The 71,262-nt window shown below is 50.5% G+C and overlaps 1 long non-coding RNA gene across 1 annotated transcript; it reads right to left on the bottom strand.

The window, feature by feature from the left end:
* Positions 1–54,649: 54,649 nt before the first annotated feature.
* On the bottom strand, positions 54,650–57,485 carry LOC135457152 (uncharacterized). The gene is made up of 3 exons (XR_010442670.1): positions 57,349–57,485; positions 56,177–56,321; positions 54,650–54,840 (listed from the first exon to the last, which is right to left on the bottom strand). It is a non-coding gene; the product is annotated as an uncharacterized LOC135457152 (long non-coding RNA).
* Positions 57,486–71,262: the final 13,777 nt, after the last annotated feature.

Here is a 71,262-nt window from a genome sequence, read left to right as displayed (position 1 = left end):
TGCCTCTGCCTCTGCTCTGCCTCTGTCTCTGTCCCTGTCCCTGTCTCTGCCTCTGCTCTGCCCCTGCCTGTTCCTCTGCTTCTGCTCTGCCTCTGCCTCTCCTCTGCCTTTGCTCTGTCTCTTCCCCCTCCGGAGCGGCTCCTGAGCCAGCCCTGCCGTGATCCCGCCCCAGCCCCGCTGTCCCTGCCCTGCCCGTGGAAGAAGGTGACAATCAAAGCGTGGCTGTGACACACCGGACTGAGCTCGACACCGAGTGGCGCAGAGGGGCTGGCACAGCTCCTGTGCAGCCTCTGGAAGAGCCTTTTGTGGCTCTGCAGGGAACAGCGAGAGCAGGCAGGGCTCAGCTCCAGCGTTTCCGGATGGATGTGCCTCAGTTTCCCCACATGCACAGCACAGAAGCTCTGACCCATCACAGAATCCTGGAATGGTTTGGGTGGGAAGGGACCTTAAATCCCATCCCATGGCAGGGACACCTGCCACTGTGCCAGGTGCTGCCAGCCCCAATGTCCAGCCTGGCCTTGGGCACTGCCAGGGCTCCAGGGGCAGCCACAGCTGCTCTGGCAATTCCAGCCCAGCCCCTGCCCACCCTGCCAGGGAACAATTCCCAATTCCCAATTCCCAAGATCCCATCCAGCCCTGCCATTCCTCTGGCACTGGCAGCCATTCTTTCTTTTCCAAAGCCCCTTTCCAGCCTCTTTTCCATTGGCTTTCAGATCAGAACAGTTCATTTCTGCTTCCGAAGTTCAAAGGGATTGAAGGAAGCAGCCACAGCGAACTGTCCCTGCAGCTCTGAGGAGCAAAGGCAGCCAAAATGAACTCAGGGCTTCACATCCCTGCAGCGGAGTCGCTGCTGCAGAGTGAACATCTGGGTTTATTGTCTCACATCACATCACGGAAATCCATTCCCCATTAATTTCAGATGAATATTTGAAGAGGCGTTTAGCAGAAAGCAAACCCTGCACTGGAACCTCTGGAGTTACAGGGCTGATGATCTTTGCTTTCTGTTGACAGCTCTGAAAAAACCACGGGAAAACTGAACCACAAAGGACGTCTAGAAATTTTTGGCAAATAGAAAATGGAAATGATTTCTGCTTCGAGTTTAATAAAAGCTATCAGTGATGTGTGGCAGTAAATAAATGATGTGGTCCTTCTCATGCACCCCTGGCTGTGGTAGGGTTTAAGGAATTCCACATTCTGGAAAGGAATTCCAAAGCCAGGCATTACTTCACATTCCCAAAGTGATCCCTGGAAGCCCTGGCTGGGCAGCACCTCAGCTCAGAGGGAGGCTGCTGTCCCCTTCCCATGGCGAGCACAGACACACCAAGCCCAGAGAACACTGAGACATCCCCACAGCACCAAATCTGTGCTTTTCTCCCTCTCAGAAGGTCCCAGCTCAGAAATGTCCCCGGTCAGCTCCCCACTGCCTTTCCCTGAGGGGAGGGGAAGGTGTGGGGTGCCCTCTGTGGGGCCAGGGACATCGGGTGTCCCTCCAAGGAGCTCCCTGGGCTCTAACGCAGCCCTGGCCGCCTGTCCCAGCCCCGCTGAGTAGGGGCTGCCCCTCCAGCGTGAATTTCCCGTCTCTTCAGAGACTGATGGGGAGATTGGCCGTGATTGCCTCACTCCCGCTCCCACTCCAGCGCTAATGGGGGGAAGATTTAATGCTGTGATATCACTTTAATGTGGAGCCCATAAATAAAGCTCTTCTAACTCCCTCATTACATCTGCATTGTTCCCATTAACCATTCATTCCCCACGAGGCTCTGCGCAGTCACAGCCCCATTCCAGAGGGCTTCCCATGCCCCAAAACGGTGTTGAGAAATGGGGAAAAAGAGAGGGAGGGAGGGAGGGAGGGAGGTTTGAGACTGGCTCCAGCCCTGGGCATCTCGTAGGGATCCCGTGCATAATCCAGGAGCTTCCTGGCACTTAAAACCAAATGTGTCTGGCATTTTATTGTGGGAAATAAAAGGTTCCATCCGTTCCCACTGCCTGTGGCACCGCTTGAAAGCACAGCTGATCTGGGCAGTGCCGTGCATCAGCTCCGGAGCTCCCCGAGCCCCAAAAGGATCTCTGCATCCTCACCAGAGTACAAGCAGCTCAGTCACTCGGAGCGGATTAAAGCAGCGTGTGCTGCCCGGGTTTAACTCGGGGGCACTCCAGAGGAGGAGGATTCCTGCTCCCCGCGGATCAGATGGAGCGCTGATAGCAGCGATGGGAGCGGGGCTGTGCTGACAGCTCTTCCGGAGCTCTCTGTTGTTGGAGCTGAGCGGGGTTTGCTGTGCCCAGAGGTCTCTGTTTTCACACTGCTTTCATTCAGCGTTGCAGGGAACACAAGCCCCACACGGCAGCTTTGGCTGCGGGGTGTCGGGCTGAGCCGGCCGGGCTGATGTAATCCGTTAGCACTTGCCAGGCAAAAATACCCTTTCCAAAGGAAAAGAGGTGTCAAAAGGAGCGGGTGAGAGGCTGGGTGTAAAAATACCAGCTCTCTGACTCTGCCTGAACTTTGCTCCAGTTCTCTGCAATAATAACATCCTGGGGAAATGGGGGTGAATCCAGCCAGTGCTCCCATGTCCAGAGGGGCTCAGGGAACTGGATCTGGCCGGGCTCTGAGCCAGCACTGTGGGTTTGGAATCAGAATTTCCCGAGCTGGAAGGGACCCACCAGGACCATGGAGCTCCTTCAGCCTCTCCTGGGTAGGGAGATGCTCCAGACCCTCCCCATTCTCACAGCCCCATTGGATCTTCCTCGCTGTGCCTGTCCCCAACTGAGCTGTGAGATAAGAGTGAACCATCAGAGGGATGGAGGAGAACCTGCAGGGATGAAGGAGGACCTTCAGGGATGGAGGAGAACCTGCAGGGATGGAGGAGAACCTTCAAGGATGAGGGAGAACTTTCAGGGATAAAAGAGAACCTTCGGGGATGGAGGAGAACATTCAGGGATGGAGGTGAACCACCAGAGGGATGAGGTGAACCCTCAAAGATGAAGGCAAACCATCAGATGGATGAGGGAGAACCATCAATGGGACAAAGACGAATGATCAGAGGGATGAAGATGAGACATCGGAAGAACAAAGATGAACCATCAGAGATGAAGGGGAACCATCAGAGATGGAGGCTGATCTCTCTGGGACCTTTGAGGGTCCAATCCAGCTGGCTCTGGACCCTCATCCCTCACAGCCTTTGCAAGGACAAAAGTAAAAGACTCGAGGTGCTCTTTCCACTCGGGACCAAAGTCCTACTTTATTCCTTTACAGGAGTCACCTGGGGCCGAGGTGATGTCCCAGAGGGAAAAGAGAGGGAATGGCTGATGGTGGGAGACTTTTAAACCCAGGGAACGAGGGTGGAGGAAGAGAACCACAGCCAATGGGATACCAGTGAGGAGTGGTGAGGAGGAAACCTGGGGCAAATCAGTGGGGCTTAGAGGGGAAAGGGCAGAATGGGACTAACCATGTGATCAGTGCAAATCGCCAAACACCCAGGGCAGAAACAACAACTAAAGAAACCACTTGGTGCAATAGGACAGGGAACCATCAGAGATGAAGGGGAACCATCAGAGGGAGGAGGTGAATTGTGCTCCTCACTCCTTGCAGTGTTTCTGACCAGTTCTAGACTCTTTAACTGGGGTAATTCAGGAGAACCCCACAGGCTTCTCTACAGCCAGAGAGAGCCCAGGCTCAGAGATGGACCCAGGAATCCATGGATGGAAGATAGAGATTTTGGTGTTCATTATTTTAATGTTAAAACCTTGGGTTTGAACAGGAAGGCAGAACTGATGTGAGCCAACCCCCCAAATCTACAGCCAATGGGGAATTCCACCAAAGGTTGGGATGGCTGTAAACAATTAGGGCCAATGTTCCACCCTAAGCAGCACCACTGGAGCTGAATGCAGCGAATTTCCAGCTGGGAAAAGGGGAGATGGAAAAAAATGGGATTCTAAGCACACAGCCAACAGAATTAAACTGAGAATTAATTTCATCCATTATAACTGATTGCTGTAAATTAAAACTAGAAGGAAATAATTGGTAGCATGTAGCTTTTAGTGTTTCCTCCAGATTAGACGAATTAGATTTTTTTTATTAGGAGCACTAAACTCCTCTGCCGTGCTCCTGTGTCTCCAGCAATCCCTGATTCCTGATTCCAGCCTGGTGGCACTCTGGGCTTTGGGAACAACAGCATTCCCTTCATTGGGAGCCAAACCCTGAGCCAGTCCTGCGGGGCTGAGCTGGGTTTGAGGGTTCCCAGGACACAGGGAGGTGGTCTCTGATCCCGAGGCCCTGCAGAGCAGGATCATCATTCATCATTCCCACTCTGCTCCCTCCAGAAAAGCTCCTCTGCTCCTCTGCTGGAGACGCTCTGCAGCCCCAGGGATGGGCAAACACCCAGGACAGGACAGCAATCCCTTGTTCCCAGGGATGGGGAGCAGCTCCTGGGTTCTGTTTGTGCTGCAGAGGCTCCTGGCAGGTTGGGGTGCTCGTGGGGGTCCCTTCAGACCCTCGCTGGGCTCATGGAGCAATCCCAGGAGAAGCTTTGCTTTGGTCTCAGCCCACATGGAGCACGCAGGGGTTGTGGATCCCTCCTGCTGATCCAACCTCCCTCTGCAAAATCCCTTTGGGGCTCATTCCTCCCTCCTTCATCCCTTCATCTCCAGGAATCCAGAGAATGAAGCTGCCACCCCAGCAGAGAGGGAGAGCAGAGCCTCAGGGGTTAAACTTCCTCCCTCTCCCCTCAATGGAGATGTTTCCTACAAGGAGTAAAGCCTTGGAAAGGCCCCACTTGGTGCTGGAGCCAATTTCAGGAAATTGAGATCTGGGCTGGCTGTTCTGTTTTCCTCAGAGGATATTTTTGTGCATTTATTTAATTAATTCCCTCAGCTTACATAAGGGTAATAAGATTTTTTTTTTTTTTGCATGTCTGCAGCGCTCCCTTCCTCGAGAAGCTCCAACCCCTTTGGCAGGAGCAGGAATAGCCCAGACAGAGCTTGGTGAGGCCACTTCCCACCCCAGCTGGGCACGTGGTGCCTTCCTGGGCCAGGATCAGAGGGCACCAGCTCAAATTAGACCTGTAGGGAGCTCAGGTGACACCATTCCAGCCAGGAACGAGCCCTGCACTTGTGTTCTACACCTTGGGCTTTTCTGAGCGTGCTGGGGGATGCTGGGCGAGCACAGGAGTTCAGGGCATCACATTCCCACCTCCTGAGAGGCATCAGCTGCAGGCAGGCAGAACCCTGGTGGAGCTGAGGCAGAGGGAGGAGTGCCACCTACTGCAGCATCCCCACTCGCTGCCTGCAGCTCGCACGGCGGAAATAGAAACTTCTTGTTTTGTAGTCGGAAACATAAAGGAAAGGGAAAAAGGAGCGGGGAGGGGGTGTGGAGGGAAGCAACCTAAAAAAAGGAATTTGCTGAATGGCATTTTGTGCCAGCTCCGTGTTTATAAATAGCCCCAATGACACTGCTCTTTGCACGATGGATTTCAGAATATTTCTGATCAGCAAAGAGTTTGAGCTGCAAATAACAATAAATGGGGGAAATGTGGATAAATAAAAGGCATTAAAAACCCGCTCTGTGTGGGATCAGCAACACATCTTGAGAACTACATCAAAGGGACTCAATTAGCAGACACATTTTCTAATTACATGTTCTAATTTACAACAAATCCGGGTTTCTAATGAAGCCTTGATTATTGGTGCAGATGGCGAGGACTGGACCCAGCGCTTGCTGCCACTGCCAAGGCAGCCACCTGATGCTCCAGACCAGCTCCTTCTCCTGCTCTGCCCAGACACCTCCATTTCCCAATTCCCCAGAACTTCCCTGAGCCCAGAGGTACCTGAGCGAGCAGCTGGTGACAGCAATGTAGGAAATGGTCATTGTGGGATGGAACAGCAGCCAGAGCTCCTCCCCAGGCAGTCAGTCCATGGGCTGTGGGAATTTGCCCTTTGCAATCCTGCCTGTGCAGACACAGGGACAGGGAGCTTTTCCAGCAGAGCCCTCGGGCTCTCAATTACAGACAGGATTCCTTCCCTGCTTCCCCTGGGCATTATTTGCAGCTTTGGGGCATTAATCACTCCAAATGAGATGAATGCTGTGCCCCAGGGTTGATTTCTGAGCTGGGACAGCTCTGAGGGAAACAGGAAATCATTGCCAGGAGAACAAGGTTGGGAGCAGCACAGCTGAGATCAGGGAATCCCAGAGGGGTTTGGGTTGGAAGGGACCTGAAAGCTCATCCCATCCCATCCCATCCCATCCCATCCCATCCCATCCCATCCCATCCCATCCCATCCCATCCCATCCCATCCCATCCCATCCCATCCCATCCCATCCCATCCCATCCCTGCCATAGCAGGGCCACCTGCCACTGTGCCAGGTTCTCCCAGTGTCCCAATGTCCAGCCTGGCCTCGGGCACTGCCAGGGCTCCAGGGGCAGCCACAGCTGCTCTGGCAATTCCAGCCCAGCCCCTGCCCACCCTGCCAGGGAACAATTCCCAGTTCCCATCCAGCCCTGCCCTCTGGCACTGGGAGCCATTCCCTGGCTCCTGTCCCTCCATCCTTGTCCCCAGTCCCTCTGCAGCTCTCCTGGAGCCCCTTCAGGCCCTGGAATTTGAGTGGATTGAGTTCAGAGCCATTTCCATGCCCACAGCTAGACCAGGGCAGCACTGCCTTTTCCAGCCCCCTCTGTCTCTGCTCTGGAGATGTTTCAGTCCAAACAGACACAACAAAGGGCTGGACAAAGGGGGAACTGAGGCTGGAAAGGAGCACAGCCAGTCTGGATCTTAGGGACATTGGCAGGAAAATCTCCTTCCCTTCCCTTCCCTTCCCTTCCCTTCCCTTCCCTTCCCTTCCCTTCCCTTCCCTTCCCTTCCCTTCCTTCCCTTCCCTTCCCTTCCCTTCCCTTCCCTTCCCTTCCCTTCCCTTCCCTTCCCTTCCCTTCCCTTCCCTTCCCTTCCCTTCCCTTCCCTTCCCTTCCCTTCCCTTCCCTTCCCTTCCCTTCCCTTCCTTCCTTCCCTTCCCTTCCCTTCCCTTCCCTTCCCTTCCCTTCCCTTCCCTTCCCTTCCCTTCCCATGATTTCCTTTCCCTTCCCTTGAAATGATTTCCTTCCAGGGCTTTTAAAATATTATTTATTTTACTTAAGACACTGTTATGGCACTAACAGAGCCTTGCCTCACTCTCCATGGGTGGATAGCTCTGTGTTATCCTGGATCTATCCTGAATCCCATTATCTTTTAAAGCTGCTCAATCCAAAATTTATCCCAAGTTCATCCTGCCCAGAACTTCACCAGAGCACAGACCCAGACTGGGTCTACAGCTCCGGAGCTGATCCCACCTTCATCTCCCCCTTCCAGCCAGGATGGAGCTTCTCAAAATCCCAATATTACAGCTGTATTTATATTTTTTAATGCTCCACTGACCCGTGCCAAAGCCCCAGAGGAGCTGCAGGGAGGAAAGAGCTGCAGATTTACAGGTGAGAGCGGGAGGTCTGGATTGAGGCAAAAGAGAAGAAAACCCTGCAAGACCCCTATTCCAACATCCCTCTCCAGGAGTCTTCTTTAATAAGTCAGCCTGCAAGCCAAGACATAAAATCACAGAAACCCAGGGTAAACTTGAGCAGAATTGAAGTGGAAGTGAGAAATACCCAGGCAGGGTGGGGGCTGCTGAAGCCCATCCCTGCTGCTGCAGCCCTGCACTCACAGCTCACCCTGCAGGAGCTGATATTGCTGATACTGCTGCCTGCCCAGAATGAGCTCCCAGGGAAATCTCTGTCCAGCACCAGCCCCAGCTGCACTGAGCTGGTGCTGATAAAAAATAATGTCAGTGCAGGAATAACTCCCAACACGGGCAGGACTCCCCAGAGTGTGCCACTGTGCCACCCCAGAGTCACCTCCCACCCTCCCAGGCAGGATCCATTCCCCAGGTGTGGATCCTGCTCCTTCCCACAGTCCACAAAGGCCTCACAGAAGATGTTTCACTTGGGGAGGATTCAGTTCAACAGGATGAAGAGGCTGCTGCCTAAAGCTCCACAAAATAAAGGTCAAGCTGGAAGAAGCTGCAAGTGCTGTTGTACATTCTGATTTCCCAACAATCCCCAGGCTAAACAGGAGCCTGCCTCTGACTTCTACAGGCTGAGGGACATTTGTGTTGCCAGCCAGGAACCCCCCTTGTCCAAGGGATTTCCCCTGACCTGGCCATCAGTCCCTCTTCTCCCCCAGCTGGAATCCAGGCCCTGCTGGGAGAGCCTGAGCTGAGATTTTGCCTCTGTAAATGAGGCAATGGCTGAAGGAGCAGTGACTGGAAATCCTGCAGGGGTGGATTAAAGCAGATGGATGGAGAAAGAGGAGCTGGGACCATCTCCTGACCAATGCAGAGCTGCTGGCCCTGAGGGGCGGCACTGCCCAGGCTTGAGATGGGCAGCAACTTTTAGAGAAGGGATGAATGGATGGATGGATGGATGGATGGATGGATGGAGGATGGATGGATGATGGGTGGATGGATGGATGGGGGATGGATGGATGGATGGATGGATGATGGATGGATGGGTGGGTGGATGATGGATGGATGGATGGGGGATGGATGGATGAATGGATGGATGGATGGATGGATGAGGGGTGGATGGATGGATGGATGAGGGATGGATGGATGGATGGATGGATGGATGGATGGATGGATGGATGGATGGATGGATGGATGGATGGATGGATGGGGGATGGATGGATGGGTGGATGGATGGATGGAAAGTAAGGCCCCAAAAAGGGGAAGGGGGGGCCAAAAAAGGGATCACAAAACAGGGCTCCAAAAGGTGAGGGGGGACCCCGAAAACCACACCAAAACTGGGGGAAGGACACTCAAAAATGGGGTCCCTACAGAGCTCCAGGCTCTGCCTGCTCTTCTTTTAGCAGAGCTGAGTGACAGAGCCCTGGGGACACAGAGGGACACCGGAGGTGTCTGGAGCACCTGAGGGACCTCAGTGCTGCAGATCCAGCCTGGTGTCCTTCCAGCTCTGCAGGGGGAGCTGGAGCCTGGCCTGAGCCCAGCCACAGGGATTCAGGGATTTGGGGATTCAGAGATTCAGGGCCACTGGCAAAACAAACTCCCTGTACAAGACTTTACTTTATTCATCTTCTGAATTATTTTTCACCACAGGGGAGAATCAGTGCTGGGAAATCTCCCAGAGCAGGATCCAAGAGACCCCAGGGGATCCCCCAGGCATTCCCGAGCACAGGAATGGCCCTTGCAGGGATTTCCAGGTAGGACAGCAGAGAACAGGCTCAGGAGGTGAATCCTGCTCTGGCTCCCTCCCTGCTGTGCCTGGGTTCCTTTTCCCACCCTTTCCCAACCCGCTGACAGTGCCAGGGCAGAGCTGCTCTGAGGTGAGGGTGACAGAGGGGACACAGGGAGGGATGCTGAGCCCCAGGGTGAGGCACAGGTGAAGGCAAAGGTGAGAGCATGGGTGGGACCAGGATGATGCTCAGGTAGGACCAGGATGATGCTCAGGTGAGGGCACAGCTGGGCCCCCCACCCCTGTGCAAACAGACCCACCCAGCACAGCTGGAATTCCCTGGCCCCTCTGGCTCTGGAATTCCAGAATTCAGCCCAGCCCTAATTAGTGCCAATTCTTGTGCAGCTTTTCTTCTTCCAGGAGCTGGGCTGAGAATATCAACTCCTTTTCCTGGGGTTTTTCTCCAGCTGCTGCCAGGGCCTGGATTTAACCTGAGGAATGGGGCTGGAGAAGCTTTGTAGTTCATTAATAATCTGTGAAGTCATTAAGGGCACTCCACAGAGATTTCACCACCATCTTTTTGCCATTGCAGAGTAAATTACATGACCTTCTTCCCTGCTCCAGGGGAATGGCACAAGTGGCTTTTCCTGCACTTAGTTAAGGAAACAGCCAGGGATCCCATGCCAAGGGCACTGTTTAAGTAACAATTATTAGAGAGTAGATGAGAAACCTCTTTTATCTTTGGCCTTGATAGAGTTTTAAAACTGATACCTTTCTCCCTCCTTATTTACATATCAAAATAATTGCCTCCTAAATTCCACAGCTTGCTGCAGTCCTGGAGATAATCTGCCTTTCAAAGGCTGCCGAGGCCCTGATGAGCCCTGGGCACTGGGAGCTCCTGATGAAGCACAGAAATCCTTCAGGAAGGATCGATATCTCTGAGTGCCTGTGGATGTCATTACCACAGTGACACGAACCCCCACAATATCCTTTGCTTTTCATCACCCCAGATCAATAGCAAAAAAAAAAAACAAAAAAAACCAAACCAAATCAACAAGTTTTTCCCTTTATTCTGGAATGAAAGTCGATTTTGATGTGTTTCATTTTTCTTTGTCGTGGGGAGAAGTTGGATCTCAGGCCCTGCCTGCCCAGCTCATGAGAATTCTGGTCTGTGAGGCTGCATCCAGGTCACCATGGAGATGCCAGGGTGTCACCCAGCCTGTGAGGCACAGGGCACCAGAGGGGCTCAGATCCCACCCAGAGAATCATTGGGAAGTTCCAACCTGCACTTCAAATGCTTCCCACTCTGCTTTTCACTTCTGTTCTGTACAAAAATGGGAAATGTGGAAGGGCAGGGAGAGCAAGGCTCTGGGAGACGGTGCTGGGGTCTGAGGAAAAGGCTGGGAGAGCTGGGAATGCTCATCCTGGAGAGGAGAAGGCTCCAGGGAGAGCTCAGAGCCCTTGCAGGGCCTGAAGGGGCTCCAGGAGAGCTGCAGAGGGACTGGGGACAAGGATGGAGGGACAGGAGCCAGGGAATGGCTCCCAGTGCCAGAGGAATGGCAGGGCTGGATGGGATCTTGGCAATTGGGAATTGTTCCCTGGCAGGGTGGGCAGGGGCTGGGCTGGAATTGCCAGAGCAGCTGTGGCTGCCCCTGGAGCCCTGGCAGTGCCCAAGGCCAGGCTGGGCATTGGGGCTGGCAGCACCTGGCACAGTGGCAGGTGTCCCTGCCATGGTAGGGGTGTGATAGGGGGATCTTTAAGGTCCCTCGCAACCCAAACCCTCCTGGGATTTTGTGAGGATGAATGAAGTGTGGGAGAGCAGAGGGACACACAGACATTTCACAACACTTCCATGTGATTCAAGCTTCCCATAAACAGAAATATTCCCAACAGCTGGAAAAATTAACACAACAGCCTGAACCCTTCAAGGATGAACCTTCTCATTTCTTGTGCAATAGCAGGAAAAAAAATTCCTTTTTCTGTCTGGGGTTTTGGAATCCTTATTAAATCTTCCATTAAAAGAAGTCAAAACAAACCAAAGATCCAGACCCAAAGGCCAGCAGAAGTCCTGGGCTGGCTCACATGGCTCAGCCTGTCCCTGAGATCCAGGGGAAATGCCCAGCACTGGCATAGCAGGACACCCCTGCCTCCCTCCTGCTCAATCCATCCCTTCTTCATAGCACAGAAACCACCTCCTCCTCTCTCACATCCAAGCTTTAGGCACCAGAAGAATTTACAAAGGTGAAAAGACCTGAGGAGAGGGAAAGGACGTCTAGGGGGTCTCAAAAGTTCCATCAAATGGGGTTTTCTCATCTGGGTTTCTGTCCTTGGTCTTATCCCATTCCTGTCCTCAAAGGGAATCTGGACACTGAGTCAGGCACAAATCTACAGCACAGACAGACACAAACCCACACCATGGACAGACACCTGGGGACAGCACAGGCTCTCTCCAGCTACATCCTGCATTGTCACATACACTTCAGACTCAGGAGGAGCCCAAGTTTGGGCCTAACACAAACTACAGATATAGATATAGATATAGATTATAGATACAGGTATAGATACAGATATAAATATATAATCTGTTTCGCTAACCCCTGAAGGAAGAAAAAGTAATAATGTAACAAAAGTAACAAAAAAGTAACAAAAAAGGTAACAAAGATCTCCTCCTGCTGCCGAGGAGCCCCTGGACCCGAGGACAAACAGCTCCAGAGTTACGGACCAGCTCCAGTGAAAGCTGTGAGGAAAGGGATCTCCCCCAGCCTCAGGAACACCAAGAGCTCCTCCAGCTCAGGAATAAAACCCCCTTGCCCTGTCCTGCCTGCTGGGAAAATTGCTGCAGCACCAGATCTCTGTGGCATTCCAGGAGAAGGGAATGACAGAGGATGGAGTGACAGACCTTGCCCGAGTTACATCATCTCCATCTGCAGAAATTCAAATAAAACATTAAATCTAGTTTCCCTTCCAGGAAAAAAGAACTAAACAAACTCAAACAAACAAAACCCCCCCTGTTCCTAAAAAAAACAAACCCAAACCCAACCAAGAAACAGGAGACAGGAGCCCAAGGCCCAGGGCAGCCCTGAGCCTGCAGCAGCTCAGTCTGCACACCCAGCTGCCTCCTCCCTTCCCAGCCCTGCCGTGGGTGACAGGGAGAGGGATGGCCCAAGTGACAGATTCCCCTGATGGCCCAAGTGACAGATTGCCCTGATGGCACAAGTGACAGATTGCCCTGATGGCACAGGCTCGTGTAATAAAGTGAATAAAAGAGAAATCTCTCACTCTATCCATTTTTAAAAGTGTTTCCCCTCCCTCTCCATAAACTGTGTGAGACAAATTGAAGCTAAAGCATCTTCTCCCTCCCAGCTCCTGCTGCCATGTCCTGTCCCCATCCCTGTCACTGTCACTGTAGCCCTGTGGGGAGGGGGGTGGATCTGTCACCACCCTGTGCTGGGACCCCCTGCACTCCCACAGCCCCCAGGAGTAAACCCAGCTCCTCCCTCAGCAGCAGGGCTCCTTCGTGGGGCTGAGCATCTCTGGGGGCAGCCCAGGACACTCCAGACACTCCTTGATGGATTCCCAGCTCTGGCAGCAGACATTTTCCACTTTGGAACCTGCTGCTCTGTGCCACTGCTGCAGGGGGCTCTGGGTGTTCTGGGGGCACCAAAGGAAAATGTTCCACCCTGTGGCCCGGGGCTGTGCAGGGATGGGGCACAGGGGGACTCTGCAGGGATTCACAGAATTCCCAGAATCACTGGGTTGGAAGAGACCTTCAAGCTCATTGAGTCCAACCCAGCCCCAACCCCTCAACTCAACCCTGGCACCCAGTGCCACATCCAGGCTTTGTTAAACACCCCCAGGGATGGTGACTCCACCACCTCCCGGGCAGAACATTCCAGAACTTTATCACCTTTCTGTAAAAATCCTTTTCCCAATATCCAGCCTGTATTTCCCTTGGGGCAGCTCGAGGCTGTGTGCTCTGGTTCTGTCAGTGCCTGGAGACAGAGCCCAGCCCCAGCTGAGCACAGGCACCTTTCAGGAGCTGCAGAGAGTGATGAGGGCACCCCTGAGTCTCCTTTTCTCCAGGCTGAGCACCCCCAGCTCCCTCAGGGCTTCCTCACAGGGTTTGGGGCAGGAGCACATGGGGATTTGCAGGGATGGGGCACAGAGGCTGTGCAGGGAATGTCTCCCCTGTCCAGCTGCACTTCATTGGGATAGGAGCTGATTTTCTTCCTTTTCCTTCACTGCTCCCTTTCAGGAGTTGCCAATAAAAACTGAATGTGGTTCATGGCACAAATCACCTGTTGTGGAATAAATCAGATGGTGACTGCTTTCAGTCCTCTCATCAGAGAAATAAAACCTCCAGGTGCAAGCTGAGTGTCAGAACCTGTGTCCCAGTGACCAGTACCACAAACATCCAACCCTGCCCATTTTCCTCAAAAGCCAGTGCCAATGGTGCCTGGGGAAGGCAATCCCAGCACTGGATTTCTTTGTTCCTGGGGAGGCAGAGCAGCACCCCCAGGGTTCTGTCACCGAGGGAGGAGAGGGGAGTGCAGGGCTGAGCACATCCAGCCCCAGATGAGATCCAGGCAGTTGCTCCCTTCCAGCTGTCACCCGGCCAAGCCAATTGCCTCTGGAGGAGCGGGGACTGCACACGGTGTAATTGAAGGAAAATAACACCGTGACCTGCTCCAGACAGCAAAGCTGGAGGGCTCCGAGGCCACCAGATAAATGCGAGGCAGAGCTATGGATATAATCATTTAAGACCCGAAAGCGAGAGTAATGAATGAACACTGGATTTCAATTATCCTGAGATAATTCAAATTACTTTAAATAGATAGCTGACCTACTAAAAACTGCCTGGGCTCTCATCCTGCATTTGCTGCTCAATTCAGCTAATGACAGTTTGATCCCGTTCCTCCCTTTCCAAGGAGCAGCAGGATTGGTAATGGCAGTGCTGGGTTCCTGTGGAGCTGAGCCTGCACTGCTGCTCCCTGTCAGGACCCAGGACATTCCTCCGGCTGCCCTGGGTGACTCCAGACCCTGACAGGGGGCTCTGAGACCTTGGCACAGAGTCAAAACCACCTGTGCCTTTGATTTTAGCCCATGGAAACAATTACCAACTTCTTGTGAAGAGTTACAAGCCACAAGAGTTTGCATAGAATGACAGTGAATTTGTCACAGGGTGAAAAAGTAGAATTATGGGGTTTTAGAATGGGGGTTCAGGAGGCAAGATGGAGGAATTTGGGTGTGTCCTGTCCTACTCCTTCTTGTCCTCCATCTTCTGCTGTGATGGTGGCACTTCTGGATTGGTTTAGAGTAGAGACAGACTGTCTAACATAGGTGATAGGTATTGGAAAATGATTGTAAATAAAGTACACGTAGTTCTTAGTATAAAACTAACACCACCCCAAGGGTGGTCAGTGTGCCACAACCCAACATGCCAGACAGACTTCAGCAGGTCAGAGAAAGAATGCCATAGATAAGAGAAAATAAACAACCTTGAAAAGCAGAACTGAGGGATCCTGACTTCTTTGGCCACAGGGCTGGGAAAAAAGAGACTTTGTAATACCTTGGGAGCCATTTCAACCACAGAAACCCGAGAGCTCCCCAGCTCCCTGTGCTCAGCCCCGTCCTCTCAGCTCTGGCATTTTCAGCTGGGAAGTTCAGGCTTGGCTGGTGGCATTCCTGAGCATGAGCAGGTCATTTGTGCAGGATTTGCAGCTTCAGGACAGCTGGGACACCCCTTTGCCATCACGGTGCTGGTGTCTCACTCAGCTGGGCTGAACCCTTTCCCAGCAGCTGCCAAATCCCAAATTAGAGCCTCTGAGCTCCTCCCCAGCCTGGCCTCAGTTCTCAGGGCAACTCAGTGATTTAATGCTCAGGAAGATTCTCCAGCTGTCACACCAGGGCTGTTTGGGTGGCCACAAAATCAATGACCCAAACATCCTGAGATCCTCCTACACCACCAAACCTGGATTCCTCCTGCCTGGGGGGTTCTTAAGCTCCTGTTTTTCCCTGGATGTTGCCAGAGGGCTCAGACACTGAGCTCTGAACAGGAAACTGAGGGCAAACATCTTTTAGGGGTGTCACCATCAGGATCCTCCTGTTTTGGCATCATCCTTGTGCTCTAGGGAGAGTTATTGGTGCTGGAACCTGCACTTGGGAAGGTTCCAGCTGCTTTCCATGCATTTCCTGGGTGCACGGGGAGCCACAGCTGGGCCGGAACTGCAGCATCACCATGGTGATATTCTGGGACATTCTGGGACAAGGAGATGTGTGGGAAATGATGCTCACTTCCAAAAATTTAACAGGTTTATTGAAACCTTATCAAAAACACAATAGAAGACTGAATAGAGAAAATATTACAGCACCAGGAGTGTCCGGTTTTCGGCTGTTTGGAGGGCCTGGAAGGGCCCGGAGTGGCCTTGGGGCAGCCCGCGTATCAAAGGACGAGAAGAGGCTTCAGTTCTTCTTTCGATCTCTATGTTTATTAATTGTTTATCTAAAAGATTTTCTTTCGGCCCGACAGAGCTCTGCTCAGCAGCCAGCCATGAGCACACTGTCTTCCCCTCCGGACAGTCACCTATCTTTATACCCAAAGTTACGTGTACAATATTTATAATTTTTCCCCAATACCTTTTATTCTTATTGTCCGGTGCACTTTCAGTAATGACCAATCCCAAAGTGCCACCATCACCACAGAAGATGGAGGAGAAGAAGAAGAAGAAGAAGGACAGGACATGCCCCAATTCCTCCATCTTACTTCTCTAAACCCCCCTGTACAGAAATCCTAAACCCTGTGTCTCACCCTCTAATTAACTAATCCCTTCACCATTCACTCCGGTGAAACCCTCCTATCCTCATACAGGTGTCGTCTCCTGTGTAGGATCAAAGTCCAGCCACCAGACACTTCTGGCAACATTCCAGGACTCCCGAGCCCCCCAAGGGTGGTCTCGGTGGCCCGGCACCTCAGTCCTGAGGTGCTGAGATCCCACACAGGAGCAGAGGACGTTCCCCACCATGTGCTCACCCACACCATGGAGGTTTCCCCTTTTAACCCTTTGGTCCCCCCAAAGTTCTGTCCATGGACTCCTCCTTCCCGGACACTTCGATTAGGGGACAGCTGTTTCCATGGTAACGAGTGACCCTCCCAAATGCCCCAAACCCAGGGCACCCTGAGAACAACACAAGGAGGGTAAAGCACAGCTATAAATCTATAAAACTGCTCCTGACATAGATACAGGATATTTGCCTTTTAATTGTGAGAGTCAGCCATGGCATTGCTCATCTGTCACAGATGGGATGCACCTGGTGATGACTCCTCCAGCTGCTTCTCTGCTAAATGTCCCAACAATCTGCTCCAGATGAGGGATTCCAGCAGTTCAAGGAGCCACAGGAGGTATGTGCAGACAGGATGGGCCTTTGCTGACTTTATTTATCACTGCTAATTGCTGGGCAAATGATGGGGAAAGGTGCTCAATTTTCACCTTCACTTGCGAGCTCCTGAAGGTGCAGGGTTTGTTGGCGGAGGGAAGGTGAGGTGGGGAGAGATGGGGAGCAGGTCTCAGGGAACACGGAGGCTGGAATGCTGTTCCAGCCTGTTGTCACTGCTGGAAGGGTTGCACTAAAGCTCACAGCCAGCCAGAGCTGGGCCTGGACCAAATCTACAGAATGGGCATAGAAAAAGCTTCCCAGAGGGAAATAAATTCCCTTATAAACACCAAAACCTCCCAAATCTTGCTGCTTATGTTAAGATGCAGATGAACAGAGAGCATTGCTGCAGGTTCCAGTGCCTGCATGGCCACTGAGGGATGGGCTCTGCCGCCAGACACTGCTCCACCCTGGGCACTGCTCCAGCCCCGACCCTGCTTAGGGAGATTTCCCACATTTCCAGGCTTCACATGGAGCTGATGGGCGTGGAACTGTGCTCTGTGTGTGCCACACCATCCCCAAGGGGTTGAGCTGGTTTTCATCCAGCCCAGCCTGACAAGGTTCACTGGAGCCACAGACCAGACTTGAGTTACTTCATTAAATAAACCAGCACAGGAGGGGAACCCCACCCAGGAAATCCCATCCAAACAAACATTGCAGCAGATCTTCCTTGAATTACAGCAAAGGTGTGAAGGTTTCTGCCCATCAGGGCTATTGCTGGAACAAAACTCAGCACTGCCATTCCCAATAAAACAAGGACAGCTCTTCATCCATGGTGTCTCGGTTTGAACAGACAGGTGTCTGCTAAGGAAGGCAGGAGCCTCCCTGAAATGGAAAATTGGAAAATGTAACCCCTCCTCCCCTTCCAAATTGTTACAAAATTGAAATTAAGGGGCTCTCTGGCAAAAAAGTATGGGAGCAGGAAATAACAGTTCTTCATTAGGGAAAAAAATAAAAGGATAAAATAAACAATGCAGTGAACTAAACCAACCCTGCCAGAGTCAGAACCCAAGCTGACACCCTGTGGGTCAGGCTGTTGGCAGCAGTCCCATTGGAATTGTGGCTCAGCCCTCCTGCAGTGTCAGGGCTGGTTCTGCTGGAGCAGGGATCCTGGAGAAAGGTGCAGTCTCTGCCTCTGAAGATCCAGGGCCAGAGGCAGCTGCTGTTCCTCTGGGCAATCCAGTGCAGAAGCCGTGCTGGTGTTCCAGAATCTCCAGATTCTATCCGGGTAGGAATGCTTGGCTCCTCCCTCTGGGCTCCCATCTCCCAATGGGATGCTGTAGTTCTTATCAGCCATGCAAGGACATTCAATAGCTGTTATCAGCAGGAGCAGTGGGTATGGAAGAGATAAGGAAAACTGCCCATGAACAGGAGACGACTGCCATGCAGATGGCAAATAGAATCCATCTTGCCTTGCAGTCTGGGACACATGGATACACATGAGAGGGAGGAGCCATTGTACCACATTTCTCCAGAAATTAATTGAATAATTGAATGCTGTCAAACTCATTTTTGCGGCACAGCAGATCTGAGTGGGGCCTTTCTTGCAGGGCTTGGTTTTGCCCATTGCCCCTGCAGAACAGATCCTGGGCTCAACCCTCCCCATCAGCACCAGATCCAAAGCACAAACCCAGTTTGACATTGAAAGCGTAATTAACTAGACCTAATTGCACTGCAAATTGCTCTAAAATTGCACACAATCATTTAAAACCCAAACCAGCAGTGCTGCTCTGGGTTTGGAAGCATCTGGTGCCCCTTGGAAGAAGATGAACGGCACCTTTTGCTCCGGATCATCTCTGGGAAAGCAGAGGGGCCTGCCAGGCTCCTCCCGCTTCATATTAATGGGGTGTTAATTTACTAAGAAAAAGTGGAATGAAACAAGTCCAAGATGAAATGATTCTCGATGTCTCCACTGGGGCACCTTCAGCTTGGCCTCAGCCATTGAGTTACACAGGATTTTATTCAGCAGCCCACCCCAGGAACCATTAAACCAGGGGCTCCTCCTGAACCCAGCTGAAACCATTCCTGCTTTTCCCCCGGGCTCTGCAGCATCCCTCCTGCCAGAATCCCTCCTGCCACACTCCAGGACATTCCATGGAAATTTTCTTTCCCCTCCACGCCTGAGAAGCGTGATGCTGAATGATTTTTGCTGTTTTCCTGTCTATATTCTCTGTATTCTTTACACATGTTTGTAGCTCTGTGGCTATTGCTGTATCCATGGCTCTTTTCCCAGTACTTTTCCCTAGGCAGAAAGACCAAACATCCCAGGGGCCCTGTCCTGCCCTGGTTCTTTGGAGCCAAGGCCCCAAACCAGCACTTCAAGACAAGACACATTTTCATAAACAAAGTTTAGTTCTTGTCTGAGGAGGGAGGATTTAGAAGGAGTGAAATTACCTCACCTCCTGTGTCTCCAATTGGTATTTTTTGTCAATTATGAAAATTTGTTAAGCTTATAAAACTGTGCTCACTGTGTTGGGGTGGGCATTTTGTGGACATTTTCCACATCTGCCCCTGGAGGCCTCCAATAAAGAGCAGCCTTTGTATTACCTCCTACAGCAATATTACCTGAAAAGTGAATTGTTTTGTTTCTAGGCTCTTTAGGGCATCAGCAGCAGCTCCTGGACCCTGCCTGCATTCCTGCTCCCAGGTTAAGACCCAGCTGTTCCTGGCTCTGTGGCTCAGTGTTTGTGAGAAATGCTGCTCACTTCCAAAAAATTGTAAAAGCTTTATTGAAACCTTATCAGAAATACAACAGAAGACTGAATAGAGAAAACATTACAGCACGAGGAGCAGAGGATGTTCCCCACCATGTGCTCACCCACACCATGGAGGTTTCACCTTTTAACCCTTTGGTCCCCCCAAAATTCTGTCCATGGACTCCTCCTTCCCTGCCCAGGGTGGAGATCACTGCCTGACACCTGGATTGGGGGCAGCTGTTGCCATGGGAACGAGTGACCCTCCCAAATGTCCCAAACCCAGGGCACCCTGAGAACAACATAAGGAGGTGAAACACAACTATAAATCTATAAAACTTCTCCTGACATGTATACAGGATATTTGCCTTTTAATTGTGAGAGTCAGCCATGGCATTGCTCATCTGTCACAGTGATGGAGGCACAGGAGGAGCAGCAGAGAAGGGGCACAACAGGGACTGAAAGAAGATTTTAGCTTTGCTGTTTGGGCTCTCTTTGCTCTCCTGGACCAGCCATGGCAAAGCTGCATGTTCACCTCCCCTCGGATCCTCCTTCCCGAGGGCACGGCCAGCAGGGGTAAAACCTCTGACAGCTCTGCAGTCATTAAAATCTGATATTTGTGCCCAAAAATCAGCCAGGGCGGGCAGCACCAGCAGCACAGAGGCACTGAGGGCAGCAGGGGGATGAGGGGCAGCACAGCCCAGGGCAGGTGTGTGCCCTGCTGTCCCATTTGTGCCGCTTTTCCTGGCTTTGAGTGACCTTTGGAGAGGGAACTGCTCGCTCGTGTTTCTCCAGAGCAGCTAAATGGGAGCAACCACGAGTCTTTCACAGCTCACTGCCCACAGAAATGGTCCTGCCGGAGCTGTCAGGAGACACATCCTCCTCCCCGGCCCATTAAAGAGGATATTTAACAGCTTTTCTTACATCTCAGACGGAGCTGTCTCAGAGCTGCTGGTTTCTTTGTTTCTAGATCGCAGCAGTCCCTATTCTCCATAAGTAAATTCACTTTTGGGGTTTTGATTTGGGGTATTTAAGCCCAGGAAGGGCAGTAAACAGCACAACGCTCTCAGGGATGGAGCATTTGTATTCCAGGGGATAAAATGACCTTTTATGGGAACGGGAGCCCTGTCCTGCACCTCGTCCTGCAGTGTGAGGGGTGAGGTGCCCTCAGTCTCCAGGTGACCACATTCCACCCCTGACTCCTCCTAGGGATGGACAGGGACACACTCACCTGCCAGAAGGATCTGTCAGTGCCATTACCTGATAAACCTTCCCTTTTTGTCAGGAAAATCCATGATTTTATCATGAAAAATCACATCACCTTTGTGTGTTTTTATAGAAGAGATTTTAGGCATAAACTGGTTTTGCTTTCAGGCCTTTCAGAGGGTTTATTTTTGGTGTTTTTTTTGTTTGTTTTGTTTTGTTTTTTTTTTTTTTTTTGAGCCAGTTCAGTTGACTGATCTCACTTTCAGGCCTCAGCTGAACTTGAGATGTAGGAAAAAGTCTCATCATCCCAACAACTCAGAATTGCAAAGTTACTGATCCCCCCTTTCTCCAAAATCTCCCCCGTAGTGGATGAATTCACAGGGATAAAGAACAGCCTTCCCCTGCAGCCAGAAAATCACTGCTCTGCTCCAAGCTGGCAAAAGGCAAAGTAAAGACAAATCACTGCTCATTTAACCCTCATATCCATAAAAAGTGGTGAAGAGAGAAGAGGCTTTCAACCTTAAAAATGAGATTTAAGAGGTGAGTTTTACCCTCTTGCAGCTCTGTGAAATATTCCCAGCAGAATCAGCAAACCTTGCAAAAGCAGCTTCTGCATCTCTCATTGGATTTTGTGCTAAAAGCACTGAGAGGTTCCCCTGGATTTCTTCACTGCAGGCGGATCCTTCCCAAGCCAGCTCCTCCAGTCCTGCTGGAATTCCCTCCGGATCCCTGTGAGCAGAACCCTCGATCTCCCCTGGGCCTTCTGCTCTGGGTTGGAACTGAGCACAGAACTGTGGAGTGGGCTGGGTTGGGAGCGACTTTAATCCCATCCCATCCCATCCCATCCCATCCCATCCCATCCCATCCCATCCCATCCCATCCCATCCCATCCCATCCCATCCCTGCCATGGCAGGGACACCTGCCACTGTCCCATCCAGCCTGGCCTTGGGCACTGCCAGGGCTCCAGGGGCAGCCACAGCTGCTCTGGCAATTCCAGCCCAGCCCCTGCCCACCCTGCCAGGGAACAATTCCCAATTGCCAAGATCCCATCCAGCCCTGCCATTCCTCTGGCACTGGGAGCCATTCCCTGGCTCCTTTGTGCCCTGTCCCTCCAGCCTCTCTCCAGCTCACAGCACATGGCACAGAACTTCAGCTCCTTCCAGGACCTGGATTTCAAACTCCCACAGGATCCGAGGGTTCTGCAGGGCAGCTCCAGCTTTTCCTGAAGTCCAGCTCCTGCCCCTCACACCTCCCCTGAGCTGGACTCCCCTCTGCCCTGAGAAAAGCAGGAGAACATCCCTGCCCTGGCAGCAGCTCCACCGGAGGCACGCCGAGCTCTCCAGGCACAGCTGCTCCTCTCTTGACTCTTTCTTGGTTGTCTTGGCTTTCCCTGTGATCAGCAGAATGTGTCGAGTCCTCTGACAAGATCTAATCTCCCTGCTGGCTGCCCTGACTCAAGCACTGCTTTGCAGAACAATGTTTCTTCCCAGAAAAATGCAATTTTATTCCGGCAGCCGTATCAGGCCTCTGATATTAGTGCTGAGCTTCTCAGGAACCTCCTCAGCCAGAACATTCCTGTGCTGGCAGATCCTATCAGGGAAGAGGGAGAATATGATGTCTCTGTGGTGTGGCTGTTGTGAATAAAGAGAGATATGGAGAGAAAACACGAGATAGAGGCACAAACAAACAAACCTTGGAGCAATATCCTACAGTTTTTGTGGAGGAGCCTCCTGACTCCGGGGGGAACAGTCTCGTGGCCCAGCCTTCCACTCTTTTCTCCTTTTTTCCCTGAGCCAGGGATGTATTTTCCAGTCAGGTAGCACTGCCTGTGCTCTGTGGAATGGGATCTGACGGGCAGAGAGAATGTGGCACTAATGGGAAGGAGACAGGGCAGAGCCTGAGCCAAATGCAGCAATGGCTTGGGAAGCTGAGGGGAGGGAGGGCAGGACAGGAATTCCTGCCTGTTACACACCACCAGCAGGCTCTGGTATCAATCACTGCCCTGCTCCACGTGCTGACTGATGATCCTGCCCTGTCTGCAGCCAGAATTAATGGGAATGAGCAGGAAAGGCTTGGCCAGGGCACGGCAGGCACAGGAAGGCTGTGAGGAACCCCAGCAGCGCTGCTCCGGGGCGCTCAGGGGACTCAGACATCATTTATTAGCTACTTTCCTAATTAATTCTTCTAAAATAACACAGCTGACTGCTGGAAAGAGCAGATTTGTCATAATGGGGCCCTTTTGCGGGAACAGCCGCGTTTGGAAGCGCCGAGGGTTTCCTGAGGGCTGGGAAGGGCTGGGGCTGCCCAGCAGCACATCCAGGCTCCCTCTAGCCCTGTCCTGCCTCCTGCCCCAGGAACAGGCCTGATCCAGGCTGAAAAGCTCTGATGTGCATGGGAAAGAGCAAAGGACACCTCCCAGGAGCAGATCCCACACCTGACTTATCAGCCCTGGCTGTTTCCTCAGCACATGTCTGAACCTGGAGCTGCAGGGCTGCGAGAGAGCACTTCCACTTGTTTACCCAAAAAAACCCAGCCCAAAGACTGATCTCCGATTCACAAACATTAGAGGAAGCTTCAGAGGTCTTTGTTTGCCTAACAGAGCAAAACAAGGAAAAAAAATTCCTTCCCTCCATGCTCTATCCACACTCTGATTTATCAGAGCTCATGCTGACAGGAGGAGTGCCCGCAGAGGTACCCACACCTCAAACGGATCAGAACCTCGAGTCACAGACACTTTTCTGGCTTTAAGTCTGTTGTGGGAACCTGGTTAAAACCCTTTCTTCCAGGCTAAATAAACTTCCATTCCCAGTGCTGGAGCCCCAGAGACACAAATACCTCTCCTTCCCTGAGTTCTCTGATCCAACAGCCTGGATCTCAGGATCAGCCACAGCCCAGCCTGCCTGAGGCTCTGGGCTCAGAGGATTTAGGGCCCAGAGATCCCCAGGATTTAGGGCCCTGCTTAGTGCAGGCAGAGCTCATTTCTCTGCCTCAGATTTAAAGCCTTCAGTGATTTCTTGAAGGTGAATTTCTCACCTTCCCTGTCTAAGGGAAAATACTACTGGAGACAAATGGCTGGGATGAGGTGGAGGAGCTTCTTTAAAATCAGACTTTGTCCCTTTATCAGTGCAAAATCTCTGTGTGGCTCTCACTGGGTCACTTGAGGCCGTAATTCTGCCCCAGGGCTGCCATCCCTGAAAAGTATCAGGGATAAATATCCACTAACAGGCCAGGAGGATGACTGGGGAGGGCTCTCCATGGGAACCAGGAGCCTTGATGGGAATTCAGATTCCACCACCATGTCATGTCTGCAGTTCAGATGGGTGGAAAGGACAGAGAAACCCTGAGGGTGACAGTGGCAAACCAAACCAAGGGACAGCGATCTGCCTGATCACCCTGGAGCCAGCACTGGGCTCTGATTGCAAGGGCAGCTCCAAGAAACAAATTAACTGGATGCTCTGTCTTCCTGGAGAGGGATGGATGGACGGATGGATGGATGGATGGATGGATGGATGGATGGATGGATGGATGGATGGATGGTGGATGGATGGATGGATGGAGGATGGATGGATGGATGATGAGATGGATGGATGGATGGGATGGATGGGGTGATGGAGGATGGATGGAGGGATGGATGGATGGATGGATGGATGGATGGATGGATGGATGGATGGATGGATGGATGGATGGATGGGAGGAATGGATGGATGGATGGATGGATGGATGGATGATGGATGGATGGATGGAGGATGGATGGATGGATGGATGGATGGATGATGGATGGATGGATGGATGGATGGATGGATGGATGGATGATGGATGGATGATGGATGGATGGATGGATGGATGGATGGATGGGTGATGGATGGATGGATGAATGGATGGATAGATGATGGATCAATGGATGGATGGAGGGATGAGGGATGGGTGATGGATGGATGGATGGATGGATGGATGATGGATGGATGGATGGATGGATGGATGGAGGGCAGAAGGGACACACCATGTCACAGCTGCTTTTGGAAAGGGATCCACCCTGTGCTAAATAAAGTGTGCCTCACCCCAGTGCAGAGTTAGAGAGGAATAAACACAGTCTCTATGGACAGAGGGAAATGTCCAGCTGGGACAGATTCCCAAGGAATTCCATGGCCCCAGCTTGACCCCATCCCGCTGATGGAACACCCCCATCCCATGCACCCAGTGAGCAAAAATCCCTTGGAATTTCTCCCTGTCCCACCCCACCAGCTGCCACCACCTGTCCCTGGGGTCACACTGCTCTGGGAATTCAGTCCCCAAGTGCAGTCCCTGATCCTGCCAGAGCCCATCCCAGCCCTCCCATCGCCCCTCGCGTGTGGCTGGTAGAGCAATTTCCCCTCCCAGGAGAATTTCCTGCTCCTCCCAGGATGAAGCAGCGATTTGATTTCTGCGAGGCTGAGGCCGCACAGTTCAGCTGCTTCCATCCCGAGCGAGGACAGAACTGTTTGCTCTGTGCTGGAGAAGCAGAGTGTGGCAGGAGAGGCTCTGATCACACAATGCCCTCTCCCTGCAGAGGTTAGGTTTGGTTTTAATCAGTGTTTGCCCTCTTTTCTCTCCTTGTTTCAGTCTGAGTTGCTCAAGGTAAAAGCTGAAGTCAATTTGCTGCCTGTGCAGAGCTCCTGGTGTTGGAGCTGTGTCCCAGGGAAGGTCCTGGCAGGGGAGCAAAGAGGTGGCAAAGCGATCACCAGCACCAGCCCCTCCAAGTGAGCCAGAGACTGCACAGAGAGCTGGGCTCACATCTGGTGGGGAGGGTCCAGGGCCAGCTCTGCACAGAGGTCTGGGGGCATTCAGACAAAATCTGGGACTGCACCAAAGCTCTGCCCTGAGAAATGGGAAACGGGGGAGCTGGGGCAGGGGCTCACCCAGCACACACCGACCTAGGGCTGCTGCAAACCACAGCAGTGCCTGCAGCTTGGCAATCTGGTCATTTAAAATATCTCACCCTGGGCGAGTTTCCTTTCCCACTCTCCCAGCACATCCCGGTTGTATTTTCACGGAGTTGGGAGCCAGCAGACACCGGAGCAGCGAAGTCAGAGGAATGGAGCCAGGCTGGCCCCGTGATGGATTTGGCCTCAAACACGGATCAGGTGCTCCAGCAGAGCATCGAGGGGTTGGGAGGAGGAGGAAGAAGCTCCTCAGCTGAATTCCCAGTTTCCAGCTTTATCCGCAGTCTGCCCCAGCTTTTCCCTTCCCTGCAAATCCCGCGCAGCTCCTGCCCCAGCAGCCAGCCCTGCTCCCCAGGGCTCGAGATGTCCCTGCTGCCAGCCCCAGAGCTCCGAGCAGGGCTGGAAGGAGCTGCTGCTCCCGGGGCTGGGGCTTGAGAGAGGCTGCAGTGCCATCTTCAGACGGGAGGGCAGCACCCGCGGCGGGACGGGAGAGGAAAGGAAACGGAGACCAAAGAGCCCCCAGACCCAGAGACCTGGCGAACATTCCCGGCTGGAGTGGCTGGAGCTGGGCAGCCCAGCCCAGGGAGGCAGCACAGATCCATCCCCACAGAGCCTGGGAAGGGATAGGATCCATCCCCGGGAATCTACCCCCTCGGATCCATTCCCCCTGGGACCATCCCCTCAGATCCATCCCCTTGGGATCCATCCCCTGGAATCCATCCCCTGGGATTCATTTCATGGGATCCATCCCCTGGAATCCATCCCCCTGGGATCCATTCCATCTGGGACCATCCCCCTGAGATCCACCCCCCCACCCCGGGATCTATCCCCCTGGTATCCATCCCCTTGGGATCCATCCCCAGGAATAAATTCCCTGAGATCCATTCCCTGGGATCCATCCCCCTGGGATTCATTCCCTGGGATCCATCCCCCTGGAATCCATCCTACTGGGATCCATTCCCTGGGATCCATCCAACTGGGATCCATTTACCGGGACCCTTCCATGGAATCTATCCCCTTGGGATCCATCCCCTGGAATAAATTCCCTGAGATCCATTCCCTGGAATCCACCCCCCCTGAGATCTGTTCCCTGGGATCCTTCCTTGGGATCCATTTACTGGGATCCACGCCCCTGGGATGACCCCCTGGGATCCATCCCCCTGGAATCCATCCCCCTTGAAATCCATTCCCTGGGATCCATTCTCCTGGGAGCACTGGGAGCACTGGGATCCCATTTAGTTCTGTGCCACATTAACAACAGGCACTGACAGCTCCGTGGGCAAACAGGGCCTGCAGCTGGGGCTTCGTGCCCAGACAGCTTCAGACAGGGCCCCTCTGAAAATCAGCACCCTTAGAAAGCTTTTTTCCAGCAGCGCTGCTTATTTGGGCCAATTTTTAGCAATTTTAGTCATTTTGGCCTCCTCCACACGTCACTGCTGCCGTGAGCGTCCCTGGAGCCCAGGGAGCAGCAGCAAAGCTTTAGAGGAGAAAAAACAAATGTTCCTTGGGATTTCAATGGGATGAAATCACTGCATGGCCTTTCTACAGTGGCCTGGGGGGACAGGAACGGCTTCAAACTGCCAGAGAGCAGGGCTGGATGGGATATTGCAGAGAAATTCTTCCCTGGATTTCCAGAGGGTTGGAGGGGATATTGCACAGAAATCCTTCCCTGGGAGGGAGGAGGTGCCCAGAGCAGCTGTGGCTGCCCCTGGGTCCCTGAAGTGCCCAAGGCCAGGCTGGACATTGGGGCTGGGAGCACCTGGCACAGTGAGAGGGGGTGAAATCAAACCATTCTCTGATGCTAAAATTCATCCCATGCCTGAGCCTCCTCTCCCTCACAGCCCCCAAGCAAACCCAGCTCTGGAGAAGGAGGATTTGGTGAGCTGGGAAGGATTCCTGCACTAGAAATGAAAATGGAACCATTTTCCAGGAGCAGGGTCACAAAAGCTGGAAAGGCACCCACCTCGGCTCAGGAGTTACAAAGCTCTGTTTTAAACGTGAGCTGGGGAAGGGATGAGCCTGGCAGGAGGAGCTCTGGGGGCTCTCAGCTGTGAGGGGAGCTCTCTGCAGAGCACCAGGGCCAGCCCTGCAGCCCAGCCTGCCCCACATGTGTGACAGCAGCCTGCCAGCCCCAAACAGGGCCCTGCTCAGAGCTGGGGGACAGAACTGCCCCAGGCACCCCTCAATTCCTGATAACCCCGGGGCTGAGAGCTGCTGGACATGGATGGGGTGTGCCAGCAGCCAGCACTGCCCCAGCCCAGCCTGCAGGGACAGCTCAGGAGCTGCAGAGCTCAGGGAACTGTCGCAGACATCTTTTATGAAAAATCCTTTCCTTAGGATTTTTCCTCCTGAGAAGCTGGGATGCCTCAGGAACAAAATAAAAACAATGATTATCTGCTGCTGTGGAATGCAACAGGTGCATCTGTGATTGGTCTCATGTGGTTGTTTGTAATTAATAGCCAGTCACAGTCAGCTGGCTTGGACAGACAGCCGAGCCACAAACCTTTGTTATCATTCTTTCTGATTCTATTCGTAGCTAACTTTCTGAGGAAATCCTTTCTTCTATTCTTTTAGTATAGCTTTAATGTAATATATATGATAAAATAATAAATCAAGCCTTCTGAAACATGGAGTCAGGTCCTCGTCTCTTCCCCCATCCTCGGACCCCCACAAACACCATCACAGGGACAGCCCTGGATCAGGCACAGGGACAGCTCAGGAGCTGCAGAGCTCAGCCCTGGATCAGGCACAGGCTGTTCCTGCCTCAGCCTGACCTCCCTGCTCCCACTGCCCAGGAACTCTCCAGGAGCTTCCAGGCAGGGTCGAGGCCAATTTGCTCAATTCCCAGCTTGGCAGGGAAGGGATTACACAGCAAAAACTGGATCTGAGGGTTACACAGCTCTCAAAGCCCTTCACTGCCTGTCCCCCGGGCCAGCTCTAAGCTTTGCTTCTTCAGAAGCTCCTTGGCAATTAGCTCGTTTTAATTAATACCAACTCCACCCAGCGGAACCAATGCCTCGAAAACGCTATGAGAGAGGAAAAAAGCAGAAAGGAGGAGCAGAGCCAGGCTGCAGTTCTGTGCTCACCCACATGGCTGGGGGTGGAGGAGCCCTGAGGGAGCCTGGGCCCAGCTGGGGACAGGGGAAGGAGCTGAGCTGTCCCACATCCCTGGGGATGGCACAGGGAAAGGGGCATCTCCCAACCCCTCCCCTGCTCCCACCCCTCATCTGTGACCACAGCACCCCAAACCCACCACAGACACACTGAGCTCCCCCAGAACTGCCCCAGAACTGCCCCAGCCCTGGGGAGGGAAGGACGCAGCAGTGCTGGGAGCCTGCAGAGCCAACTCTCCTTAGCCAGCACCTCCTTCCTGCCTCCATGGCAACTTTCAACAGCCTTAATTGCTTCTTATTTTAACACTTGAGGAACGAAACCTCTGTGATCCTCCATCTCCTCATTATTAACGCTCCCCAGCACAGACCCCACATGCAGCATTTCATGTGTGTCTGTATTTGCAGCTTGAATTTTCTGTAGAATTCCTGGCTGTAGTTCCCTGGCTGTTCCTCCAGCCCCTCTCCAAAGGTGTCAGAAATGGTGAACATTTGTTTGCTCAGGGCTCTGCCCTCCCTGGGCTCTTTCCTGCCTGGTCAAAGTGGAATGGAACATCTCTGGGGGCTGCCAGTGCCAGCACTCTCCTGACATAGCTTTTCCCCCAGGAATTCAGGATTTCTCCCAGCCACACACACATTTCATGGCAGGGAGCAGCACAGCATGGAATATGTGCCCAGTTTCATCCTGCCCCTCATGCTGTGCTCACCAAACCCTCCCTTGGGAGCCAAACTTGGCTGCTCTGCCCCAAACTGGTGACACTGGGAACACTGGTTGTGTGCTGTGTTCCCACCTTGTGGGGACATCAGGGGGTGCCAGGGGCTGAGTCCAGCCCAGAGCTTCATCCCACACCTGATGAGGGCTGGGAAACCCTCTGGGACGGAGGAGCAGCAGCACAGCTCAGCTCAGCAGCCCACGGAGCCACCTGGGGGGAAACTGCGCCAGGGGGACCTGAATGGGCTGGAATTGATCCAAGGGGATTCTTTCTGCCTCTGATTCTTTCAGAGGCAGCTGAAAGAATCTAAAGGGTCCCCCAGGGGGGTGAAACTGGTCCAGGGGGACCTGAAAGTCCAGGGGGTCACCCAGGGGCTGGAATTGGTCCAAGGTGACCTGAAGGTCAAATGCCTCCCCATGGCCTCTCCCTGCCTCTCCTCCTTCCCAGGGCAGCACCTCAGTCCCAGCCTTGGCAAGGCTCTGTCTCCTCCCTGGGAGTGCAGGGCAGCAAAGGCAGTGCCCTCCCTGCTGCACAGCCCTCACCTGCATGGACGCACATAAAAATAAACAACATTTTACAGGCTGCTCCCTATTCATTAGGCCCTGCTGAACACAATAAAGCTGCCACTGGACCAGCCCCTCCTGGAGCTCTCAGCTCATGCTGGAAAATGGAATTATATTGCAGTGAGGCTTGTAAACAGTGCCAGGCTTGTTTATTATGAACCCTGCTCCAAAATCCAATCAGATTAATTTATGTGGGACTTAAACCACTGCTGCTAATTGGAGGTAATGGGATGGACAGAGCTCCTGGCTGCCCCTGCAGGGGCCCAATCCCTGCAGACACTGGCCTTGGTCTGAGGGCTGGGAGGGAACCTGGAGCACCCAGTGCTCCCATTCCTCAGGAGAAATCACATTTCCAACATCTTGGGCCTGTCCTGACCCCCAGGGACACCCTCACCTCCCCAGGAGCTCCTGTGGGTCCCTTTTCTTTGGGAAGTACGTGCTGGGCACAGCAGGGACCGGATCCAGGGGCTTCTTCCCAGGCAGGAAGGTCTGCTCTGATCCCAGCCCAGCATTCCTGCCAGCCCTGCCCTTCCCTCCCAGTTCAGCCCCAGTCTGGGATCGCAAACAGCAAAGCCAACGTGGGCACTGAGAAGAGATGCGGATTTGAAGTTCTCCTTAAGCACAAGAGTTTTGCTTTTTTAAAAAGGTGAGAGAGGGAAAGAAAGATGAAGTGAATTTATCCAGAAGTTGGTCAATCCCTCAATCCCAGAAGGTCAGAGCCATCCCATCCCACCTGGAAATCAGCTGGGTTTCACTCTCCCCTTGCTGGGGAGAAAAGCTCATTTCAAGACACAGAGAGCCAGGTCAGGGAAGTCTCAGCTCTGGATTCTGGGACATGAAGTGGGACAGAGAGGATTGGAGGCAATCCTGGCTGGGAGCACTGGGGAGGTTTCCAAAGCCATGGTGGGGGCAGGGGCTGTGCCTGTCCTGAGGGGGCTGAGGGGGGGCTGCTCCAGGACACAGAAAATCCTCTCTCCCCCCAATCCTGAGGCCCAGAGCTGCTCCATCTCTCCTGGGCTGGCCTCAGTGTTCCAGATTGCAATGCAAGATGTTTTCTATTACCATCTGTAGGGCAGATTATCTTTGTCAAGTGGGCAGTTTGCCTTATCTCTCTCTCTGAGTGACCACATTCACACCTCCCTTGGAGGGGACATTGCTGATAACAGCTATTGAATGTCCCTGCATGGCTGATAAGAACTACAGCATCCCATTGGGAGATGGGAGCCCAGAGGGAGGAGCCAAGCATTCCTACCCGGATAGAATCTGGAGATTCTGGAACACCAGCACGGCTTCTGCACTGGATTGCCCAGAGGAACAGCAGCTGCCTCTGGCCCTGGATCTTCAGAGGCAGAGACTGCACCTTTCTCCAGGATCCCTGCTCCAGCAGAACCAGCCCTGACACTGCAGGAGGGCTGAGCCACAATTCCAATGGGACTGCTGCCAACAGCCTGACCCACAGGGTGTCAGGCTGGGTTCTGACTCTGGCACTGTGGGTTTAGTCCACTGCATTGATTCTTTTATCCTTTTATTTTCTTCCTTTAAAAGAACTGTTATTTCCCGCTCCCATATTTTTTTGCCTGAGAGCCCCTTAATTTAAAATTTATAGCAATTGGGAGGGGTGGGGAGGGTTTACATTCTCCATTTCAGGGGTGGCTCCTGCCTTCCTTAGCAGGCACCTGGCTTTCCAAACCAAGACACCTAGCCTGGAGCTGTTCTTCCCTGTGAGCAGCCAGCCAGGGAATGGAGCAGAGGAGCCTTGGCCCTGACCCAGGATTGGTTCTTCAGCAGTTCTGAGCATGTGAGCTTTGGAAGGGGCAGCGTTGGCTCCCCAGGCAGAGCCTCTCAGTCCCCAGTGTTTCCAGCTCTGATGGATTCATCCTGAGGGGATGTGTCCCAGCTGCTCCATCAAATTGTCCTTCTCCTTCTCCCTGCATTTGGCTGCAATTTGTTGAAAATGGACACAAATCTGGTTCTTTTTGTTTGTCTGGAAAATTAATCTACAGGCATCAGAGGTTAATGTCCAAAAAGGAGACAGAGGAGTCCTTTTACTTTATTCCAATAAAGGGAGAGGCCACGGGGCATTCCCCTGGAGTCTCTCCAATTTTTGGAGGACACAGCCTCCTTTTTATCCCAATTTCCCGGCTGCATTTCCATTCTCTCTTTCCCCATTTCTGAGGTACCTGAGAGGTTCAGACTTCCCAGAACACCAGATCCCAAAGATTCCCCTGTAATGTATAACCCTCCCTTTTAGTTTTCAATTCTTATGGAATTTAGGGTTTTTCCTATTGTTTCTTTCATCTTTCAATGTCGAATTTCATTTATGAGCCAATCTATAATTTATTTGTAAAGGCAAATATCTTTTTCCATTCATCAATCCTTGGCATCCTCCCCTTTGTTTCTTTTATCTCCCAGTGCTGGTTTTATCTACCAGCAGACCCACAGCTTATTTAGAAAGACAAATCCACTATTCCTCTCACTTTGGTCCTGCTGGTGGTGGGGCCTTCCTGCCCAGCTCCCTCCTGTGCCAGGGCAGAGCCTTGAAATTTGGATTCTGCTGGAATTCTGGGCTGTGGCCTCTTTGTGGGCCATACTTCCAGCAGGATCTGTGGTGGCTGCTGCCTGAGCCTGTAGAAGCTGGATGTGGGTCCATGGCCAGTGCCAGCCTGTGCCCCTTGGCTCTGCAGCTGAAGCTGCCAAAGAGGAGAATTTCTGTGTTTTCTCCAGCACCCAGAGACACAAAAAGCTCCTGAAGTTTGGAAAGGGAAGGAGCATCTGCTTTGGGAGGATAATTCGGGAAGGTGGAGGGAGAAATCCACCTGCTGCAAGGTTCCCTGTGGGAGCTCTTCCATCTCCCAGTCAGATCTGGCATCTGATGGGGAGGGAGGCAGAGCAGGCACAGGAATTATGTTGCAAACTCTGGGAACGCTGCCCTTTGGGAGCCTGGCACACAGTGACAAGCTGCTGCAGAACGAGAGCCTTCAAATCCTCCTTCCTGAGTGTCTTGGTTTGGAAAGCCAGGTGCCTGCTAAGGAAGGCAGGAGCCACCCCTGAAATGGAGAATGTAAACCCTCCCCACCCCTCTGCATTGCTATACATTTTAAATTAAGGGGCTCTCAGGCAAAAAAAATATGGGAGCAGGAAATAACAGTTCTTTTTAAGGAAGAAAATAAAAGGATAAAATAAACAGTGCAGTGAACTAAACCAACACTGCCAGAGTCAGAGCCCAAGCTGACACCCTGTGGGTCAGGCTGTTGGCAGCAGTCCCATTGGAATTGTGGCTCAGCCCTCCTGCAGTGTCAGGGCTGGTTCTGCTGGAGCAGGGATCCTGGAGAAAGGTGCAGTCTCTGCCTCTGAAGATCCAGGGCCAGAGGCAGCTGCTGTTCCTCTGGGCAATCCAGTGCAGAAGCCGTGCTGGTGTTCCAGAATCTCCAGATTCTATCCGGGTAGGAATGCTTGGCTCCTCCCTCTGGGCTCCCATCTCCCAATGGGATGCTGTAGTTCTTATCAGCCATGCAGGGACATTCAATGGCTGTTATCAGCAATGTCCCCTCCAAGGGAGGTGTGAATGTGGTCACTCAAAGAGAGAGATAAGGCAAACTGCCCACTTGACAAAGGTAATCTGCCCTACAGATGGTAATAGAAAACATCTTTACTTGCAACCTGGAACACCAGGAGGCCAGCCCAGGAGGGAAGGAGCAGCTTCTCAGGGGGGTACAGAGGAGTGGAGGCTTTAGTGAGAGGGAGAGATTTTTCCACCTGACAGATTCTGGGCTTCCTTCCCTTCACATGTAACTTTTGTCCTCAGGTGAGGTGTCCTGACAAGGACATGGCTCCATAAAAACCTGTGCTGTTTAATATGTAAATTAAATAAATTAATAACCAACCCTCCTGAAAAGAGAGGGAAAGAGACAATCAGCTGTATCTGACAGATCTGTGACATGGAAGGAGGAGGAAAAGCTCTGGAGCAGGCCTTGGACCATGCCAGGCTGCAGGCTCAGAGCAGACAGGAGCATTTTTGCAGCCTGGGGACCTTCAGCAGCAAACCAGGAGAAGTTTCCCTCCCTGGACTCTGCATTTTTATCTTTACTTTTCCCTCCCCTCTCCAGAAAAGCAGCCCAGGTGCAGCTCCCCGGGGCTCCCATCCCTGGGAATTGCTGCCATCCACAACTTCCTTGGATCTCCCCCCTCCAGGAGTTTTCTCCTCCAGGACGGAGCAAACACCACTGAGGAGGGCAGAACCCACAGAGCATTTGCAGGTCCTGTAGGAAAGGTGTTTCCAAACCTGCTCTTCACCCAATCACCTGGGAACTGCAGCTTCCTCAGGGATCAGAGCAGCTTTTCCCTATCCCAGCACAGCCTCATCCTCCAAGGTGCTGAATGGAGACCCTGTGAGCTCAGAGGGGCTGGGGATGTGTCACTGCTGGGGATGTGTCACAGCTGCAAATCCAGTTGCTGGTGAGATTTTGTTGGTGCCCTAGGGTGACATTATGATGTGCTTGTATTCCCATTCCTGTGTTCTGTTCATGCTGGATATCTGTTCTGTGCCTTCCAGACTGGCTCTGCAGAGCAAATGTTTTGTTTTGGTTTTGCTCTCAGCCGCTCCCGCACAGCTTGGGGTACAGGGCAGGGAGCAGACAGGGCAGTGCATGGTGCTGCTTTTGCTTTTTGCTTTGCTTTTCCCTTTGCTCTTCCTCCTGCTTTGCTCTTGCTTTTTGCTTCTGCTCATTAGTTAGTTTAGCTAAGCAGTCCAAATATTTTCCTGGACTGTTTCTCTCTTGTCATCTTATTGTGAAAGCTCCCATACCTTCTCTGAGATTTCTCATGGGCAACTCCTCGCGGCACTGACTCCTTCTTCACAGCCAACAATTCCAACTCTCCTCACAGTACAGCCAGCAAACTCCAACTCCCTCCTCAACCAGCTAACCCACTCTTGTGTAGCACTTGTCTCCTTATTGGACACAGCTTGGCCTATTAAGGGCAGGCCTGTTCCTAATCTTTGGGGATTAGTACAGCTGCAACTCCTGAGGGGTGAGACTACCTTCTGCACTATTTTCTTACATTCTATCCCTCCACATTTCTCCTTTCCCTGTTTTGGACCTACTCAAACCTGCTCCGACTGGGACCTGGGAACACCGAGAGTTTGCACCTTGTGGCTGCAGCAGCTGCCCCAGCACAGGAGGGACTGAGAACAGAGCGACCACCCCCAGAGAGACTTTCTGAATTTGTCATCTTTGTCAGAGCGGTGACAGAGTGGTGTCACCTGGTATTGTTCATTCTGTGTGCTGGGGCTGCTGTGCCTGTTAAATAAACAGGTTCTATCCACTTCTCTCTGAGGAATCCTTCCCGACCCAGTTGTGGGGAGGGGCCGTGTGGCTTTGCTTTCTGGAGGGGCCCCCTTTGGAGGTTTTCTCCCAAATTTGCCCTAAACCAGGACAGTTGGGAAATGGGAACGTGCAGCCTCTGTGCTGCTGCTTTGGGGACGAAGAGGGACCTGCAGTGCAGAAATTGTGGCTGCTCCTGAACCCTGGGAGTGCCCAAGGCCAGGCTGATGGAGCCTGGAGCTCCCTGGGACAGGGGCAGGTTCCCTGTGAATCTCTGGTGAGATTTAAATCCCCTTCCCACCCAAACCATCCCATGATTCCATGAAATTCTCCCAGCTGCAATTACCACTCAGTGAGGGCTGATCCTGACTTTCTGGTCCAATGGAATGAACCCAGCAGTGTCCAGCCACATCGATTAGATGGGAAGTTTTAGGGAAAACAGAAACATGTGGAAGGATTATGGAGAGTTTTTTAAAAAACTACTTTCTCAGCTCCTTTAGAACATGAAAATAGGAATTGCATCTTTGAGGCAGCTCAAAAGCCCCGTTTGGGGTTGTGTGTCTGTGTTCACAAACCCTGGATTTGCTCCTCACAATCAAGAAATGAGCTTAGAATCAAACACTTCAAAAAATTGTGCTCTCCTGCTTTTAGGGATTTCCAGCACTTTCAAGTGGATATGGATGCTCACAGAGCTTTCCTCTGCATTGCCCACAAACATTAACACTTCATTTGGTTTTAATGAGCAACTTGAAACTCCAGAAATCAAGAAAAGGCCCTAAAGCGATTGAGAATAAAACTTGACAGCAGCACAAAAACAACCAGGCTTTCTGCAGCCTCTCCCGGCCAACCTGTGGAAAATCTTTTCCTGCATCAGCACCCAGATGAGGGAAACAGCCACAAATGATGGGCAGCCAGGCTTTTAAGCACCTTAAAAATTTAAATAAGTTCCAGGTGTAAATTCCAAGCAGTTCCTCCAACTGCATTAAGGCACTTTCCATTCAGAATGGGAACAGCACTGATTTATTTTGTGTACCTGTGCTGAGTGTGGAGATGCAGGGAATTGGAGCTCTCTGCTGAGAGCCTGCAATGGGATTTGATGCATTCCAAGGTGATCCCAGGCTGGGGTCAGGCTGTGGTCATGGGTATCAAAGCCTGGAGGATGCAGCTGAGAGCAAACAAACCCCTCTGAGGGCCTGGGAGCTGCTCCCTCCTCCAGCCTGGCTTTGGAACAGGCTCTGAGCCACAGCCAGCAGCAAATCCCATCTGTGCCCACCCAAATCCCTCATTCCTGGGCACCTCTGTGCTGCCAAAACCTCATCAAAGCAGAGGGAACCCTCCAAAGGTCACAGTGCCTGGGCAGGGACAGGTCCCACCAGGCCAGGCTGTTCCAAGCCCTGCCCAACTTGGGCTTGGGCAATTCTATGGATGGAGCAGCCCCACAACCTTCCCATGCTGTGAAAAATGGGTATTTTATGATTGCCTTTTCACAAATATTCAAATGAATGTTATATGTGCTATGTTAGAAAGTGATGCTGTATTAATTTTCTTAAGTGGTGTGTTAAATATAGTTTTAGGTTAGAGCATAATGTTAAAATAGAAACTATGCTATGTAAGATACTTTTTTAAAGAGAGGAATGAGGTACTGGTACCAGATAGCAGCCACATGACACCTCAGTCTTTCAGAGAAAGTGAATTTATTGCTCCATTATCAGAAGAAACCAACTTCCTGCCTGCTCAGCCCTGAAGACACCGTCAGGATTCGGAGGAAGAAGTTGACACTGCCCAGACAGAATCCTGTGTTTGAATGGAATTTATGCATCATGTATGAGGTGTATGAATATGCAACAGGCTATTGCTTTTAAGGGTTATTACAATCAAGGCAGAGGGCATGGGGCATTCTCCTCCAATTTTTGGAGGATGTAGCCTCCTTTTTATCCCATTTCCCAGCTGCATTTCCCTTCTCTCTCTCCCCATTTCTGAGGTACTTCAGAGGTTCAGACTTCCCAGAACACCAGATCCCAAAGATTCTCCTGTAATTTATAACCCTCCCTTTTGATTGGTAATTCTTATGAATTTTTGGGGTTTTCCCCATTGCTTCTTTCATCTTTCAATGTCCAGTTTCATTTATCAGCACACCTGCAGTTTATTTGTAAAGGCAAATATCTTTTCCCGTTCATCAGTCAGTGGAATCCTTCCCATTGTTTCTTCTATCTCTCAGTCCTGGTTTTATCCACCAGCGGACCCACAGCTGGTTTGAAAGACAAATCCCTCATTCCTCTCACTGCCATGGCAGGGGTGGATGGGATGATCCTTTATGCCCCCTCCACACCATTCCTTGGAATTTAAGAGGGAAATCCCAAAGCCTCTGGCAGGAGCTGCCTTTGAGCAGCATAGGGGGCTCAGAGCAGCCCAGCCCAGGAAAAGCTTCACTCTCCACTCTTTCCTAAGTTCTTTTCCTTTTTAATTCCACTTGCTACAGCAAAGCACTGCAAAGCTGTATTTAAATTAAAACAATCCTCCAGCCTGCAGAGAAAACACACTGAGCCATCCATTTCCATGAGCAAACGGGGCAGGAAATCCAAGCAAGATTTATACAGTTATTCCTCTGTAATTATCCAGAAGAGAGAGAAAGCTCAGGGGTCAGCAGTATCTCATTCATTATCACACCCCAGCAGCTTCTTAGGCTTTAATTTTGGTTTATTTTTTTGCAATCCGCTGCTTACATCCAGATTAAGGGTGATGTGCTGAGAAAATAAAGCACTTTGTTGATAATGGGTGAAATAAAGCTCCCCCTGCAGCAGAGTCCCTCCAGGGCCCAGGTGTGGCTGTCACCCGCTGCAGGCTGACAAGACCATCATCTGATTTGGGGAAATAAAGAGTAAAATGAAAAGTAATTCAAAGAGAAGAGGGAAAATAAGGAGCCCTTTGAGAGCTGATATTTTAATTTGCCTTTTGCTGTAACAGCTCCATCCATTCTTTTTTTTTTTTCAGCCCCTAAAAAGCTGTTGGTGCTGCTGTGGTTTATGGCAGGAGAAGCACCCTGGGATCCTGTGCTGGTGGCACTAAATCCCTGTGGCACTTCAGCAGGGCCACATCCCTCTGGTTCCAGAACAAAACTCTCCTACCCACAGGGAGAGCCCAGAAATGCAGTGTCTTGGTTTGGAAAGACAGGAGTCTGCTAAGGAAGGCAGGAGCCTCCCCTGAAATGGAAAATGCAAACCCTCCCCACCCCTCTGAATTGCTATACACTTAAATTAAGGGGCTCTCAGGCAAAAAAAATTATGGGAGCAGGAAATAACAGTTCTTTAATAGGGAAAGGAAAAAAGAAAATAAAAGGATAAAATAAACAATGCAGTGAACTAAACCAACAGTGCCAGAGTCAGAACCCAAGCTGACACCCTGTGGGTCAGGCTGTTGGCAGCAGTCCCATTGGAATTGTGGCTCAGCCCTCCTGCAGTGTCAGGGCTGGTTCTGCTGGAGCAGGGATCCTGGAGAAAGGTGCAGTCTCTGCCTCTGAAGATCCAGGGGCAGAGGCAGCTGCTGTTCCTCTGGGCAATCCAGTGCAGAAGCCGTGCTGGTGTTCCAGAATCTCCAGATTCTATCCGGGTAGGAATGCTTGGCTCCTCCCTCTGGGCTCCCATCTCCCAATGGGATGCTGTAGTTCTTATCAGCCATGCAGGGACATTCAATAGCTGTTATCAGCAGGTGTCCCCTCCTGAGGGAGGAGTGATTGTGGTCACTCAGAGAGAGAGATAAGGCAAACTGCCCACTTGACAAAGGTAATCTGCCATACAGATGGTAATGGAATACATCTTGCATTGCAATCTGGAACATGCAGCAAAGTGGGGGAGAAAAGTTCCAAACCTGCCAAATTTGGGCTCTCCAGGCCTGTTCCCAGTCCAGTGCCAGTGCCAGGGTGCCCCAGCTTCAGCCTCACCCCCATGGTGGCACCTGCAGGTGCCCACGCTGGGGAATTGTTCTCCCCCCATCCCAGTTTGGGATTTCTCCATCCCAGAGGAAGGGATTTTGATTTTGATCTCTCCTGAGCTTCTCCTGGCTGAGAAGCTCAGGAGGGATCAGCCCAGGCTAAGGGAGGCTCCAGAGGAACCAGGAGGGAGCAAAGGCTGCTCTGGGGCACAGAGGACAATCCATGAAGACAATCCATGAGGACAATCCAATCTCCACAGGAGAACACTGCAGAGGGGCGCCGGGGAGCAGCTGCAGGGATTAACCCTGGAAAAAACCCATTTTCCACCTTCAGGAGTGCCAGAGGTGCTGCAGAAGCTGCTGGTGCAGGAGAGGCTCAAACCCAACCCCGAGGTGACCGACCTGAAGCACTTTGAGAACAAAAGGTGCTGATTGGGGAAGGTTTTTACAAGGGGGTTTAAAGCTCATTAGAAGAGCTAATGGAAGTTTTTAATTTAGGGCCTGGGACTTCCTGATGCGGCCTCACATGCTCAGACAGGGCTCAGATAAAAGAGTTCTATAGGAACAGCTTTATGATCATGATTTTCTGCTTAATTAAAGATCCTCCTCTTCAATTACTGCAGCTTAATCTGGGTGTACAGGCCTCTAAGTGGCATCAGCTGAGGACACAGCCTCGAGCAGATTGAAGCACTGACACTGATTTAAGCTCTACTTGCCTTTTTCTCTCTTCTTTCCAAGGCAAGGAAGCTTTGTTTATTTATTGGAGGAGTCAGAGCTGCTGTCCTTGTGCCTCCAGCTGGGTTTCACTGACACCCAGGTGCTGATGGCTCCCAGGTCTCTTTTATGCTTTTAAAACCTTCAAACATTACAAAAAGCTGATTTCCACCCCCCCCCCCCCCCAAGTGCTGGACAGGAACAAATCCCAGCACAGCCCCACAGCTCCCAGGCTGAGTGGCCACAACCTGAGCAATAAATCAGTATTTTTAATATTCTTCTATCTGGAGAATCAAGCTTCAGGACTTATTCCCAAAGTCATTAATCACACTGTAAAGTAAATCTGCAAAGCTTTGTGTTCTCCTGGATTTGGAGATGGAATTCCAAGAGTTTCAAGGAGCTGTGTGGTTTCCATGTCCATAGTGACATCGAATATCTTACAGGACATTTATGGCACCCCTCAGCTGGGACCACTCTGCTTCCTCTCCCATTCTCCAGGGGGGAATTTAAACAGAGGACTCTGGATTTTTTATCTTTCTCTGATGGGAAGATCTGAGACTGGATTGGGAAAACTGTTCCATCTTAAAGCTGTTCTGCACAGTCCGAACCCCAACAAAGAACAGGAACTTTGACTCTAATTCTCTCAGAGTGAGGCAATTTTACAGAAACCATGCAGGTAATTAATGATCCCATCAGGAATTTTCATTCCCAGAATGGGGAGTGGGAGCTTTGCTATAAATTAATCCATCCAAGTTTTTATTGGATTTTTGTACCATAGCTCAAAGTCTTAAAAAGCTCCAAAAATTCGCTCTCCTTTTTGCCATGATAGAGATGGAAATCTTATAAATTACATTATTCTAATTTCCCTATTATCTCATATACACCCTTACATTCTGATTCTGCACAATCTTCATAACATCCTTCAGATCCCATAAATTGTGTCTTTAGTATGGAACAAAGCAGTGAGGAGAGAGATACCGGGGTGAAGCGGGAGGCAAAGGAATCAGTCAGACCTTTTATGTTCATTAAAAGTGTTGCTGGAGCTGGATTTATTATTATGTTGTCAACTAAATTTTGCTGGCACCCAAAAGCACCTCGGAACACTTTAAACACTTGGGCAATAACTGCCTCAAGTGTCACTGAGAGCGTGTGAGCCCGTGACACTTTTATAAAAACAGTGACAAAATAGAACCATCCCAGAGGGAAAAACTGCAGCAGCACAGGGGGAGGGGCAGCAGCAGCCTCAGAAAATCCAGCAAATTCCAGGGCTGGGGAAGGGCAGGGAGGGAAGGGGACACAGGGAGGGAAAGGGACACAGGGACCAGGATGGCTCATCCCAGGCTGGGTGACCTCCAGTGTAGGAGCCTGAATGAGGGATGTGGGACTCCAGGCAGCTCTCCAAAATGCAGTTTATTGTATCCAAGGTGTTACAGCAGTCCAGGGTCATAGGTGACAGAGCTGTGCCCACAGCTGTCAGCTCCAGCTGCAGGCAGGCCTGGAGACCCTTTGGTTTTGGTTACAGTACATTATATACTTTTCTTTTGGTTACATTGCATTATATACATTTTTTTGCTGAGCATCTTAATACATAAGAACCAATCTATACCTTAACTATTATCTACAGCCTATCATAACTACTAAAATTACCATATTCATGTTACTGTTCTCCAATCACTAAAAGTTAGTACATTACAGTTTAAGATAGAAGTTGGTTTTCAGTTTTCTTGCAGTGGAAAATTCTGAGACCTTTTTTCTACTTGCCACATTTGCTGCCTTGTCTGTCTGTGCTATCTTTCTGCTTGGTAAAAACATCTTGTTTGGGGTGGGTTTATCCTTTGCTCTAAGCCATAAAAACCCCTTCTAACTAACACACCCTTTGCCTCCTTGGTTATCCAGTGAGACTGGCCCAGCAATTCTTTTCTGCTGTATCAAAACTTGCTTCCATCTCTATTCCTTCATCAGACTCTACATTCAAAAATCTTTCTGCTAGGCACAGATATCTGTGAGACTTTCTTGTCAAACTTTCCTCCTTCCCAACATGCCAGGCCCTGAGTGCAAACAGCAGCTGGGTTTTTTTCCTTGGAGCAGCTGGAATTTGGGCTGTTTTGGGTGGGGAAAGCAAGGGTCCCCCTTCTCCCTGTCTGCTACTGAGAGTTCATTGGAATCTGAGCTCCAGAGGAAACAGGGTGGGAAAATCCACAGAGCACAAGGGGCCTTTGGCACAGCCAGGGAGCCAGAGCTGCCCAGGGCAAAGTCCCAACACCTGGAAGGATTCAGGGCCTTCAGGCGCCCCTGCAGCTCAGAGGGAGGGTTGGGTTGGAAAGGACCTTAAACCCATGGTGTTCCACCCCTACCATGGCAGGGACACCTCCCAGTGTCCCAGGCCTGGACACTGCCAGGAGAGTCCATCTGGGAGCAGAGCAGATCCTGCAGCCCGTGGAGCACTGGCCCGAGAGAGCGGTGAAGGTTCTCACTAACCTCCCACTGAAAATCATCTTCATCATCCTCATCATCAATAATTACCAGCTCCCTGATCTGCAGCCTCCTGTTGTCCCCAGAGCTTTGGGCAGACTCCAAACATCCCCAGAGCCTCTCCAAAGGCCCCTCAGGACCAGCAGCCACTCCCAGGACTAAGGGACACTGACCTTTAATAAGCTCCAGGCCCTCCAAGGAAGCCTTGGCTCCCTGGGCTCCACTCACCTTCCCAGGGCTCAGAATCTGCAGGTTGTGACTTCCATCCTCACACAGGGCACCACCAAACATTGATTCTGTGCTTCTTTTCTGCCAAGGTTGGGGGTAAATCTTGAGATGGTATTTCTTGTTCAGATTCAGATGTTTGTTAGTTCTTATCTCTGTCACAGTCCCACAAACCCTGAGTTCTGCAGCACTTCACTCTCACACACTGAAAATGGAGCTGTGTCTCTCTCTCTACAAGGCCTTTTAGGGATAAACTGTCCAATTAAGAAATGACACCTAAATTATTTTTACCTTTAACCCAATAACCAACCACCCATGCCCACAGTGGGGACTTTTTATCCAATTACACAAAACCACCCAAACCCATGGAGAAGAAGGAGAAGAAGAAGAAGGAGAAGGAGGAGAAGGAGAAGGGGAAGAAGGAGAAGGAGAAGGGGAAGAAGGGGAAGAAGAAGAAGAGGAAGAAGAAGAAGAAGAAAGAAGAAAGAAAAAGGAGGAGAAGGAGAATGAGGAGGAGGAGGAGAAGAAGGAGGAGGAGGAGGAGAAGAAGTAGAAGGAGGAGAAGAAGAAGGAGAAGGAGGAGGATAAGAAGAAGCCTCCACCCCCAAAGCCTCCATCTTGCTTTATATCTGTTACTATATTCTAAACCCTTAAGCTCTAAGTTTCCACCCTGTGATCTCACACACTTCTATCCAAACTCCACACCCACAATCCCAGTTCTGTCATTCCATTCTGGAAGCTTCTCCACGGCCTCTGGTCAGTGCAGTGTTCTCCTGGGGGTCAGTCCTGGCAGCGCAGAAAGTCTCAAATTCTCAGTGACCAGAGCTCCAACACAGGAGCAGCTCCCCAGAGGAATCCCTGGAGGCTCCAGGTGCCAGCATGGAAATTCAGGCGCCCCCAACCTCAGGAACAGGGGGCACCCCAAGAATGGGGCTTGTGGCCACAGCAGAACACTCGCATGGCCAAAAGCCACCCAGGGACTGGGCACAGGGAAGGTGACACAAATCCAGGCTCTGGCTCAGCAGCTCACCCTTGGGCCCCTCTCTGTGACCCTCTGTGGGAACAGGGAGGAAAATAAAGCAGCAGAACAAATCCTAGGAGTCCCCTGTGCCCCACAGCAGCAACTGCACAAACCAGGGCCACCCTGAGGGGGAAAATGGCTTTTGGGAATAAAACCTCCCAGGGAAGCTTTTCGTGTCCCCTAGAAATGTGTCCATTATGCTAAACAGACATTTTAAGGACAGGACTTGTGGCCTTTCCCTAGTCTGCTTTCAGAGCTTTTACACATCATTTTACTTAATAAAAAACCTTCCCACCTTGCTTTTACTGTTTAACACTTCGGATTTCTGCTTTGTTTTCCAGCTGATGCATTGCTACCAAAATTTTCCTTGTTATCTCAGCCTGGAGCCCATTTGCAGCACAGAATAACACTTTCACCCTCAAAAGGAGCAAGTAAAAGGCAGAGAGGGCAGAAATAACCTTTCCAAATGACCAAATGCAGCAGAGGCATCCAATTTGCTTGCCTTGCAAGTTGAAAATCTGGGGGGTTCAAAGTCCTTATGTGCTGCAGAATGGGGGAAATTAAGTTTGACCTTCAGCTTTTCAATTCAGGAGGGGATTTGGGAGCCTCCAGCAGGTTCTGTCCTGCTGTGACACATCTTAAATGGACCCTTAAGTGTCCCAAACACCAATTTCCCCCTGGCTCCAGCCTGAAAAGACAAATGCTTCAAATTGCAGCGCGTTAAGGAGCTGGAATCTGTATTTTGCTTCCCTCTAAGAGTAAAGGTCAGAATGTACAAAGTGGATTTTTTTGAGAAATACGAACTCTGTCACTGACTTCTGCAGACTCCACCTGTGAGGGTGTCCCTCTGCAGGGACTGGGGGTCCTTAAATTCACAGAACTTCAGTTTTGCTCTTGAAGTGCTCGATAAATGCTCTGTAAAAGGACTCAAGTGGCTGAACTGGGAGTGGGTTTTGTTGATTCCAACACCTTCCATGTCTCAAATCCTTTGTGTTCAGGCCTGAACCCGCTCCCACTGCTGGCAGGTGATGGAGGGGAAGCTGCAGCTCCAGGGAATAAGTTGGGAATTGTCCTCAGGAGGCACCTCCAGCATGGGAGGTTGGAACCTGGCCTAGCAGGACTTAGGACAGGCTTAGAGGAAAGAGCTTTCCCTGATTGTTGGGGAAAATAATAACAATAACAACAACAATAATAAAAATTACAATTATTATAATTTATTATAATTATAATTATATTATAATTAATGTTTAATTATTATAGTTTGTTATTATAATATTTTATAATAATTCTTTATTTTAATAATTTATATTATTATTATTATTGTTATTGTTATTGTTATTGATATTATTGTTATTATTGTTATTATTATTAGTCGTCAGCCTAGAGAAGAGACACTTTGGGGTCATTTCACTGCAGCCATCCAGCTCCTGAAGCAGCTGCAAGAAAGTGGAAAAAAGCTTTTTACAAGGGCCTGGAGTGGCAGAACAAGGGGGAACAGCCTTGCTTGGAAAGGAGGAGGTTTAGCTGGAATATTGGGAATTCTGGTGGGGAGGTCCTGGCAGAGCTTGCCCAGAGAAGCTCTGAGGGGTCCTGAGTGAGTTCCCAAGATGGAGAGATTGATGCCCACAGAAATCTCAGCCAAGAGGAGCTCAACACCCAGAATGAGTCATTTAAATCCCAAGTTCCAAGGGAAAAGCTCTCCCAGCTCACTTGGCACCAAGTTTTAAAACAAGTTTTTATGATCTTCATCATCACCTGCCCTCCACTGAAATCATCCTTTCCCCCCACACTGATGAGACCTTCCCTGCTTAATAAATCACATGTAAAAAAAGCCACAAAAATAGCAGAGGGAAAAGGCAGCTCAGTAAAAACTGAATAATTTCTTTCCAATCATGTAGCCTTGGGACATCTTCCATAATTCCTCTCTGTTTGCATTTTAACTACCTCAAGGATAACTTTCTATCGTCCCCTTGAATTTTTGAGCTCTTAACCCTGTGATGGTACCCAGTGATGGTTAAAGGGCTTTAAGAACTCAGTTTTTTTTAAGGGGTACAGCTCTGCCTCCCCTCCTGAAAGCTCCAACACTGCAGTTTAACCACTCTGCTGAAACATTTTAGCTGTGGCTCTGCTAAGTGGTGAAAAATCCACTCTGAACTGTGGCATTCACATTCTCTGAAAAATTCCTTGACCCAGGATTTTTCTCCTGGGAAGCTAAGCCTCAGAGAAAAGGAAAACAATTCTTATCTCATTTGCTTCTCCTGTGTTGTGCTCATGTGGAATGTGTTTGGAGATTGTTTACCCACAGGTGATTGTTTTTATTAGTTTTTACTGTGAGTTGTTTTCACTCTTTGGCCAATCAGGGCCAGGCTGTGTTGGGACTCTGGAGAGAATCACGAATTTTCATTATTATCTTTTAGCATTCAGTAAGTATCCTTTCTGTATTCTTTAGTATAGTTTAGTATGGCATTCTTTAATATATAATACTATTATAAAGTAATAAATTAGCCTTCTGAGAACATGGAGTCAGATGCATCATTCCTGCCTTCATCAGGGCATTCCCCACAAATCCAATACTGAAGTGCTCACAGGAAGTCTCTAAATACCCCAAACCTGCTGTGAACCTCTTGTCCCTGCTTCCCTTTGAGCTTCCTCCACTTCCAAAAGAAACCCCACATTACCAGCACTCCCCTAGTGGGTTTTTTTGGCTGTTTCATGGCTGTAAAGTTCTAAATGTTGAGGACATTTGGTCTCAACAGCTGAGAGGCTGCTCCAGAGCTGCCCCTGGAGCTGGGGGCTGTGCACAGCTCACAGGCAACTCCGTGTGCCTGCTGGGTTTCCTGCACTGTCCCTCCTGGTGCTCAAACACATCCAAACTTACCCTCACGGCATTTCCTCAGTCCGTGTGGGGCAAACCACAGCTCCTCTCATCCCTGAGAGCAATTCCAGGGCCAGGCTCGGTGAAACCACAATCCCAACCTCGTCCCCTCTACCAGGCCTCTCCCAGCTACCCCTTTCAGGGAATTTTTCTGCTTTTACATCATATCTTGGTTTAAACAGCCAGGTGTCTGCTGAGGAAGGCAGGAGCCTCCCCTGAAATGGAAATGACCCCCCCGCCCCTGAATTATTATAATTTTGAAATTAAGGGACTCTCAGGCAAAGATATGGGAGAAGGAATAACAGTTCTTTATTAGGAAAATCAAAAATACAAATGCAATAGTGCAAACAAACCCTGCCAGAGTGCGAGCAGGCCCTGGCACGCTGTGGCTCAGGCTGTGGCACAGCCCCATCCCATGGGGGCTCAGCCCTCCTGCAGTGCCAGCTGTGGCTCTGCTGCAGCAGGGATCCTGCACAAGGGGGGAGTTTTCCTCTGCAGCTCCAGGGCTGCTGCAGATGGGCCTGGGCTCCCTCTGGCCATGCAGGGCAGCAGAAAGCTGCTCCTCTGGCAATGCAGGGGGCAAAGGCTGCTGTGCTGTGCCAGGCTCAGATTGGATCCAGGTAGGAATGCTTGGCTCCTGCCCTGGGCGCAGCATCTGCCCATGGGATGCTGGAATTGGATCAGCCCTGCAGGGACACTCAGTGGCCATGGAGAGCAGAGATCTCCTGGAAGGAGGATTGGCTGTGGGAGAGATCAAGAAAACTGCCCCAAGAGCAGCAGAGAACTGCCCCAGCTCTGACAGAGGGTGACAGAACACACACACTCATCTTCCAACCCAAGACACATCAAGAGTCATCTTTGTACTGGTACTTCCCACTTATTTCCCTTGCTGTGCTACTGTAGAAGCAACATCCAGGGACAAAACCCCAATTCTCTCTCTCCCTCCTCCTCATCTCCCTAGGAAATTTGAGTTCCTGAGCCACAGCAGGCCCAGGCCGTGGCTCCTGAGCAGGAGGAGATGTTTGCTCACACCCCTACAAGCCTTTTCTTACATCTCCTTCCTTGTTTTCCTCATCTAATTAGTGGTGCAGAGAATTAAACCTCAGCCTTCAAGGCCAGGAGCTCCCCAGGAGAGCAATCCAGCTCTAATACTGTTTAAATATGAAACAGCTCCTGTCCCGGCTGGAGCTGGGGAGGCAGAACCCACAGAAATTATAATTACTGGGGGTGATTACCAATTTCAAGTTGTTGTCAGGGAGTCCAGAGCTGCTTTAGGAAATCCTTGAGGGGCAGAGAGAACAGCTCCGTGGTGGAAGGGGAGAACTTGGTTCTGGAAAATGTTGTTGAACAGATTTGCCAGCACAGCTGTGGCCCAGGGGTGAGAAAGGGGACAAAACCCAGCAAGGGAACCACATTTCCAGGTTATCCCTGCTGCACCCCTCAGGAAGGGCTGAGGGGATCCCACATGGATCCCACTGCAATCCCTGCCCAGGTGTGGCTCACCCAGCAAACACCTTCACACTGATCCCAAAGAGATCCAGCTCCAACCCCTGCTCAGGTGTGGATTACACAGCAAACACCTCCACACTGATCCCACATGGATCCTACTGCAATCCCTGCCCAGGTGTGGCTCACCCAGCAAACACCTTCACACTGATGCCAGAGAGATCCAGCTCCAACCCCTGCCCAGGTGTGGCACACACAAACACCTGCACACTGATCCCACATGGATCCAGCTCCAATTCCTGCCCAGGTGTGCCCCAGCCTGGCTGCAGGATGGGTCACACAGACCCTGTGGTCCCTCCCCAGGCCTGGCTTTGTGTCCCCTGGCTCCCACTGAGGCTGGTTTGAGGCTCCCATCTCAGTGCCAGGAGCAGCTCCTGCTGTGCAGCTGCCCCAGAGCACCCCTGGCCATGCCTGGACCTCTCTCCCTCCTCCTTTTCCAAGCTGAATCCACACCCAGATGCTCTTGTAGGATGAAGCCACCACAGGCCACGATCCCCCCTCTTGCCCTTCCCTTCCTGAGCTAAAATTCCTTTTTAGGAAGGAATTTCAGGCCATGAAGGGGAAGTGCACCATGTGAGAAAACCCCACATTTCCCAGCACCACCAGGGTGAGTTGTGTTTGATTATTCATTCCTTACTGTCCAGCAGTCTATAACCTTCAGCTTCCCTGGACACAAAGATTCTCCTTCACCTCAAGCAGTTTAGGATTCAGGTTTCAGACACAAAACTGAGCAGCAGCCATGCAATCCAACACCAGAAACCCAAAACCCACAGAACAAATCTCATGGCCATTTTCAGGGCTCTGAATCCCTCATTCCCAACTTTACCTGGGAGTTAGGGCTGCCCAGCCCTTTTATGGACATGATCCAGACAGGTTGGGAGCTGCTGGATTCCACAAATCCCAGTCTCCGGGGGAACTGCCTGCTTTTTCCAATTTTCTGTCCTCCACACCAGCAATACGGTGCCACCTGAATGAGCATTAAACCAACAAACAATCCTACAAAGCATCCAAAACCCCCAGGAAAACTGCTGGCTGCTTTATTCCCAGATTTCCCCCTGCAAATCACGGCTAATCCTTGCAGATTTATTTAGATTACAGCCTCCTGAGGCTGAGGGCTGCTTACAGGGAGTATTTACAGACCAGCACAGCACATTCGCCTCCTGGGACTGGGAAATAAGCAAAGGAACATCCCCAGCAAGGACGAGGGCATGGACAGGATTTATGGCAGGGGTCTGGATGGGATCCATTGCCCTGAGAATGCTGAGGGTTTGGTCACATTCAAAAAAAAAATGCAAAAAAAACCCCAAACCAGAAAAAAGGCTTTGGATGTGTTTTCCTAGCTTGGTCAGAAGGGATTCAGTGGAGCTGGGAAAGAATCCATTTATATCCCACTCTCCTGCCTGGGAGCAGGCACAATCCCCTGATTCCAGAGGATTTGCATCCTTTGGGTGACTCAGGCAGCAAATGCAATTTAATGCAGACAAGTGTAAAACGCTGTGTCCGGAGGGACAAAGCCAGGAGTGAGCAGGGATGCAGCCAGGGAATGATGAGGATGCTGAGGATGGGGATGAGAGGCATGATGGCCAGGAGGGGATTTATGGATCTGTAAGGAAAAATCCTGCAGTCACTGACACCCTCCTTATCAGCACAGAGCAGGAACTGAGCACTGGTATTGCAGCTCTCCTCCAAAAAAAGTCAGTGTGTTACAGGATCATTCCCTGATTCCTGTGTGATACAGGATCCCTGATCCAGTGTGATACAGGATCCCAGTGTGATATGGGATTATTATCCCTGTTCGATACAGAGTCAATGACATGTGACATGGATTTTTGATCTCCAGTAGGTGTTACAGGATCATTGATTCGTGTGATAAGGATTCCAGTGTGATACAGGATCCCAGTGTGATATGGGATTATTGATCCCAGTGTGATACAGGATCAATGATCCAGTGTGATACAGGATCCCAGTGTGATACAGGATCAATGATCCAATGTGATACAGGATAATGATCCAGTGCAATACAGGATTATTGATCCCTGTGTGACACAGGACCCCAGTGTGATATAGGATCAATGATCCAGTGTGATCCAGGACCCCTGATCCCAATGATCCCAGTGTCCTGCAGGAGGTTTTCTCTGCAATTCCTGTCCCCTTGCCATGGCTGTTCGCCCTGCAGGAAGGGTTTTGGGGTGATCTCCTTGTGGCTTGCAGGGCCTGAAGGGGCTCCAGGAGAGCTGCAGAGGGACTGGGGACAAGGATGGAGGGACAGGAGCCAGGGAATGGCTGCCAGTGCCAGAGGAATGGCAGGGCTGGATGGGATCTTGGCAATTGGGAATTGTTCCCTGGCAGGGTGGGCAGGGGCTGGGCTGGAATTGCCAGAGCAGCTGTGGCTGCCCCTGGAGCCCTGGCAGTGCCCAAGGCCAGGCTGGACATTGGCACAGTGGGAGGTGTCCCTGCCATGGAACTGGATGGGCTTTCAGGTCCTTTCCAGCCCAAATCATTCCATGGTTCCCTGATTCCGTGGCTCCATCCACACTCTCACCAAAGTACATTTTCTTGTCCCTTTCAGACAAACAACCCCATTAGCACTCCAGCCCCCCAGTTTGAAGCTCTCCCTTTGTTCAGACCCTGCAGCACAGGTCTGGAGTGTTTCCTGATTGGGGCCAGCCTGGCTGCTCCTCTGCAGTTAAGGACAAGTGGTTTCCATGATTTTGTGCTCTCTGAAGGAGGAGGATGAAATCAAATCAGGGACTGCAGCCTGAGCACTGAAACACTCCCTGCCAATCACTGCCAGAGCTGCTCCAGCAGCAGAAAATGCCTCTTTTCTCTCTCCAAAGAGCCCTTGTAGAGCCTCCATGTAAAAAACAGACCTGGAAAGGGAACAATACCAGGAAAAGGTTAGGGGAGATGAAGGCACAAACTGAAGAGCTCCAGTGTAGACCTGATGTTGAGAAAAATGTGGATAAGGGGGGAAAAATGGAGTTAAATGTGAGTTTTCTGGGGTTTGTTAAACTACAGCATCCAGAGTGTGAATTTCTGAACAAGTTCACCCTCAGAACTATCCTGCCAGAGTTTTCAAAGCATTCCAAAATTAAAAGGGCAGCCAGGTCCTAACAGGAGCTTTCTGGGCAGGTCACAGATGGGGAAGGAGGTACAGGAATCACGTGGAGGGGACAAGGAACCCTTGGAGATTGCTCTGAGCAGGAATTTGACTCAGCTGCACTTCAGCAATGATTCCCTCGTGGAAATCAGAGTTTCCAGAGCTGCCTGAGTAGCTGTGACTGCTCCTGAGCTGTCAGAAACTTGCAGGGATTTGTGCTCCAATGTCACCCTGGCACCTCCCAGCAGAATCTCCTGCTGCATCTTGGGTTAATGATTTGTAGCAGGTTTTTATCTGCCAATAGATCCATGCCACAGAGATGGAAAGTTTTATGGGCTTTCATTTTCATCCTGCTTTATGGAAGGGACAAAACAATAATGAAAAATTGGAAAAATGATTGAAAATGAGAGCAGCTGCTCTGAAAAGGGAGCAGGGGGCTCAGGAGTGAAGGGGAAAAGTTGCTGTTGTACTCAGAGCTACAGGAGAACCAGGGCTGTCTGATCTCTAATTTCTTCTCTAATTTGGCTCAGTATGATGCAAACAAGGGTAAAAATAACACCCTAAGTGATGTTTCCCATGACTTCCCTCCAGAACAGTGCCAGGGAGTGGGAATAAATCCCTGTGTCCTCCTGTGAAGCTGAGCCTGCCAGAACACATTTCCTCTACAGCCTCCCCAAAATCTGCCTTGGGATGGGCCAGGAGAAGTCATGAGGCTCCAAAATGCCCATTTTAAGGAATCATCTGGAGAGAGAGAGGGCAGGAAAAGGCTGAGAGGGTTGGGATTGTTCAGCCTGGAAAAGAGAAGTTTCAGGGTGACCTGATTATTGCCTGAAGGAGCCTAAAGAAAGAGGGAGGAGGACAGTGGGGACAAGGATGGAGAGACAGGAGCCAGGGAATGGCTCCCAGTGCCAGAGGAATGGCAGGGCTGGATGGGATACTGGGAAGGAATCTTGGGTGGGCAGGCCCTGGCACAGGGTGAAGGCTCCAGGGAGAGCTCAGAGCCCTTGCAGGGCCTGAAGGGGCTCCAGGAGAGCTGCAGAGGGACTGGGGACAAGGATGGAGGGACAGGAGCCAGGGAATGGCTCCCAGTGCCAGAGGGCAGGGCTGGATGGGATCTTGGCAATTGGGAATTGTTCCCTGGCAGGGTGGGCAGGGGCTGGGCTGGAATTGCCAGAGCAGCTGTGGCTGCCCCTGGAGCCCTGGCAGTGCCCAAGGCCAGGCTGGGCATTGGGGCTGGCAGCACCTGGCACAGTGGCAGGTGGCCCTGGGCTGCAATCAGCTGCCATTGAAGATCCCTTCCCACCCAAACCACTCTGGCATTCACATTCCTCAATCAAGGATGGAAACCAGCACCAAAACCCATTGCAGCAAATGGAGAAAGGAAAGGAAAGAATGATTTCCTGGCTGGTTCCAGGTGCCCCCAGTGCCATTTGCCACAGGGGGTTTGTAGCCTGGCAAGGCCTGGTTAGAGAGGTTTGGGCTGTGCCAGGGTGCCCAGAGCAGCTGTGGCTGCCCCTGGAGCCCTGGCAGTGCCCAAGGCCAGGCTGGAGCACCTGGCACAGTGGCAGGTGTCCCTGCCATGGCTGGGGTGGCACTGGATGAGTCTTCAGGTCCCTCCCAAGACAAACTGCTCCCTAATTCTGGGATTTCTGGTTTTGCCATGGCAATTCACCCCAGCAAAAACCAGCATGAGAGGGAGTCCTCTGGCTGCTCCCAACCCCTGGCACCCCAGAGCTCCTCTAGGAGGTATCTCCTGCTGGGGACACACAGGCCCTGCAGGTCCAGTTCAGATTTATTTTCCTGCTCAGTGGGACATCCACCCTCCTGCAGCCACCTCAGGCCCGTGTCTGAGAGGTGACTCCACTGCCATGATCTGCCACCAGCTAGGGCTGGGAGAGGTCACAGCACAGCCCCCTCCCTGTCTGCCAGTGACAGCCAGTGACAGCTCCCAGGAAGGGCTGGCTGACCAGGGAGCACCCCAGCAGTGTGGGATGGGGGGGCAGAGTCCTGGTTTAGGGCAAATTTGGGAGAAAACCTCCAAAAGGGCCTCTCCAGAAAGCAAACCCACACAGCCCCTCCCCACAATTGGGTCGGGAAGGATTCCTCAGAGAGAAGTGGATAGAACCTGTTTATTTAACAGGCACAGCATCCCCAGCACACAGAATGAACAATACCAGGTGACACCACTCTGCCACCGCTCCGACAAAGATGACAAATTCAGAAAGTCTCTCTTGGGGATGGTCGCTCTGTTCTCAGTCCCTCCTGTGCTGGGGCAGCTGCTGCAGCCACAGGGTGCAAACTCTCGGTGTTCCCAGGGCCCAGGCCAGAGCAGGTTTGAGATGGTCCAAAAAAGGGAAAGGAGAAAGAGTCCAGGGAAAATTTGGGCTGCTCAGCTAAACTAACTAATGAGCAGAACCAAAAAGCAAGAGCAAAGCAGGAGCAAAGCAGGAGCAAGAGCAAAGGGAAAAGCAAAGCAAAAAGCAAAAGCAGCACCATGTACTGCCCTGTGTGTGTGTCCCGCCAGCTGTGGGGAAGCGGCTGAGAGCAAAACCAAAACATTTGCTCTTCAGAGCCAGTCTGGAAGGCAGAGAACAGATATCCAGCATGAACAGAGCACAGGGATGGGGATACAGCATCATAACCTCACCCTAGGACAGGCAGGAAGGGATGGCTGAGCTGGGAATGCCCCAGCCGTGTGGGATGCAGGGCAGGCTCAGCCCTGGCTGCCCCAGCAGCACAAGGCAATGATTTCCTCCGTCTGTGAGCTCCCAGCCCAGCTCTCCCTGCTGCTCCTCCCTGCACTGTTCCCATCACAGCCCTTTGTCTGCCTGTCACGCTGGCCATTTCTGAGGCAGGGAAATGGCTTTGCCTTCTGGCAGGCATTTCATTTATTCTTTCATTCCATTGGAGTTTTAAACACATTGAACATGAGAACTTCTGAAACTTCATGGGGCCTGACTGCTCACAGCTCACATTAAACATTTAATGTGTGCAAGGGGGGAAAGATAAAGAGAACAACACCAAATGCTGGATGGAGACTCAAACAGGAGGAAAAGAGTTCAAGGCAAATCCTGTTCAGGGGCAGATTTGATGTAGATGGATAATGAGATGATTGGCTCTTGCAATTAAGGGATAACTATTGTGTGAATATTAAGAAAAGCTTTAGTGATGTATGGTTATGTTATTGTGGTTTAGATGTCCCCTGTTCTCCCCACAGTTCCCTTTCCCCCTCTGTATTGTTGCCATCACAGCCTGGGCTGTCCAGGACAGGTACAAAGAAGCTGCACAGGTGTCCCTTGCATGGGGCAGGTGGGAATGGAAAAGTTTCGAGGTGCTCAGGGGGTGGGCATGGCAACACCTGAGCTCCAATCCAGTTACAAAGCAGTTTGCACTGATAAATGGCAAAGAAGAGCTGACTGACAGACTTTGGGAGGGGCCAGGGCTGGCTGATGCAACCCCATGGGTATAAAAGCCTGAGCATCCATCTGGAAGATGTACCAGCCATGTGGTATCCATGAGGGCAGCTCCCAGCACTGTGAATTTTTCCTTATACAGTCATTTTGTTGTATTTTTGTCAAGGTTTAATAAACCTTTTAAAATTTTTAAAGTGAGCAGTTGTTTCTCACAAATGGGGGCTCATCTGGGCTCAAGGATGAGGGAATGTTTGCTGTTCCATGCTCAGCTGTTCCTGGCAGCTGAACTCTGGGGACACCCTGGGGTCACTCAGGATATTTAGGGAACCTGGGTGTTTATGCACTCCCTGCAACCCCTGTGCACTGCAGCTCCAGGAAAAATCCTCTCCTGCCTCTCCTGTTAGCACAGGGATTCCTGAGAGGTGACCTGTTGGGGAAGATGGAACAGGAAAGCCTTATCAATATGATTGCCTGGCAAAAGATTTTGAGAATATGGAAACTCCAAGTGAGATTGAAATGAAAGCAAGCTTTGAGATCCCTCAGTTACTGAACAACTGGAAAACAATGGCATGGCCAGCTGAAGGTGATCCCCTTTGGATCAAACAATCCCCTCTGCTTGCAGACAGGCCCAAGGCTCAGAGCAGACCCTGCCAGCTTGGCAGAAGGGGCCCAAAGAGGAGTTTTTAGGGTTCAAAATGTAACCCAGTGTGGTAATGTAATGATTCTTATAGGCTGTGTGGAAATGCTGTAGGATTTGTATCTTGGACTAGATTGGTTAGTGAGAATGAGAATATTCAGCACAGAAGAAGATTTATGGTATTGTAAAGGGGAACCTTGCTCTCTCATGCTCTTTACCACACTCTTGCCTTCTCTCTCTTTACCTCTCTCTCCCTCTCTGGGCCCTGCTCTGAGCTGTGGCTGGCAGCTCCCAGCAGGGCCCTGCACCCAGGCCCTTTGCAATAAACCACAAGTTCCAGCCCTGGCTGCAGAGATCTCTGCTCTCCATCTATCCCGACTGTCCAACCCTCCATCACTCCTACAATGCCCCCCTCCTCCTCCTCCCCTCTCTTTGTTCTGCCTTTTCAGTCCCGTGGGGCTCCCTGCTGTCCCTCAGAGCCATCCCCCAGAGATGTCCTTCCCCATCACTGGTCTCCTGTCCCTTCACCAAACTCAGGCAGGTGCTGTCACAAAGTCCTGGGCTCATGGAGTGGTTTGGAAGGGATTGGAAGCCTCACCTTGTTCCACCCTGAGCCCTGGAAATGGAGGAGAGTGAGGGAGCTGTGCAGAGCCAAGATCTCTCCCAGTCCCCCTTTTCTCCAGGCTGAGCCCCTTCCCAGCTCCCTCAGCCTCTCCTGGGGCTCCAGACCCTGCCCTGGCCACACTCCAGCCCCTCCATGTCCTTCCTGTGAGCTGGACACATCCCCAGCATCCCCAGGAATTGTGGAGCCGTTCCTGAGCAGTTCCTTGGAGCCCCTGATGGCCAAAAGCAGCTGACCCTCCTCCTCCTCACTGCCCCCCAGTTAATCCAGTGTCACCTGATGGGCCACCCCAGCCCTGCTGCCCCAGCCTCTAACAGGGCTGGGACATTTCTGCTTTCTGGAGCAGGTGGGACACGGATCCTGTCCCATCCCATCTCTGCACCAGCCCCTCTCCTGCCCTCCCAAAGCCTGCTGGCTGTGGGCACAGGAAAGCTCTGGGAAGGGATTCCGCTCCTCTGGGACAGCACAAACCCTTACACAGTGTTTTTTATGGAGCTGTCCTACCTTGGGAAGGAACTCGGTTACTGAGGTAGGAAGTGTGAAAATCTCATTTTAGGGAGCTGCAGCGTCAGACTCCGACGTGTCCCATCGTGTGACCGTTTGATGTAATTGATGTTCCATTTCTGGCAGCCACATGGTCTGAAAGCTTCTGTTCTCACAAATAAATAAATAAATAAATAAATAAATAAATAAATAACCCCAGCCAGTTTTCTGGATCTTTGGGAAGAGAAACTGGAAGGCTGACCTGGAAGCATTCATTTATGGTTGTTGTCAAGGTGACAGAGTTTATCAGACTAGCAGAAATCCAAGTATTTAAAATGTAAATTTAAATTTATTTAAAATGTAATTTTAAATTCTCAATGTAGTAGGGTAAGGTAAGCACCAATTCTGTCAAACACTTGTTATCTTTCATTAGTACGGAATTGAATTTATTCTTAGAAGAAAAAGTATACAAATATTGCTCTGTCATGTAACAATGAACAGATTCCCTTCAAAGATAATAACAGACAAATGTTTGGTAATTTATCAAGTCTGTTTACAGCACTGTCTTTAAACTTGAGCTTTCAGTTAACTCATATTCCAGATTCCTGCTTTCTTAAAAAGGAAGAACACCCTTGAGTATAGCCGTGAGAACAAAAAAGAAGAAATGCAAATGTTTGTTTGTGTTCCCTGATTTTTAGCCTTGTCTTGATTTTTTCAGCAAGGCCTGGCTCATGAATTTTGACTGCTTGTGACTGAAATTCTGCTCTGTGCCATTCTGGAGGCTCAGGAAAACCTCACAGTTAGCACCAAAAAATGAATCTTTTCCTTTAAAACAGCCTCATATTGTCAGAGTGATAAAACCCTGTCAGTGATATATTTATATATATCTAAATAAGCAGCTGGTCAGCTGTACTTAAAATATTCAAAGTAATTCTCCACTTAGCACTTCTATCTTGAAGTTATAAAGCAAGGTTGGCTGGCTGCTGACATTATTGAATTTCAAATAAAGAGACTCTGGAAGGCTGCTGGGGTGGGTTTTATTCCTGCATTCTCTTAAAAATGCCTTGACAAATTAAACCAAGTTGTTTTCAGGCTCTGAGCTCAAACCAGCAAAGACAAATCTGAGCAGCTCCTGCTGATGGGGTTACAAATAACACCGAGGTTCCTGGTTAGAGCTCAGACTTTGCACTCACCCAGGCAGCTCAAGGAAACCAACATCAGATCCACGAATATTTGATTTCTAAAATAAGTAAAGATACCAGAAGAGGAGGGAGAAATCAATAACTGAGTGATATTTGTGATATTTTCTGAGAAATCCCTTCGCCAGGACTACTTCTCCTGGCAAGAAGAGAAGCCTCAGCTTCTCCATGTTTTGCTGCTTTGAAATGTGATTTGGAGAATTGTTTACCCAGCATGTGAATTGTTTTTAATTAATGACCAATCACAGCCAGCTGTGTCAAGACTCTGGTCTGTCATGGGTTTTTATTATTTTCATTCTTTTCTAGCCTTCTGATGTATTCTTTCTCTATACTTCAGTAATATAATATAATATAATATAATATAATATAATATAATATAATATAATATAATATAATATAATATAATATAATATAAATATAAGCCTTCTGAGGACTGGAATCAAATCTTCATCTCTCACCTCCTCCTGGGGACCCCCACAACACCCCAACACCAGTGTCCCCATCCCTGCTGGGGACAATGCTGGGAGCAGGGCAGGGACAGATGGAGCTTTGTCCTGGCTCAGTTTCCAGTAGATCTCGATGGCTGCTTGGGGCTGGAGGTTTCAGAACGCTGGTGTTGTGTCAACATTGGTCATAAAGTTCTCCAGGCCTTTTATCCATCTCCCTGCAAGCTCTGACTGAGGCTGATAATGGATTCTGGAGCCTGGCTCTGCACCCAGGGAGCACAAACAGCTTTTTATGAGTTTTACATTTCCCAGCCATTAATTTCATGAGGCCGCGGGATGGAGTAAAACACCAGGAGGCCTCGGGTTTTATCAGGCTTATCACAGCCATAAACTCCTCTAACAAGTCCATTGCGCATCTCTTATCTCATTTGCCTGCTCCTCTGGGGGTCCCTCCCTGCCTATTCCTTGTCCCCTAAAGCAGGAGAGGATTGAGAATTCCTCTTTCTGCTGTGGTGCTGGATCACCATCCTCAGTGCAACAAACCTCTTCTTTTCACTCTTCTTTCAGTTTAAACCATCACCCTTTGCCCCTTTGCAATAGGCACTGCAGAAAACTTCCTTGGAGCCCCTTCAGGCCCTGCAAGGGCTCGGAGCTCTCCCTGGAGCCTTCTCCTCTCCAGGGCAGCACCCCCAGCTCTCCCAGCCTGGCTCCAGAGGGGCTCCAGCCCTGCAGCAGCTCTGGGTTCTCCTCTGGGCTCTCTGCAGCAGCTCCAGGTGCTGCTGATGCTGTGGGCTCAGCACTGGGACGGCTCTGCAGGTGGGTCCCACCTGAATGGGGCAGAGGGGCAGAGCCCCCATTATCCCATTATGGAACCTGCAGGGTCCCTGGGACAAACCTGCCAGACCCAGGGGTCAGATGGAGCCAGTGCTGGCGCCCCCAGGAGCTGCAGGGAGCAGACTTTGGGAGCAAAGTCCATTCACTGGATCCCACAAATCCAAACTGACCATTTCTGCCTGGTTTTATCCTTCCTTTCCCATTTTTTTTTTTGTTTCAATGAACAGCAGGGTTGACTCCTCCACTGCCTCCTGCCTCTCCCAGCCTGTTACCCCAGCAGCTCTGCAGGAGCACTCAGGACAAGCAGCCCCTGAGGTTTTGACTGATGTGCTCATCACCTGCTCTGTGAGGAGCAAATTTGGGCTGGGAGGGTGGAGAACCCCTGTAAAGGGAGGTGGAACAAGTGGCTGGGAGGTTAAACTTGTGCTTTAATGTCTATTTGTTCCTTCCAGATTGGAATGAATAATTCCAGATTAACGGCCCATGTCCCAGCCCTCACTGCCAGGTGATCCATGGAAAATTTCACTCCAGCTCAGCAGCTGGGCACGGATTAAAAGGGCTCATGCCACATTACAATAATATTTAATCACTAACAGCAAATGAACTGCCCAGCTGAGGCTGACGGATCTGCTGGGGGCAGACAGGAGTGCAGGTGAGCACAAACCTTCTCCCGGAATCAGCTCGAACCAAGGAGAGAAGTGAAGACAAAATAAGGGAGAAGAGTCCTTGTGGAGGCTGTGATGGATGTGAGGGGACCCTGGGGGTGTCCAGGGCAGCTGGTCAGTGACAGCCCCAGGCCAGGGCAGCTGGTCAGTGACATCTCACAGCCAGGGCAATACTACCTGGACTGAAGTGTTTGGGCAGAGCAGATTGAGGGGCAGCAGGAAGAGGGGAGAAGCCAAGGCCTGGGCAGACACTGGGGGTGAGTGCTGCCTCTGAAGGGACACCTGGGGACACACAGGACACCTACTGCTGCTGGTGGCACTCCCCACCATAGTGGGGGACAGGAAATCAGCCCCTCCCGGGGCCTCCTGCTGTTCCACATTGCAATGCAAGATGTTTTCTATTACCATCTGTAGGGTAGATGATCTTTGTCAAGTGGGCAGTTTGCCTTATCTCTCTCTTTGAGTGACCACATTCACACCTCCCTCACAGGAGACACCTGCTGATAACAGCTATTGAATGTCCCTGCATGGCTGATAAGAACTACAGCATCCCATTGGGAGATGGGAGCCCAGAGGGAGGAGCCAAGCATTCCTACCCAGATAGAATCTGGAGATTCTGGAACACCAGCACGGCTTCTGCACTGGATTGCCCAGAGGAACAGCAGCTGCCTCTGCCCCTGGATCTTCAGAGGCAGAGACTGCACCTTTCTCCAGGATCCCTGCTCCAGCAGAACCAGCCCTGACACTGCAGGAGGGCTGAGCCACAATTCCAGTGGGACTGCTGCCAACAGCCTGACCCACAGGGTGTCAGCTTGGGTTCTGACTCTGGCACTGTTGGTTTAGTTCACTGCATTGTTTTTTTTATCCTTTTATTTTTTTTCCTTTCTCTATTAAAGAACTGTTATTTCCTGCTCCCATATTTTTTCCTGGGAGCCCCTTAATTTAAAATTTATAGCAATTGGGAGGGGTGGGGAGGGTTTACATTCTCCATTTCAGGGGAGGCTCCTGCCTTCCTTAGCAGACTCCTGTCTTTCCAAAGCAAGACACCTGCCCTGGCAAATTCCAGGGGCAGAGGCTCCCAAAGCCATGGGTCTTGAGCAGGTCCTTGTGCTGGGACACACATTTGTGCTGGGGACAGATCTTTGTGTGAGGACAGACTCCTGTGTGGGGACAGATATTTCTGCTGGGACAGACATCCCGGGAGCTCCACTGAGACCACTGCACCATTCCCCTGAAGATCACATCCCTGCCTCTTGTCCCTTGGAGGGGAGAAGCATTCCCAGTGTTTTCCATGGACATTTTTAGAGCTGTCCCTGGGGAGAGCCAGGGGTGGAACATTTCAGGTTCATCAGCCACAACTGGGGATGGGAACAGCAGGAGGGTGGCCCAAAGCCACCATCTGTGCCTGCACTGGGGTCTGCAGCACTCCAGGGAGCCCCGGGGCTACTCCAGATCAGCAGGGACAGCTTGCGTTGGGAGAGGATGTTGGGAAGGATGAAAATTTGACAAGAAAGTCTCACAGATATGTGTGCTTGGAAGAAAGATTTTTGAATGTAGAATCTGATGAAGATATAGAGATGGAAGCAAGTTTTGATACAGAAGAAAGGAATTGCTGAGCCAGTCTTACTGGATAACCAAGGAGGCAAAGGGTGTGTTAGTAACAAGGGGTTTTTATGACTTAAAGGATAAACAAGCAAAGGATAAACCCACCTCAAACAAGAGGATGTTTTTACCAAGCAGAAAGATAGCACAGGCAAACAAGCCTGCCAATGTGGCAAGTAGAAAAATGACAAGAAAACTCAAAAACAACTTCTAGCTTTAAACTGTAATGTACTAACTTTTAGTGATTGGAGAACAGTAACATGAATATGGTAATTACAGTAGTTACAATAGGCTATAGATAAAAGTTAAGATATAGATTGGTTCTGCTGTGTGAGGATGCTCAGCAAAGAAAAGTATAGAATGCATTGTAACCAAAAGAAAAGTATATCATGCATTGAAATCAAAACCAAAGGGTCTCCAGGCCTGCCTGCAGCTGGAGCTGACAGCTGTAGGCACAGCTCTGTCTGGAGACCCTGGACTGCTGTAACACCTTGGAGACAATAAAGTGCATTTTGGAGAGCTGCCTGGAGCCCCACATCCCTCATTCAGGCTCTTACAGGAGGGACAGCTTGGCCTCCCTCTGCCAGGCTGGGAGCCCCGGGGCACTCCAGGGTGTAGCTGAGCTCCTCGGGCAGGAATGGGACATTTTCCGTAGACAGCCCGAGGGAACGACCTGGCTGTCCCTGCACCTTCAGGAGGACCAGCTCTGAGGTGAATGAGGCTTTTCCAGGGGGATTGAATCCTGCAGGACCCATCAGGGCTGGATGTAAAAGCCCCCCAGTGGTTCCTGGGTTAGGAATGACGGATAACAATGCTCCAGGTGAGAGCGTGGGAATCTGACTCTGCTGTTTATTCAAATTCCTGGCATTTTGCCCTTGGTTTCCTGACAGAGGAGGTTCTGTGTGACAGTGTTCACAGGGGTTCAAGGAAGAGGGATAAGATGAGGATCTGGCTCCATGTTTCAGAAGGCTTGATTTATTATTTTATTATATATATTGCATTAAAACTATACTAAAAGAATAGAAGAAAGGACTTAATCAGAAGGCTGGCTAAGAATAGAAAAAAAAAGGAATGAATAACAAAGGTTTGTGGCTTGGACTCTCTGTCCGAGCCAGCTGACTGTGATTGGCCATTAATTAGAAATAACCACATGAGACCAATCACAGATGCACCTGTTGCATTCCACAGCAGCAGATAATTAATGTTTACAATTTGTTCCTGAGGCCTCCCAGCTTCTCAGGAGGAAAAATCCTAAGGAAGGGATTTTTCAGAAAATATCACGGCTACAGGTTCTGGGTCTGCAGGTCACTGTCCCTAAGGCTGGCAGGGGACAAGGGCTCAGTTCCTGGTTCCTACAGCCCCTGGAACAGAGGGGAGAAGGAAGGGGAGAGATCCTCTGTGCATCTTATTTCCTTTATTTTCCTTAAATAAATTATTTCCCCTAATTAACACACTGCTTCAAATGCCAAAATATCCCCAAACTTTGGCAAGGGGAGAGAAGCTCAGGAAGAAAATCAATTTCTTCAGCAGTGACACATTTCCTGAGCTATGTCGAGCTGCACGCTCCATTTTTCTATTGCTGATCTTAATTGCAAACACAAAAGTCAACCCCTGACGTGTACAACAGCAGGAAACCGTGAAAATCCTCAAATCACAACAAAAATAATCATCTCTGTTGCAAAAATGTTTCAGAGTTGTTTTCGAAGAAAAACCTTCAATTATAGGCTATTTATTTTTTTTTCCGTATAAAAATTAAATCCACGCAAATCCTGGGCGGTGTCAGGGTAGGATGGGAGCTGTCCAAAGGTCGATCCTGAGAGTTTTCCCAAGTCCTCTCCTTGCCCTGTTTTCTCTGAGCACAGCTCTGCTCTGGGGTCTCTCAGCCCTTGCAGCCTGGAATTGGGCTCTGCCCTTCACTGCCACCATCCAGAGGGACAGAAGTGTCCTTGGGAAGGCCCAGACTGTCGCCCGATTTCTCCTCATAAAGAAAAGCAAGGCAATCTTCCCAAAAATATTTCTGGGTTTCACATTCTCTGAACCTCAGAGAATGATCAAAACAATTCTTATCTCATTTGCTGTGCCTGTGTTTGTGCCAAAGCAGAATGCAACACGGAGATTGTTTACCCACAGTGATGGTATTTTGGTTCCTTGGCCTGTCAGGGCCAGGTCTGTAGCCCCACATTTCTCTTCACAGAGAAAAGCAAGGCACAATTCTTCCCAAGAACAATTCTTATCATTTGCAGTGCCTGTGTTGTGCCAATGTAGAATGCAGTATGGAGACTGTTCAGCCAAAGTGATGGGGTTTTGTTCCCTTGGCCTGTCAGGGCCAGGTGTGTGTGTGTGTGTCAGGACTGTTGGGTGACAGTCACGAGATTCTGTGCAGTGTGTGCAGGGTTGAGTGCTTGGCAGATTCAGTTTAGATGTAATGTAATATAATGTAATATAGTATAATAATTAAGCAATATTTAACAATTAATTAAGTAATTAATTAGCCTTCTGATAAGATGGAGTCCTCCTCATCATTTCTCTCTGCCATGGGGGTCATGTTGCTGGCATACCAGACAGTGCCTCTGATGCCAGGTGTGAGGGAAGGCAGCACAGAAGGAGAAATATTGGCCCTTCCTCCCTCTTGTGCCCCAGCTTTGGAGCCCCAGGGCTGCTGGAGGAAGCATCCAGGTGAGCCAGGAGGAATGGGATCCCCAGCAGGGTCAGGGGGTCTCTGTGTCTGTCCCACCCCAGGCACCACCCCTGCTGCTGAACCAGGAATCAGGGAATGCTCTGAGCTGGGAGGGATAGAGGATCATGGATCCAGCCCTGTTCCTGCCCAGACCCCCCAACAGCCCCAGCCTGGGCATCCCTGGAGCTGTGGCAGCCTCGGGGCCGTGCCCATTGCCTGGGCAGCCTGGGCAGTGCCAGCACCCTCTGGGGGAAGAGCCTTGCCCTGATCTCCAGCCTGAGCTGCCCTGGCCCAGCAGAGCTGGAGGCTCTGGACATCCCAGGCACCAACCTCAGCTGCCGGGATGGACGTTCCTGTCGCAGACATCTTTCGTGAAAAATCTTTTCTTTAAGATTTTTTCCTCCTGAGAAGCTGGGAGGCCTCAGGAACAAAATGTAAACAATGATTATCTGCTGCTGTGGAATGCAACAGGTGCATCTGTGATTGGTCTCATGTGGTTGTTGGCCAATTATAGCCCAGCTGGCTTGGACACAAGGCTCGAGCCACAAACCTTGTTACCATTCTTGCTGATTCTATTCTTAGCTTAGCCAGCCTTCTGATGAAATCTTTTCTTCTATTCTTTTAGTATAGTTTTAATGTAATATATATGATAAAATAATAAATCAGCCTTCTGAAACATGAAGTCAACATTCTTGTCTCTTCCCTCATCTGAATACCCCTGTGAACACTGTCACATGTTCCCATTGGGATCAGCCTTCCAACACCTCAGCCATGCTCCCCCCAAGGTTCCAGCATTTCCCTGGAAGGCTGTGAAGTCCCTGCACAGATGATTCCCCCAAATCCAATGCCTGTGCAGCAGCTTCAGTGCATCCACTGCTCGGAGCTGGCTCAGCTGAGGGGAACTCGCTTGCAGGGATAACTGAGGATGGCTCCCTGCCCAGTCCCAACAAAAGATGGATTTTGTAAAGCCAGCTCAAATGATGCCATTCATTAGGAGAACTACAAAGCAGAACATTTTAAAGTTAATTGGTTTTGCAATTAAAAGATACACAGAACATGTGATGCAATTAATTTTACATAAACATGGTCAGGAATTAAAGGCAGGAGAACTTGGTAACTTCTTCAGATGGAGCATCTGTTTGTTCCCAGCAGCAGCAGCTCCTCTGCATTCCAAACAGGAGCCAGGGAATGGCTCCCACCCCACTGCAGCTGCAGTCACTCCAGGTTTTTCCAGAGGCTGAGCTGGTTTGGAAAGGATTCAGTTGGAAGCAGGAAAGGTTGGTTTGGGAAGGCAGCAAGAGATGAGCAGATCTGGGCACTGGGAAGGAGGAGCCAGCAGGGTTTGGGGTCAGTCCAGCAGTGGGGTGGCCTAGGAGGCCTAGCAGGGTTGGTGGCCAGTGAAATGGGGTTGATGGTCAGTCCAGGGGGGTTGGTGGTCAGCCCAGCTGTGGAGGGGTCAGCCCAGCAGGATTGGGGGTCAGGCCAGCAGTGAGGTGGTCACTGCAGCAGTGGGGTGTGACAGTGGCACAGGGGTCTTTGGATGAGGGAAGAGACGAGGATTTGCCTCTATATTTCAGAAGGCTTGATTTATTATTTTATTATATATATATATTACTTTATAACTGTAGTAAAAAGAATAGCAGGAAAAGCTTCTTCTCAGAAGGCTAGCTAAGCTAAGAATAGAAAGGAATGAAAAACAAAGGTCTGTGGGTCGGACAGAGAGAGAGCCGGTTCTGCTGTGAGTGGTCACTAATTCTAAACATCTACACGAGACCAATCACAGATCCACCTGTTATATTCTACAGCAGCAGATGACCATTGGTTACATTTTGTCTCTCAGGTTTCTTAGCTTCTCAGAAGGAAAAAAAAATCTTAAGAAAGGATTTTCATAAAAAGATGTCTGTGACAGTGGGGTTTGCAGGTGGTCAGTGAGAGCACTGGGTGGTGCTGAGCAGCTCCTGCAGAGGTTCAGCTGCTGACAGAGCTCCAGGGCTGCACTGGCTCTGCACCAGGAGCTGCTTCTCACCAAGGTACAGCCAGGGGAGTTCTGGCTGAGGCATCCAGCTCAGAACACACCAAGGAATCTTCTGCAGGTTGGATACTGGGATCTGGGAAACTCCTGCCTGTGAGTTTGTCTTGGCTGAACCCCAGGTATGGTCCTGGGCCCAGGGCAGTGGAACCCAGGGGCAAGGCTGAGTCTGCTGCTGCAAACTGGTGGGGATTGGGTGATCCTTAATGTCCCAACCCAACCATTCTGTACTTCCATCGTGGAATCAGAAGATCCAGAATCGGAGGGGATCCACAGGACCATGGATCCAATCCTAGCTCTGCCCAGAGCCCCCAGCAAGCCCAGCCCAGCCTGGGCATCCCTGGAGCTGTGGCAGCCTTGGGGCCGTGCCCATTGCCTGGGCAGCCTGGGCAGTGCCAGCACCCTCTGGGGGAAGAGCCTTGCCCTGAATCTATGGAAACCTCTTGCAAGACTTATTTTTTTCCTTGTGCTCCTCTCTGTGGTAGGAATTGGGGTCTCTAGGGTTTGCACAGCATCCCCCACTCCCTGCAGCTTGGTTTGATTATGAATTTCACAAAGTAAATAAATAAAGTCCTGGGAAGCTTTGCAGGGCAGCTCTTTACCTGCAGTAAAACCTTTCCAAGGAGCCCAGGCCTGGACCAGGGATTAGATGTAGAACCCTAAACCCAGTCCCAAAATCAAGTCTAACACTTTCCTTTGTGTGGATTAGAGCCCAGCAGCCATGGCCAGGCTGGCAATGGCCACACCTGCCCAGGCTGGGGGTGACACCTCATTAATCACTCAATCAAATGAACAACTCAGTCCTGGCAGGCTCTGAAACCACTCTGGAACTCCTGCAGCTACTTCTGCCTTCATTTTCCAGGCATTCCAGCAAATAGCAGAGCTAGGTCCAATATTATTGAATTGTGTGGACAAATTGGAGGTTTTCTGTGAAATTTGTGCCAGAATTGGTCTTCTATGAAGAGAGGATTTCAGGGAATGCTTTCAGATCTGCAGGGTAGGAACTGGAATGGAAACATCCACACATCAACATTGCTCATGCTCTGTCTCTGTGGGAAGTGCTGGAGAATGCAAACATAGGGAAATCTGCTTTATTTAAAGGGTGTTAAATAGGAACAGCGCCAGGTAAATTATTTCTGTGACACAGAATATTGGAGTGTCAGGGGAATCCTGAGTATTCATATTACGGATCAAGTGAAGAATCCAGGCAGGAGAACCTCTGGTGGCAGCTGGAATTCTGCTCAGCTTAAATTGCTGCTCCCACCCACTCAGGAGAAAAACTGTCTTTGAAACCAGACCTGACAACACCTCAAACATTCCCAAAAAGGGCTAAAATCCAAAGAGAATATTCCACTTTGCACTGAAATGAACCTTCCGGGATCCATTTGGGTTTCAGACTGAGAGGAATGTTGGATTTGTATTTCCAAACAAGCTGTGGGTCTGCTGGGAGATAAAACCAGCACTGGGAGATAAAAGAAACAATGGGAAGGATTCCACTGATTGATGAATGGAAAAAGATATTTGCTTTTACAAATAAACTTTAGGTGTGTTGATAAATGAAATTGGACATTGAAAGATGAAAGAAACAATGGGGAAGAAAAACCCCAAAATTCCATAGGAATTAAAAAGCAAAAGGAAGGGTTACACATTAGAGGGGAATCTTTGGGATCAGGTGTTCTGGGAAGTCTGAACCTCTCAAGTACCTCAGAAATGGGGAAAGAGAGAAGGAAAATGCAGCTGGGAAATTGGGATAAAAAGAAGGCCGTGTCCTCCAAAAATTGGAGAGATCCCAGGGAAATGCCCCATGGCCTCTGCCTTAATTTGAATAAACTTAAAAGGTCTCCTCTGTCTCCGTTTTGGACATAAACCTTGGATGTTTGGGGATTAATTTTCCTGATAAAACAAAACTTCACCTGGTTCACTCTGGAAATGATGATTTCTGTGGAAGTTTAGACCAGATATTATGGGAAATTTCTTTGGAAATTTTTACCCTAGGTGAGGAAGGAAAGCTGAGGCAGGGAATGTGGCATGGGGGGCTGAGAGGGTGATGGATTTTTGGCCCCTTGGTGTGGCCAGAGCATCTCCAAACCTTCCAGTGCAGCATTCCAAGGCTATTCCCAGCCTGCTGAAAGCCCTGGAAAAGAGAGAATATTCTCTTCCCAAAAGGCACCTCCCATGTCCCCAGTGGCCACTCTTCCATCAGCCTCATTAAGGAGCAATTTGCACACAGGGTCTCTGAGGTCGAGATGATCCCGAGGTGCTGGAAAGTCTCTTTTTTCCCAGCCCTGAGACCAAAGAAGAAGACAGGATTCCTTAGCTCTGGTTCTCAAGGTTGTTTATTATTTCTTATCTATAACATTCTTTCTCTGACCCACCAAGGCTGTCTGGCACGTCAGGTTGTGGCACAGTCCCTGCTCTTGGGGTGGTGTTAACTTTTTATACTAAAAACTACTTGTGTACTTTATTTACAAAAATTTTCCAATACCTATCACCTATATTAGACAGTTTGTCTCTACTCTAAACCAATCCAAAAGTGCCACCATTACAGCAGAAGATGGAGGCTAAGAAGAAGAAGGAGAAAGACAGCACACACCCAAATTCCTCCACCTTGCCTCTTGAACCCCCATTCTAAAACCCCAAAATTCTACATTTTCACCCTGTGATAAATTCACTATCAATCTATTCAAACTCTTGTGGCTTGTAACTCCTCATGCAAAGTTGGGAATTGTTTCCAAGGGCTAAAATCAAAGGCACAGGTGTCTTTGACTCTGTGCCAAGGTCTCCAAGCCCCCTGCCAGGGTCTGGGGTCCTCCAGGGCAGCCAGAGCAATGTCCTGGGTTCCGACAGCTGAAAGCCCTGGAAAATCCTGGGAAAGAGAGAATATTCTCTTCCCAAAAGCCACCTCTCATGTCCCCAGTGGCTGCTCTTCCATCAGCCTCATTAAGGAGCAATCTGCATAAATTAGCAGTAGCTCCCCGTGATGACATCCCCCTGCTCTCTGGGCTGGATCCAGGGCCCTGGAACCTGGAGGAAGCAGAGCCTTGGATTCATGAGGAGGCAGAGCCTTGGGTTTGTAATACATGTTATAAAGCATTCATGCTTAAGGGGAGAATGTATAAAATAAAAATTGTAAAAAGAATCTAACATCCAACAAGCCTCTGACCATGAGCAACCTGGAGACAGATTACCACGTTGGTGTTGGGAATTTAGCTGACTAGAGACTGGAAAAGTACAAAACCGTGGCTAATTCCAAGTCCTGCACCTGTGAGATAGTGTGTCCTTGGGCCTGTATGATAACAAATAGTGAAAGAGACATGAGAAAAGAGAGATGTAACCCCTAAGGAATGAGGAAGAGTTAATGGTATAGTTTAACCAATAGATTGCTTAGCTCACAGAATATTTATAAGCTTATTATTTGCTGTATAAGTGTTTGATCTTTTCTTCAATAAACTAGACCTGTGATGAACCAGCTGGTGTCCTAGTCCCCTTCCTACAACACGTTGGAATTACGAAACTCCTGGTGGCAGCAGGAGAACAATGCCCTGTTTGCCAATAAAAGAACATGGCCAGTGCTACTGGAATTATTACCAATATACCCAGATGGGACGTGCCTGAGCTCGTCTGGCCCTGGCTGCTTGACCAAAGGCAGCAACTGTGGTGGTTTCTCCCCACAGACACTTTGGGCTGCCTGGGTGTGTGGTGTTTCACCCCACAGACACTTTGGGCTGTGGGTGTGTGGTGTTTCACCCCACAGACACTTTGGGCTGGCTGGGTGTGTGGTGTTTCACCCCACAGACACTTTGGGCTGGCTGGGTGTGTGGTGTTTCACCCCACAGACACTTTGGGCTGCCTGGGTGCTGCAGCTGGGCCCGTGGGGACAAGGCCAGGCCTGCAGGAGCTCTGGTGGTGCTGGGATGGAGCTTCCCCCCATAACAGGGGCTGCTCCTCAGGTTTCCCTCTGGCAGAGAAGCTTTAAGGCGATGGTGAAGGAAAGGAGTCGGTTCTGATGGAGGGTTTGGATGCAGAGCTTTATTCTGGCCCACAGGCCTCTGAATGCAGCAGCAGCTCCAGCAGAACTCCCTGAGCCCGTGGTTGCTGCTCCTTTGAACCCCGGGGAGAGGGGCAGGGAAGGGGCAGGGAGCCACCAAGCAGGGACAGGAGGGGAGGGACAAAGGGACAAAGGACACCTGGATGGCCCAATGCCCCCAGGGGTAGAGGGCATCCTTTGAATCTGCCAATCACTCGATACCTTCTGGAATGCCAGGACTGACAGGCAGCACTCAACAGGGGTCAGGGTGGGGAAAGGAGAGGCAATTGGCACCTGGGGAAGGACTGGGAAAACTGAGGCAAGCTATGACATCACACCGCAACACAGAACGGAGATGGGCTTCCCACAAGCCACCAGGGAACACCCAAGGGTGATCATCCCTTGGTAGATGCCATCAATCAAGGGAGCACCTAAGGGTGATCATTGCTTGGTAGATATTATCAATCAAGATAACCAAAGTCACCAAGGAACATACATCTGCATATACAACTTCCCCTGACATGATCAGCACCTGCCACTACTCAGGAAACAGCGATTGTCCAGCCCAGCACAGTGAAAGAAACCTTCATACATATGTGGGGTTACAAAAGAAATCAGGGCACCTCTGCCTCAGGCATAAAAAACTGTATAAAACAGCCCTGCTGGAGACAGCATTGGTGAACAGAGGGGGATCTGATGCGATAGAGGTCGGATCCAGGTTCACCCAGCGCCAATCCCAGGCTTGACCCTGTCTTTTTGGCTGTGGTGGTTTTTGAGGACCGTATTTTGGTCACGGAAATAAAATCTTTCACATTTATTAATTTGGATTTCTGGCTGATCATTTATAACAGGTTCATGAGGAAGCAGAGCCTTGGGTTCATTTTTTTCACTCCGCTCCCTCCAAGATGTTTTTATCTCCCCGGGAGGTTCCCGCAGCAGACAGGGAGGTTTTGTCTGCTTTGTGTTGGTGCCATCTGCCCATCACCACCGTCCTTCAGGGCACTCAGTGTCATCCCTCCCACGTTCCTTTGGAGCAGGGAAAGGGCAAAAGCTGGAGGAAAAAACAGTCCCAGGAAATAGCCAGGCTTGGATAAAATCGAGGTTAGAACCCACCTGGGGAAGGGGCTGATGCTGCAAGAGATGGAATTGCAGGAGCTGAGAAACCACAGCACCCAGAGCTGTTCTGCTCAGGCGTCCAACAGGGATTTCCAGGGGCAGTTTATGAGAATATTCCAGACTTGGGATCCTTTGGGTTGGAAAAGATCTTTAAGATCTCCAAGGCGAGCCATGAACCAGCACCAGCACCATGTTCTGCACCAGCCCAAGCCCTGGAGTGCCACATCCATTCATTTCTGGAATGTACCAGGGATGGGGTGTCACTGACATATTTTCTGAAAAATTCTTTTGCCAGAGTCTTTTCCCCTGAGAAGCTGGGAAGCTTCAGCTTCTCCATGTTTTGCTACTTTGGAAGGTGATTTGGAGAATTGTTTACCCAGCATGTGAATTGTTTTTAATTAATGGCCAATCACAGCCAGCTGTGTCAGACTCTCTGAGTCTGTCATGGGTTTTTATTATCATTCGTGTCTAGCCTTCTGTCTCTTTTCTCTTTCTTTAGTATAGTTTTAATA

The sequence above is a fragment of the Zonotrichia leucophrys genome, chromosome 23 (assembly GCF_028769735.1).
Source record: "Zonotrichia leucophrys gambelii isolate GWCS_2022_RI chromosome 23, RI_Zleu_2.0, whole genome shotgun sequence".
NCBI lineage: Eukaryota > Metazoa > Chordata > Aves > Passeriformes > Passerellidae > Zonotrichia > Zonotrichia leucophrys.
This window is presented reverse-complemented; position numbering and strand designations above follow the sequence as displayed.